The sequence below is a fragment of the Tyto alba genome, unplaced genomic scaffold (genome assembly GCF_018691265.1).
Source record: "Tyto alba isolate M040663 unplaced genomic scaffold, T.alba_DEE_v4.0 Super-Scaffold_17, whole genome shotgun sequence".
In the NCBI taxonomy this organism is placed as follows: Eukaryota; Metazoa; Chordata; class Aves; order Strigiformes; family Tytonidae; genus Tyto; species Tyto alba.
In genome coordinates, this window is record NW_024881279.1 from 11,264,613 (window position 1) to 11,325,872 (window position 61,260).

The window sequence follows — 61,260 nt, forward strand, 5'->3', positions numbered from 1 at the left end:
TGACCCAAGCCCTTCTCCCCAGAGTTTCCCCACGGCCCGTGAATGCCAAGGCTGGCAGTGCCGGAGGCGCAGGGCCAGGCTGACCTGGGCCACCATGAGATGGTGGCCATGGGACTGGAGAGGGGACAAAACCACTAGAGGGCACAGGTATGACAGAAACATGTCCCCAAATCAAGGGACCTCCCCCAAGGCAGCAGTCCCTGAGGTCACCAAAACCAACCATCACCCCTCATCTCCAAAAAGTCCACCCTTAGCCATGGTCCTGCTGGCCCCAGGGCTTCAGTGTCCCCCAGGCACTGGAGTGGCACTGCTGCACCTGGAGCTGCTGGTGCTGCATAATAGAGACATGTCCATCTGTCCAGCCACAGACACCCTGTGTCCTGGCCCTGCTGGGACAACATCATCCCAGACAGCCCAGGACTCTCAGCCTGGGGCGGTGGCAGCCCAAAGGCAGTGCCTCCAGCTTCCTGCCCCCCAGCTCAGGGGCTACGTGGCCCCATAACACCCACCCAGCACCAGCCTGACCCTGCACACCAGCCAGCACCTTCTTACACCCAGAAAACAGGCTGAAGGGGACCCCCAGGACCTCTCCCCCACCAGCAGCACACCTTCTCCTGGTGGCCCAGACCCCATCATGCAGGGCTGGCTGCAGAGAGCCAGGTGCTCCCGGCCAGGCAGCGAGGCACAGGTCCTGCAAGAGAGCCATCTGGCTATTGCCAAGGGCCGTGTTCAACGTCCTTTTGTCCTTTTCTTCTCCTTTCTCTCCCAGAGTGTCCTTCAGGCAGGTGCTCCCCTCCCTGCGCCTGCAGCCGGCACCGCTTTCATTAAGGCTCTATCACCAAACCAAACACCATTTGTCAGGGAGATGGATGCCAGAGGCAGCTCTGCTGGAACAGATGCCCCGGTGTCCCCCCCAGCAAACAAACATTACAACATCCTCCTTCCTGGTGTGCTGCACACACATGCATGTACACGCTGCCCATGTGGGGTTGTTGTCCCTGGTGCAGGATGGGGTGCTGGGTTGCAGGCCACCATCTCCCAAGCTATATTCCTGCTCCCAGGGACCCTGGGACTCCCTCGTGGGCATCCGGGCTGCCCTCAGCACAGAGGCTGCCCTGTCACAGCTCAGCCACCCTCCCCGGACAGGGATGGCAGGGTGCTGCCGCCCCGGTGGTGTTTGCACTGCTGTGGGGCTGCATTCTCCCAGCCCGATCTGCTATCCTTGCTTCCAGCTCCCATTCCAGCGACAGCAGCAGATCTCCTCCCCACCAGCAGGAACCCAGAGCCACTGGAAGCAGAAGCAGCAACGCCCTCCGACCCCAGGCACACAGGCACTGATGCTGATTAAACGCAGTGCTGGCACTGATAATTAATTTCTCAGAGGATGAATTACTCTGGAAAGCTCTGGAGCGAAGCTTGTTCTTCCTGCCCCACACCCATCACATCTACTTCAGCTTTTAAAAAAAATAACAACAAAGGGGGAAGAAAGAGCATCCCCCGGTGAACACCCTCAGCCCTGCCTGGGCTCAGGGTGCCTGCTGGGGTCGGGGTCTCTGCTGGGGGCTGTCCCCTGGGGCCATGAAGATGCAGACGGGGCGAGAGGATGCACTGGCACTGCCCACATCCTAGTGATCAGGAGACCCTCAGTGCTGGCTGTGGGCTCTGACCAAACCCCCTCCAGCAGCTCCTTACACCCCTGACAGCCCACATCCCAGTCTCCCCATGGGACCTGCCCAGGGGATCACAGGGATCTGCGTGGAAGGCATCTGCCTGCCCTCTCCCCGGGCACTGCCTATCATCCGTGGGGTGGGTGACAGATGCAGTTGTCCCCACCCCAGAGCAGCGGGGCCAGGAGCTCATCCCTCCGGTCCCCGTCTCCTGCAGCAGCGCACGGTGCATCTCGCTGTAGCACGGCTCCCTCCGGGTGCTGGCACAAGGCCGCGCTGGATGCAAATTCGGAACAAGAAGCCCCTGCAGACAGCACTATTACACAGGGCTCTCCATCCCTTTTGCTTAATGGGAGGCATTTTTCTGTTTCATTTCCCTTACCCTTGGAGCTGAAACCGCCTTTCTGCAGCAAAATGCACCAAGCCAAAGAAATCCTTCTCCCTCTCCAGCTCACAAACTCCCCTCTCTCCTTCACCAGCAGAAATGCCCACCCCACAGGCCACCCCTTCCCTGGGGTATGTCGTACTGCTAGAGGGACAAATGGTCCCCAACCCATGTCCTCCGTCTGGTGCCATATCCCCAGGCTGCGCTGACTCTGAGCTGCATTTAGGTCATTCATCCTCATTCCCCAGGCTGAAATGTGCAGCTGTACTGTTCCGTGGGAGAGCCGGGCAACCCATAGCCCCCCAAGTGCGGCGGCAGGGCCATAGCCCTTTTCCCCAGGCAGGAGACAGGTGCCAGCATCCATGAGCAGGATGGTGGGACTGACATGGGGGACAGCAGCAAGGGTGCAGGGGGACACCTTGGGGACAACAGGGACAGAGGTACCAAGAGGGCTGCAGGGTTTTGTTGATATTGCCAATATTTGCAAATACCACAGCTCACCTCTCCCATCCCTCCCCCGGGGTGCTTCACTCACTTGTCCTGCTTCAAGGCTGAGCTAAGTCCACCATTTGTTATTGGGTAATTAAGCTCTTAATTAACGGTTTCCCCTCAGAGCCCTGCCAGCATCTCTTGATCCCTCTGGCAGCCGCTTGGGGCCAGGGGAGCACTCCGCTCCCTGGAATGGCTCTGGGGCATTTCTCCCACCTCCTCTGAGCTCTCTCCCTGCCAGCCTGGCTCCAGGGCACCGTGACCCAGCCTGGAGGCAGAAGCCTGCTCAGAAAAGGTGCCAGGGGCACAAGTGAGGCTGACAGGTCTGGGCTCAGCGTGATACTCAGGGAATTGGGGGCGAACAGCAGTGAGACATTCCCACCATGAGTGATGCTTAAGCCTATAAACTCCAAGATTAGAAAACATCTCAGTTTATGAGACGTAAAAAAAAAAAAAAGAAAAAAAAAAAAAATCAATATTAAAGATATTCCTGCCTAAAGAAATAATTTCTCAGCAACCTTTGCTGCCGGCAGGTCCCCTCTGCCCCCTTCTCCCCACTTTAGGACTGAGCAGGGAAAGGAAGCAGCAGTGCCATGCTTGGACCCTGAGCTGGCCAGACTGTAGGGGACAACGTGAGAACCCTGCCCCAGGCTCCCCACCAGCTTCCAAACCGCAGAGAACTGCAGCAAACCAGCCGTGATGAGCTGCTCTCCTCTGTGAGATGTCAGGGACTGCCCTGCAGCGCTCCGGCTTTCGCATTTATCACACGTCGGTTCCCCTTAGCCGTGAAGAGAGGGTTATCCTCCCCCCAGGGCAGAGCTGCTGTCCCGCTCCCAGCAGGGTTGGGGACACAGGAGGTTGGCACCGAGCTGTCACAATCCTTCTACCAGGCCAGGGTGACTGGGTGGGAGGAGAGAGGCGAGTTCGGCTAATCCAAGTGGCAGCTAATTGTGTTTCATTGAGGTTTTATCTCTGCAACTGGCAACACGCTCCTCCAGGAGATTTTGTGGGAAGTTGTCTGGTCCCTGCCAAGAAGGCTGTTTTTTTTTGAGCAAGCACATTATGCATCAAAGTTGAAATTCAAATCCCTTTTTCTTCATTCCCAGAGTATATTTATGAGATATTCCTCGGTGCATCGTGGCTTGCGGGAAGCCCCCTGACACTGCAGGAGCCCCAGACCAGCTCAAAGAGCCAGCTGAACTTTTTCTGCTTTGTGATTTCCCCCTTTGCTTAAATTGTTGCTAGGTGAGCAGGGGGCTGGGGGCAGGTGGGTCAGCTGCAGGCAGGGAAGAAGCTGCTGCCCATGCAGGGCTCCAGGGCTGGTGAACACCCCTCGCCAGCCCTCCCAGGTCTTTCCCACCCTTGGCTGCTCCTCTCCATCCCAGCCCTGCTGCAGTTTACATATGCCTCTGCCCCACCCCCACCCCCCGCCCCCCAAATCCCCCCATCCCCTAAACCAGCTGCAGCCTGGTGGCTGCAGTTGCATCCTGGATGGGATTGGCAGCAAATTGAGTGTTTTTCCCTAAAGATGCTCTGGTTGTCCCTCCGGGGAGGGGGGGTGGGGTTTCAAGCGCAGCCATGACAGGAGGTGAATCAGCCCAGCCTGCAGCTTGCACCCCCCAGGCAAGGGGGGGACACACAAGGGCAGGCACCTACACAGGACCAAAGCCTTCTCTCAGCCAAACCCTTTGGGGTGTAAACTGAGCCGGTTTGCTGTGGGCAGGCCAGGGGGAGTTGGCAGGTGAGGAGCTCCTTCTGCCCCCAGCCCTGACAGTCCATCTCAATGCGTCAGGACAGGCCCAGCATCTGCAGTAGCTGGAAAATCACACTCCATTTCCAAAAGGGAAAGCAAAGTGTAAATCTCTCTCTCAGACACACATTTGTTCCTCTGCAGCGAGAAAAGTGGCGAAAGCTTTAATTTCCAAGCTGGGAGGGAGAGACAATGATACATCAGCAGCACCCCGGGTGCAGAGGAAGAAAATATCACTTCTGGGATTACACCCGTGGCCACTGAGATTTCTCCCTCTCTGGCTGTAACCCAGAAATACCGCAGGTCTCCCTGCCAGCTCCACAGCTCTTGCCTCTCTGCTGTGTTTGGGGGAAATTCAGACACCTTTGTGGTGATGAGGATGGTTATGGCATGAGTGTTTGCCTAGAAGTGCTGGGCTGGGGAGGAGGCAGTGATTTCCCCCCCCAGATGGATTTCACATTCAGAGCAGGCCAGCCGCAGCACTCGGCTTTCCCCAGAGGTTCCTTTCATAAAAGGGAGCAAATTCCACTTATCTATCAAGGGAAGATTTGCATTTTAAATATCCCAACTCCAAATATCACTCGGTTTGATCCCCTAAGCTGAACAAATTCAATGGAGCTGGGAGGGGGCCAGGGGTGGCTCACTGGCCTGGACCACCAGGAAGAAAGGAAAAACCTGAGGTTAAAAGCATGCACAGATGTTTAATCAAGGCTGAGGTTGAGGACAGGAGCAAACATGGCAGTGACCTTCCCCCTCTTCCAGGACACGGGGGAACAGGTATCGGAGGCTTCAACTATTAAGGATTAGGGATTTCATGTCTGAGAATTTGTTTACACAATAAGACTTAAGTGATTGCTGCATGGAGTGTAGGTGGATTCTCCCCAACGCCTGCAGAGGGATTTGTGCCTATAAGGCAGCCAGAATGAGCTAAAAATTGGAGAGATCAAAGTGCAGGAGGAGGAATCCCACGTTCTCAGGGATGGGAGGGGAGAAAGATGCTAGTGGTCAAGCCTGAGATGATTGTGGCTGCTGGCCCCAGAGAGCTTGGGGAAAGGCATGGAGTGTTCCTCACCCTGCAGCTGCAGGGGTGCCAGGAGGCATCTTGGGGAGCAGCCAGACCCTGAGTGTTTTCCATCCTCTCCTGGAGCTGCAAAACCTCCCTGGCCAGTTCTAACCCCCAGGAGAAGTATGACCCCAGCCCTTCCAGAGCTCCCTGTGGCCACAGGGTCATCTCTGGGGAGCATGGCAGAAGAGGGGTGTCCCACCCTGACCTCCCCACTGCAGCACAGGGGCATGGGGGAGGCTCAGCACAATGCCCTGCGGGGAGGAAGCCCTTGTCCTACTGCACCTACCAGGTCCCCCATGACCAAGGTGACACTGCCCTGTGTCAGCCCCTGCCACACAAGGAAGGGACACACTTACCTGTGCCCAAGGGGGCTCTGCCAAAGCCCCAGCCCCACAGTGCCCAGCCTGCTCTCCCCGCCTGCCTCTGCTGCCCAGCCAAGCAAATGAGCCTTCTCCTCTTCACCTTATTAAAGCCATGAGCTGATTTGATTCAAACGAGGCACCAACTCTCGTCCCCAGAAGGCAAATGGGATGAATGTTTAAGGCATGAAATTTTCTCACTCCTGGTGCCTCATTAACCACTCCAGCCCCTTGCTCACAGGGCACTGCCTCCTGCCAGCTCCCTCCCTGCCATGCACAGCAGCTGCCTGCACCTAGGGGCAGGTAAATGCACACAAGGTGGGAGCGAGACGCATCTGCCAGCCCTGCACTCCTACATCTTGGCCTCAGGGACCAAGATCCCAGCAAAGCCATGCTTGTGGAAAGCCAGCCCAGGCAGGGCAGGCTCAGAGCTGCCTCCATTTCAGCTAGCCTGGGGGGGGTGTCTGACCACGGCAGCCCACAGGAGCAGGGCTCACATATCTGCCATCAGCCCCTTTTTCTCCTTGGCATCTGCAGTGACTAAGTTTGCTCCATCATTCAGTTTTTTGAGAGGCCGAGGATGCGTGCACCCACCCACGCAACTGCCCTGCATCCTTGAGCCTCTCCTGCACTCAGGCATGGGACACAAGTTTTATCCTCACCCCCGTCTCAAAACCTGCAGGCAGGCAGGCTCTCCTTCGCCACAAGCGAGTCTGAAACGGCTCGGAGAAGGACTGATTCCCTCCCTCCTTAATGCATGGAAGCTTCTTACGCTAAATCTATACAGACACAATTAGCATTATTCATATTCCATATGCTCCGCTCCCCTGTGATGAATATTAATCTGTTCCCCGCTCCCAGGCATTGGAGATAACGGCATTGCACCGTGCCGCGCTGCAGTGGCAGAGAGGGTCTGAAGGAGCAGTGCTGCAGGTGGAGGCAGTTTCACTCCCATGTTGGGAAGAGGAGACTTTGTGTCTTTTGGGCGTGGGATGCTGGTTTTACAGCTGCAAGACTGGCCTGAAGCAGGGCATCCTTTCTTCTCCCAATCTCGATGAACTGGTCCCCTCCAGGGCTGCCCCAGTCCCCCCAGGGCACGCAGTAGTGTCAGGCAGCACAAAGCCTTGGCCCTCCCTGCAGGTTTGGGAGGTGGGGGAGGACTCAGCAGTGAACATTTTCCAGCCTTTCTGAGGCTGAGAAATGGTCACGGGTGTTTCCGGAGCTAAACCACTGCTCCTTGGTGCTCCCCAGAGCATGGCAGCTCTGCCAGCAGACCAGGCAACTTCTCTGCAGCACCCAGCCATGTCCCCAAGGCCAGCACAGCTGTGACACCTGGGTCCCTGTCCCAGCCCTGCTCCCACCTCTCTGCACAGCATCTCCCCCATAAAACAGGGCACAAGGTGGCAGAACCCACCGATGCTGCAAAAAGAGTGTGAGAAGGGGTCAGATGAAATGATGCAGCGAATGCAGTTCCTCCACACAACTGCTGCTGTCTTGCAGGGAATTTGCATGGCGGGGGGATTTTAAAATTCAAGGAGTTTTTTCAAACCAGGGGCCATCCTGCACGCAGGCAGGGCTGCGCGGGCCATCCCCAGCCCTGCGTCCGTCTGTCTGCCCTTGCCCTCTGTGCGTGGCTCCAGGCCAGGCCGGGGGTGCTGCGAGCGGGGGGCCTGGGGGCTGCGAATTGAAATGCCATACGCGTGGTGGGGGTGGAAAAGATACAGGCCAAGAGGCACTGCGTCGCTATACATCCATTTGCATGCTTAATCCGCTGCTGGGGAGTATAGCGTCAGGTCCCCCATCTGCTCCGCATCTCGCATCATTAGCTGGCTGGTTTCCGAGGCGGCTCTGAGCAGAGGTGGGAGTCGAGCAGAGAGGGGAGAAGGGAGGCTGGTCCCAGCCCCGTATGCCATCATGTGTCAGCAGCCTGGGGGATCCTGGGGGGATCCTGCCCCTTGCCAGAGCTGGTGGGCAGCACGCTGGGAGCCAGGGAGGGGTGTAGGTGGAGGGGGGTCGGTCCCTATAGCTCCCTGGGGTGATGCTGTGCTCTGAGCTTCCTGCAAGTTGGGGGTCCCACAGTGGCAGGTCCCCTGTGGGCAGTGAGAGGGGGACAGGGCATTTCCTCACCTCTCACAGGTGCTGCCCATGCTCCAGCTCTGCCCAGGGGGGTGCCTGGGACAGCGACAGTCCCCATAGCTGGTCGGTCTCCATGGGAAAGCCGGGAAGCACCCACAGCCGCCAGTCCACGCATGAATGAGAGCTCAGCTCCATCGCACAGATCCAACCACATCAACTAACCCGGGGTGACGGCACCGGGACACAGCCCCTTTAAATCCCTGCACTCATAGACCGGGCTGGGACACCGTAAAGGGAAAAATAAGGCAAAGAAATTATTTTCTTCTTGCCGGCAAGCCTGGAGAGCTGCCCGTTCCTCAGCAGCGTGCTGCCAGCCCTCCCACGCACCGCACGGCAGAGGACTGCAGAGGCCAGCATGGGCTGGGGGGTACCGGGGGGGCCAGGGTGCAGCAGAACCCCCCCATGCCAGACACCCCTGTTCACTGGGGTGCTATGGGGGCAGCAGGACCCATGCAGCCCCTCTTGCCCTGGGGTGCACAGCACATCCCTCTGCTCCATTACCTGTCCTGTCTGCCCCGTTCCCTGGAGCTATTTCCCATCTCTGAGCTCTAAAAGGGCTCAAACTCACCCCAAATCCCTGCTAAATTCCCCAGGTTGGGGCCACAAGGGGCTACCTCAGCCAGCTGTGCTGAGCAAATTGGGGTTTCTCAGTGAGCAGCAATGAAGAGGGGGTCAGAGGGATGGAGGGGCTGGGGGACTGGGCGGGGCTGGGGAGAGGAAGCCCTGCACCCCTCCAAGGTCACTCCCCCCTCTGCTTTCACGCCCGGCTGGGTTCCTTCATTACTTACCCAAACTGTAAATTGTCTCATTTGGAGCACAACATTTATCCCTGATGTGCACTTGAGCAGTCAGATTTTGTTTTCAGGTGTGTAATTAATTTTTTTTAACGTGATTTCTCTCCTAGGAAACTGCAAACAGCTCTGGCTTTCGGAGCTGGGTGGCTCAGGCGAGCATCAGGGCAGGGAACGGGCAGTCGAGGAACCAAGGCCGGATCCTGGAGGCTGTAAGGAGCTGGGGCTTTGCAGCAGCTCCCCATGCTCCCACTTTCCATCCAGAGCCCCATCCTTTGGCACAGCCCTCTGCCTCCTCTGACACTGCCACGCTCCCTGCGGGCACCAGCAAGGGCTTGCAAGGGGAAGCAACAACCGCGTTCCCTGTTCCCAACTCAATCTGCTGGGAATTACCATTTTTATTAAGACCTAACATGTCCTCGGCTGCTTGGAATGCGATTTGCTCCTGGAATGAGATTACAGCAGCTCCTGAGGAGCCCATATTGGCATCCGCCTCACCATGATGATGCTCTCATCCCCATCCGGAGGCAATTCCATCACCGGATGCTCCCAGGTATTTCCGCTGCAGGGAGAGGCTGTGCTCGGGCACGGTATGAGGAGGATCTCTGTAAATGCACCACCCTGACTTCTTTCTCCTCAGCTGGGATGTTTGCTGTTCCAGGATGACTCTGGGCAATTTTTGCATTGCCCATCGCCTCTCGCAGGGCAGGCATCGGGGAGGATGGAGGAGAAGCAGCGACCGAGGGTGGATAACTTCTGCCCTGGCTGCACATCCCTGTGCCCAGCTGGGTGCAGGTCAGGGGGATGGGGGTGCCCAAGCTCTGCTCCGCATCCCGAGCCAGAGCAATCCTCCTCCGATGAGCAGCACAGAGAATCACCTGCTGTGAATGTGCAAGCGCATCTCTTCACCTCTCCCGCTGCCAGGAAAGTTGCTCTATGATTTTTGCTGGTGGTTTTCCAGATGAAAGGAGGTGAAAATCACATCCATTAGCTGGGCAGAGGCAGGTGGGAGGACCTATGGAGAGAGTGCTTCAGAGCTGACTCTGTGCAGGTCCTGACCCCCTGCCCCACGAGCCCCCTGAGCATGGGGTGGCAGTCTGGGGGCATGTGAGATGCTTCTGTGCCACCTCCATGTGTGGACTTGGGCTGGGGCTGACGCTGAAGGAGTTTGGGGGTGGCTGGTTCAAAGCAGCCATATGGCTTTGCACCAACCACCCCCAAACTCCTGCAGCATTGGCCCCAAGGATGCTCTCTCTGCTCTGTACAGGCTCAGCCAGCAACAAGGCTGGGGGGCCTAGAGCTGGTGACACCCCTGGGATGGGTCCCCTGCACTTCTTTGCTTGCTGTCCCACCACTGCAGCAGGTCCCACTGGCAGCAGCTGCCTGCAAAATAAAGCCACTGCTGCAACCCCCCCAAAATGATCCTCCAGGAGTGGGTCTGGCAGCACTGCCCCCCGAGCAGCAGATGCCACCATGGCCACCACAAAACAGGCAATGACTGTCTGAGGGGGGTGTCACCACACAGACCTCCAAGACCACTGGCCAGACTTCTTGTTGTTTTTTTTTTTTTTTCCTGCATGTTTAATTCTCCGTTGTGATTTTCAGGAAGGGATGGAGCGGTCCCTGGGGGCCGCAGGAGGGGGCTGAGTGCTCTGCTCCTGCGTCCCGCTGCCCTTTGTGCTTTGAAACTGCCTTCCAAGGAGCTGCTTAACATTCGGAGCAGGCGCCTGTGCCATTTCAGGGCAAAAACTCTCGTTTGCCTTCAAAAACATACTGATCTGCAGTCTGCCATAAAGGGAAGCACCTGCCCTCCAAAACAAGACAGCAGGGCACGTGGGGGCCTGGCTTGGCTTTTCCAAACACAAATGGGACAAAGGGACCCTGGTCCATACTCCATCCTGCAGCAGCACCCGGACATCACACTGGAGCCACTCACCCATCACCATCCAGCTCTGCAAGCCCCTGGGTTCCAAGGGAAAGGCACCAAAGCCCCGATTTCTTTGGTTTTCCTTAGGTCTCTTTTTTTCCCCCTCCTCCCCCCAAAGGAGTTCAGCTCCCGGGTTACTGTCTGCACAGGAGCAGAAATAAAAATCCCCAGGAATTGCTGCTGTCCCTGGGAAATTTTTGGCAGCGGTCCCAGCAGCTGAGGCGATGCCGGTCAGTTGCTGGCCCATGTTTGGCAGCCGGCAGGACCGTGGGCAGGCTATCCTGGCTGCCCCCAGCCTCCTCTCCATCACCTTCTCACCAGGAACCGGCACCTTTTCCCGCGAGGTTTGGTGTCACGTGAGTGTTATAAGCTCATCAGCCTAATGGGAATGGCTGATTTATCTGCCTTCCCTCTCCTGATAAGGGCCTGGCTGCAGTGCAGGCTCACCAGGCGGAGGAGGTAATACTTAAATAGCTTCTTTTCTTATACTTCACGTGGGGATTTATAATGCCTGTCTTGAGTCCACCCCTGTGCTGCCAACACGGGAAAAATCCCCGCAGTGGCACTGTCAGCAGCAGTGCCACTGGGCAGGACAGGACCGTGTTCCCTTGTTCCCTGGCACTGCAGCCCAGCCCCTGGCACCACGGGCTTCCCTCTGCCACCCGTGCGCAGTGGGTACGTCCTCCCGGGCACCTGCGGTGGCACAGGCAGAGCCATGGAGCTGTGTATCTCCTCCTGCATCGCACGCACCAACGCAGCCACTGCCAGTTGCCATGAAGGGTGAAACCTGTCACCTCAGGGAGTATATTTCCTTCACGCCACAAGCCCGGGGACCTTTGCTCTGAAGTGTCTGGTTACGACTAATCGCAGCTACCCCATCACCAGCATCCCCAGCCAGACAGCGGTGTCAGCTGTCCCTGTGGCCTCAGCAGAGCCGCCGGCTCCCAGTGCCCAGTTACAAAGCTCCAGGTTGTGGTACACACCGTGGCTCCTGGGACTACAATCCTGTGAATGCAAAGGAGAAGTGGATCCTGCTCCAGCCCACCCATGGCTGGCTCCTTCTGGCCACTCCAGGGAAATGGCAAGGCCGGTGGCTCCATTAGCAGGGTGAAGGCTCAGGAGAAAAATGACTATTGATTGTCCCTGCAAGTTCAGCAGCAAGGCACGCACAGCCCACAGCTGTGATCGATAGTGCTGGGGAGGCCTTTGCTCTTGCTCTGGCTGTGGTTTGTATGTCCATCTGGGGCTCCGGGAGGAAGCCTGTGCCATGCCACCATCCAGCACAGATCCTGCAGGGGTGCATCCCCTGGGATGCATCCTCTGCTGGGACCTCTGAGCCAGTATTTCCTTCCATCCATAGGAGGTAGGAGAGCAGGCATGCTCACTTGTGCATGGCGGGGGTGAGCAGGCAAAGCAGCCATCCCACAGCTGGAGTCTCTCCATCCCCTCGGCTCCCACACCAGTGGCATGCAGAGAGCTCCAGGGACCCTCTGCCAAAGGACGGGGTGGCAGGCAGGGCTCACTTCTCAGCCATGGACCCTCCATGCACACAGGCTCCCATCAGAGTCACTGTCCTGGCCCGCTCCCCATCCCCAGGACCAGCTGCCCTGCTGCTCCACGGGACACCCAGCCTTGGTGCAACAGGAGGAATGAGGTGAAAATCAGAGATTTCCATCCCTCCAGAAGAGGATGTCAGCAGGGAAGGCAGAACTACACTTCCCAGAGTGCTCCTGGCCCTGCCTGCCGCCAGGGGAAAGGCTGAGGGACCCAGCCACCAGCTCCTCCCTGCTCCTAAATTATTCTCCTTATTATTTATTTGTGGTTTTTCTGCACTTAACTGGCTGCCTCGTCCACTTAATTGGGGGATTACTGCCACTACCTGCCCGTTCGCCAGAGCCCAAGTCATTACTGGGGCTTATTTATTAGCAGTGAGGCAGCAGAAACATACCCTGCAGCTCCCTCTCCTCTGGCACAGGCAGCTGCAGGCGATGGAGGAAAGCAAGTGGGGACCAGGACAGGGCCAGTGACAGCAGGCATGGCCACAGTTCTGCCAGGGCCAGGTCAAAACCAGCCTCTGCCACGCATGGAGGCATCACAGCAGCCTCCTTCAGCGTCTGACATCAGCCCGGGACACCGCTGCTCTTGGCAAAGCACGGAAGGAGCAGCGAGAGCCTGGCTGCTTCTTAAAAGTGCTCTCTGAGCTTGAGAAAGGTCAGTCACACAGCACTGTCCTTCCACTCACAGCAAGAGACCCCATGTCCCTGGCACGGTGGCGGCTGAGTGACAGGCAGGGCGATGCCAACGGCTCGCCAGAGCCCACCGTGAGGCAAAGGGGCTGATGCCCCCAAGTCCAGGAGGAGCTGGCAGCACCCCACAGCCCCTTTCCAGACCGCTGCTCCCATTTCCAGGCAGGAGAATCCAGGAAGAATGTGGGACAGCAGGAGCGAGCCTGCATATTGAGCGCTTTGATAAATAAAACATGGCGAGAGGCAATTGGAGCTGCCCACTTGGCTGCAGGCGGCTCTATCTGCAGCAGCCGCATGGGGGGAATTCAGAAGCGGTGCCACCCCAGTCATCAGGCCGCCGGCCCCAGTGCTGCTCCCCTGCTCACATCCAAGTTTTGCTGCCTCAGCACCAAGGGGGATTGATTTATTCATCAGCCTCTCCATCCCACAGCAGCCCTGCAAGAAGGAGTGGTACAGTGAGCTGCTGTGTGATGTGATGAGCAGCACGGCAGGGAGCAGGGAGGGCTGACCCTGGAGGTGGCTCCTGACTGGCCCGCAGCCCACCCGCTGTGATGCTTGGTGGAGGAGGGACTCCCCCGGGGTGGGAAACGTGAGCAGCAAACTCCCCCAGGACTGCGGCGCTGAGCCCTTTTCAGGCACTAAGGCACAGCCATCCTGCACTCCCTTTTCAGGATGGAGAGGCAAGACCCCATTTTTCAGAGGGTGATCAGAGATCCCCATGGCTGAACCAATTGCAAAGACAAGTTGCAAAGTGAGGAGCCAACCCCAGAAAGCACTGACCCCAGAGCAACCCCAGGTCTCGGTAGGAGCTGTTCTGCACACCCACAAACCCAAAGCAAAACCCAGGGACAGGAGTGCTTTCCCTGCCTGCCAGGGAAGTGAGGGCAACAGCCTGAGGAGAGGGGCCAGTGGGGAGCTCAGGAGTCCTCTTGGCATGCTCTGCACCAAGGGCTGGGCACGGAACTGGAGTTATGGCTTCTTAGAACCACTGGAGACAAGTTCTTGCTCTTTGCCCCGCTCCCTCCTTCCACTGTTCCCTGCCCAACACAGCAGCACACAGCCAGCCTGCCAGCACCTGTGTTCTGAGGCTCTGCAGCCTCTCAGTGCAGCCCCCCCCATCTCCAGCCCCTCTGCCCACTCTGCTCCTCTTGTCCCCCCTGCGGACCCCAGTGGGCTCACAGCTTTTCATTACCCCCCGCCCCCATCCTTGGGACACCCCGCAAGACAGCCTGGGCAAGGGCTTTATCAGGTGCAATGGGGATCTCTGATTTGGGGAGCACCCCGAGACACCCAGAGATGCGCTGTCTAGAGACCCCTCCTCTGGGGGGGCTGCCAGTGCCATGGGAGGGGAATCACTGGCTGGGGGAGAGAAGTGCTGGGCCCTGCGGGGGGAGGATGAATATTGGATTGGAGTTGCTGGATGAGGGGGACTGGCAGGTGGAGGGTCAGGAGGGATGGCCAGGTACTGGCAGGAATTACTGAGTGCTGGGGAGATGGGGGTGGCCAAGAGATGGGATCCTGGGAAGCATGGCCAGGCACTGGGAGCGGCTGTTATGGGCACTGGAGGTGCAACTGCTGGGGCCCAGGGACATAGCCAGGTACTGGGAGGGATGCCTGCGTGCTGGGGGGCAATTGCTGGGTGCTGGGGAGCATAGCCGGGTAGCGGGGAGGATGGCTGGATAGCAGGGGAGCAACTGCGGGGTACCGAGGGGGGCGGCTAGGTACCGAAGGAGCAATTACCGGCAACCGAGGGGACCTGACGGGCAGCGGGGGCACAATCGCCGCGTACCGGAGGGGAACCGCGGCGGAGGGCCGGGGCCGGGGGCTGCCGCCGGGGGCGCGGGGCGGGCCGGAGGCGGGTACGGAGCCGGCCCCGCCCGGGAGGCCGTGCGGCGGAGGGGGGAGTCAGCACCGGCAGCCCCCCCCTACCCCGTACCGCTCCGGTTCCCGCCTCCCTTCCGGCGGCGGCTCCTTCCTTGCGCCGGGGGCGGGCGGGCCGGACCGGAGCCGCGCCGAGCCCAGCCAGGTGGGTGCAGGGCCGGGGCCGGGGGCGGGCCCGCCGTGCCGCAGAGCCACGGAGCGGGGGGGGGGGGGGACCGGGAACGGGCACGGGCACGGGGACCGGCCCCCCGAGCCTCCCGGGGCCGCCGGCTTATGTAACGGGGCGGCGGCCGCGGGGATGCGGGATGCGGCATGCGGGGATGCAGGTGCGGGTGCAAGATGCAAGGGCTGAGCGGCGCGCCCCCTCGACTGCCCCTCTGCAGAGCTGGGGGGGGGGGGGGGGAGACACGACGTCGATGTGGAGGGGATGACAGGAGAAGGGCTGTCACCCCCGGACTGTGCTTTACATCCCCCCCTCCATGCCTGACCATCCTCTGGCGGGGGGGGAGCTCTGCAGAGCAGGGCCCTGGGCAGGGAGAGGAGGTGACCTGCTCCTCCTGACACCCCCTGCCTGCACCCGGGGAGGCTCCACGCAGCCTTCTGCTGTGGGGAGCTCCTGGTACCCACCGGGCTCTTCCCACGCCTCCCCATCACCAGCTCCCTCCTCCATCCTGCTCTCTGTGGCTAAGTCCAACCACCCGTGGAGCATCCCAGCTGCACAGTCCCCAGTCCCCCGGGCTCCAACCCCTCTCCTCACTGCACGGTCCCTAGGAGGTCCCTCCCATTCCCTGCGCTCCAGCCCCTCTCCCCCGTGTGCCCCCAGCGCCGTGGCTGTGGCACATGGGGCAGGTGGCTGCCGTGATCCGGGCCTGTCAGCACGCAGTGGCACTGCCACCCGCATGGCATGAGCGTGACCGGGCAGCTGCTGCCCGAGGCAGGCAGTGCAGTGAGTCAGAGCAGCGAAGCAGGGCTGGCACCTTTGCTCAGGACCAGGCTGATGGCTCAGGGCTTCTCCCTGCAACTAGCCAGGCTCTGCAGGCTGTGGCCGAGGTTGGTGAAGGAGACAATTTGAGTCCAGCTGAGGTGCTGGGTTTAGCAAATAGAGGATGAGGAAGGATGGGCTGGGCTCAGGGTGTAGAGATGTGTCCTCCCTGCCAAACCTGCCCTTGTCCTCCCCCAAGGCTGCAGGACCCCAAGGGTTGCCAGAACAGGCTCCAACAAGGCAGGGGGAAACCGGGAGCTCAGCCCCCAGGTGTCCCACCCTCACTGTCCTGGGGAAAATGGAGACGGCTCAGCTGAGACAAATCTGCAGAGAAAAATGTCTCAAAGTCTCCCGTGGCTATGGGCTGGGTGTTTGCTTCTTTGATTGCCTCACGTGATAACATTAGTATTGAAATGACCCCAACCAGACAGAGCTATTAACACCTGGCAGCGCCGGAGGATGATTGCGGTTAGCACCTTGGCTCTTCTCTGGATATTCTGCAGAGGCTGCTGCCAGGCACAGCCCGCCAGGCCCAGTGCTGCTTTCTGGGAGCTGGGCTGGGAGCTGAGGGGAGCCGCATTGAGTTGCCCAGCATGGTTTCAGCACCAGAGCTTGAGAGCTCCCAGCGGAGGTCCAGTATGGTGGAGAAACCCTCCATGGAAGAGACAGTGATCACTGGCAGCGTGGCACAGATCCATTCCCACCGCTGGGCACCAACATGCCCCCATGGCGTGGGGCTCAAGAGGTCTGGTCTGGCTGGTGGACATGGTCACTGCATCCCGGGCTGTCGCCGTTCCCACTGACGCCAAGCCCAAGCCCTCGAGCATCACACACTGCCCAGATAACCAGGGCGAGACCCCCTTGCCCAGAGCAGGACCTTCTCAGCAGCTGCAGGACCTCTGCTCTCACCCACAGCCTCAGCGTGTTCCTGGCCAGACCTCCCCATTTGTTCTTATGCCAGCATCATCCTCGAGTTTAAATGATCCTTCTCCCTCCCCGGTGTTTACTCGCCGGGTGTATTTATAGAGAGCAATCAGGCCTGCTCAGCCAGGGTAAACAAGCTGCGCTCCTGCGGGCTGCTCTCGCGTGAGCGCTCTCTGCTCACTTGTCCCAGGAGCTTTCCCCTCCGCCTTTCCCAGCTCCACAGAGCCTTCCTGGCTGCGGAGACCCAGGCTGTCTGCCTTGTCCAGCCGTGGGCTCTCCAGGCTGTGCCTCCAGGCTAGGTCCCCCGGTGCCTTGCCAGCAGCCACTGTCACCTTTTCTCTGCCGTTCTGCACCACATTGCCTGCTCCTTCTGTAAGCAGCCAGGCCGGCAGGTCCATCCCTCCCTAGCTGGTGCCACCAGCTCCTGCTCTAACACTCACCAGAGGTTCAGAAACATCGCTCATCTCAGCCAAATCCCAGAGCCCCGTGATGGCGTGACCCAGACTTGCCCCAGCCTGTGGGAAGGTGAATTCTGCAAGAGGCACTGAGATTTTTGAGACTGAATGTTTGCTTTTTGAAGTCAAGGCAGGTTGGCTCAGGTACAGGACCCCAACTGGGAAATGCCTCCGGGGGCTGCCTAGTGCGAGCCCTTTGCATCACTGTGTGAGAGCCAGGACAGCACACTGCCAGCACTCAGTCCCGTTTGCAGATATTTTCCCCAAGCATTGTGGCTCTGAGACTTCCTTCTCACCCCCGTGCCTGGACATGAAGCTGATGCCAGTCCTGAGGCAGGTCACAAGTGCATCTCCCCTAGGCAGGAGAAGCACTTTGAGATGTGGCTCAGAGTTTCCCAGCTCACACACCCCACTGCTCCCCTTCCCCAGCCCACCCTCCTCCACAGACATTTGGACAAACTCAGCTATAAAAGCAGGGTGCTGAGAGCCAGAGGTGCCAAAGAAGAAGAGCTGTGGAATTGCTAATGGTCTTATCTTGAGTATTAAGTTCTCCCTGGATCCTGTGTCTTGTGTCCAGACCTCAGCTGGATAAAGGTATCCTGTGCCAGCGCCTGGGGACACTGCAGTCCCTGGAGCTGGGGGTGTCCTGGCACTGTCACCCTGCTCTGCTCTTCCCTATCCTCTGCTTTTGGCTGCAGTTGGTGTCTGGTTGCCTGGACAGACAGACAGACAGACTGAGCTAGTGCAGCTGTCCAGGTGAGATGCATCTTTGTGGTACTGGCAGACTCTGCCCATTGCAAAGGCAGGAAAACCCCAATTTGGTCTGGCCCAGAATAAAAACACCCTGCAGGGATCAGAGCAGCACCCCCAGGACCCTCTGCATCCTCTCAGGTACCTGGGCAGGGGGTCCCTGCTTTTCCCACCCTCTGGGGTTTCAGCAAAGAATGACTGGTTTAAACCCTAGGCTCTGGCTGTCAAAGGAGGGGACAGATCCTGTCCCAGCCCAGCTCATCTCCTTGGCACTGAGCAGTCCAGAAACCAGCCACCCTGAGGCACACATCCGTGCAGCACTCTGCAGCCCATCTTACCCCACTCCCAAACCTTCCCACATCCCAAAGGAGGCAGCGGTTGTTCCCAGCAAAGGTCACCTTCACGCTGCTGCTGAGCCCTTTCCAGGCTGAGCTTTTAGCACTGCGTTTCCCAAGGAAGCAGTCACCATTCTGGGATCTCCTCCAGGGTCCCACAGGAGACCTTCTACCCCTTCACTGCAGCCCCCAGAGCTCGGGGTCCCCAGGGTGAGCCCACACCCTCCCCAAACCCAGCACTGCGCACAGGGGCTGGCAGTGTCTCCTGCTCCCGGGGCTGGGATGAGGCATCCTTGCTCTGTAATGCTTTTAAAAATGCAGGCTCCATCCATCCCAGCCCCTGCTCCTTCAGCATCACTGTTTGCGTGTGTTTTCCCCAGCTCCCCTGGGTCATATATTTATCTCCAATTTGCCAAAGCCTCCCTCCTTCCCCAGGGTGGAGGAAAAGCCTTTGCTCGAAGTCAGGATGAATTTGTAACTTCCCCAGGAACCTGCTCCTCAAGTCACACAGCACAAATCACACTTGTGGCACCTGTCACGGTGGTACCAGCTGCACCATGGGGACAGAGCACTCCAGAAAATTCCAGCCTGGCACCCAGCACCCTGGTACCTGGGTCTCTGCACAGCCCCTGCCTAGGCCAGCATCCCCTAGGAGCACCCATTACATCCCCCCGAGCACCACAGGGGGATTTCAAGGGCATTCAGGGAAGGGACAGAATCCTTGGGCAGAAGATTGCCGAGGTCTGACAGAAGTGTGGAGCCCAGAGCGGGGCCAGGCGTTATCAAATTGCAAAGTCTGAGCAAGGGCTTTTGTTTGGCGGCTTGTTTTAACTTGCCATTATGTTCTCCAAAGAAGAAATTCATCATTTACAAGCTGAGGAAGGCAGAGTTAATGTGAAATTTTAAAACCCTCAAAGAGTTGAGAGCCCTCTAAATATTTAATGAAGGTATCCAAACTGCCGGGTGTCTGCAGAGATGGCCAGGAGCCCTCTGCCAGCAGCGGAGATGGTGTCCCTGATCCAGGAGAGGACCAAAGACACTGACAGGCTGCCACCTCCTGCACCCTCTGCGTGCCCCGCTGGGCTCCCACCTGCGGCGAGATGGTGGCTCTTGGCAGCAAGTTGCTCCCACCCTTAAAGGTCAGGATGCAGGGGGTGCACAGACCCAACCTAGGCCCCCAGGTGAGGGGAGAGGGCAGTGGTGTGCTCCATCCGTCACCCATCAAGTGATTCTGCTTTGTCCACCCCGTCTGGTCCCGGGGCCCCACCGCGGAGCTGATCCTCTTGCTGTTGGTGTGTCCTGCAGGCCCCGCTCTCCCTGCGATGCCCAACCACCCTCGCAAGGTCCTCGTCCCCCTGCATTAGGTGTCAAAGCCTGCAGACGCCCAGGACTGCACACACCAAGGTAGGCAGCGCTCCCCGGCTCTGTACCCCACGGCTCCTGGGGGGGCCGTCTCACTCCCCATGGTACGGGAGGCACAGGGTAGCTATGGGATGGATGGGGGGTGGAGAGGTACAGCCTGGGGCTGCTTCAGTGGAACCAGTCAGGCCCCCCAGCATGGGGGGGGTGGGGTGTGTGCATCATGAGCATCTTGATGAGACCCCCAGTGCAGGGCAAGAGACATCTGGACCAGCTCAGGTCCAGGCTGAGGCCATGGGAGTGGGGAACAGCTCTGGCTCTGGAGTGGATGCTGGGCACAGTCCTGCCTGGGGACATGGCAGGTGATGGTGACTGTGGAGCTGGCACAGAGCCAGGGTTTTCTTTTTTTTTTTTTTTTTTAAATCTTTTTTTTTTTTTTTTTGCCTTTGAAAGCCCCCAGATGGGAAAGGTACGAGCCAAACCCCACTAAAAGCAGCCAAGAATGAATTTTCTGGCCAGAGCCCCAGCAGCTCTTGGAGCGGCGCCGTGCCCGCCCGGCGTCATGCCGCAGCGGAAACCCCGAGCGCAGGCGGGCCGGGGGAGGTCTCAGCCAGGGTGGGCAACAAGCCCCCCACCCATCCCAGCTTCCCCCTGGTGCAGGGGTCTCACCCCTCCCAGCGCCCTGAGCCAGGGCAGCGCAGGCTCATCCCACTCCCACTGAGCTGCAGCTTGGCTGGAGCCCAGACACCCAGATGTCCCCCCCACGCTGCCACAGAGCCCCCCACCGTGCAGCCATCTGCTGCTGTCAGAGGACAGGGTGTCCCCAGCATTGTGGCCCTCGGCTGGATCTGTTGCCCTGGGCACGGGGCATCTCAGCTCCCAAACCTCCCCTCTCATGGGGTGTGAAAGACCCTTCTCCCCCGGGAAGGCAGATGCTCTCCCACAGCCAGGCCGGGAGGTTGAGTAGAGCAGGATCAGCCATGACAGCATCCCCACTCTTCTCTAGCTCCTGGTCCCCAGCCTCAGCACTGCAGGGGAGGTGGTAAGGCACCCCAGGCTCTCTGCCCTCATCCCAGGAGCCCTAGATATTTTGCAGGATCTTTATGAAACCAATACCTGTATCAGCACAAGGCTGAACCTCAAGGGAGCAGCACCCAGTGTCACATTTTTGAGGGCACTTTGGCTGGAGGGAGGACGAACGGGAGCTGCTGCTGCTCTGATGTGGTCTTGAGCTAATAGTGCCCTTGTCCTTCGTGCCTTTCCCCCACTGGTGAAATGAGGGTGGGCATAACCCCCCGAGGCTTTCTGTGGGGAGCAGATGCCCAAATCCCAACCCAACACAAAGCTAGGAGGGGACTCAGGCATCTGCTCCCTGCACGGTCCCAACCACCTCCGCCATCAGCACCTGCACAGGCCCTGCATGTCCCTGCCAGGGACCTGGGGATGGAAATCAGGATGTGCACAGGCTGGCTCCTTCCCCAAAGGCAACGGCTGGAGCAGCAGGAAGGGATGAGGAGGCCGCACAGGGGCTCACGGGGGCTTTTATCTGCTCCCCAAGGAGCGCCTGGTGTGCTGTGCCCAGCTCCGCTCTGCACCGGCCCCTGCAGAGCTGTGCGGGTGTGCGTGCCTGCCATAAATATTGATGGGATGGACTTAGTGCAAGTGTGCCTTTATATACGGCGATTGGGATGTAAATGCTATAAGTACCTGCTGTGTGGGCAGGAGAAAGCGGTTTAGGTGATAGCACTGAGGCTGAATGCACAGTGGCTTTTTTACAAGGAAGTGGGATCCATCCTGCATGGGGTGGGGAGCTGGGAAGCGGCCGGCTGAGTAACCCCAGGGGTCATAAACCTGTTTGGGGAATCAGCCAGACCCGCAGTGAGCCTAAATCTTCTGGCTGAGACTGCAGCGAACCACCGCGGCTCCCACAGCCCGCTCCCCGCACAGCCACGCCAGGATAAACAGCGAGGGGCTGCAGTGCCTCTGTTTAATAATGCATGGCACAGAGGCACCGGACGCACGCCGGGAGCTGGGAACTGCGGGGACAAGGAGTCACCGCTGCAGCACTCGACCGGCGGGGTCCATCCTGGCGTCCCCCAGCACTCATGGGACACGGACACCTCGGGGCTCTGGGTGGCCCTGGAAGTGGGGCTGGGTGAGCAGAGCTCCCCGTCGCAGGGCACAGAGCAGCGGCAGCAAAGCCAAGGCGCTCAGTCGCGCGGCAGCTGACATCCCAGCCATGCTGGATGCTTCTCAGCTGGAGCCTGGAGCTCGGTCCCTGTCCCCTTGGGCACTCTTGCTGTCCCTCACACAGATGTAGGCATAGATGGTCTTTTTGGGGAGCTCTGGTGGGCTGAGCAGCACTGGGAGCATCCCTCCCGCTCTGGCATCCTCCTGGGACACGGCCATGCTGGGAACAGCTGGAAGCTGTGGACTCGGTCCCCTCCTCGCCCCATCCCTCCTTCAGCCACAGCCACCCCGGCTCGCACACTGGCTGCCATGCCTGGGACCGGCAGACATGTGCTGGGGCCCTGCAGGCACCAGTTCACAACCAGCTCCTGCAAATGGCCCCCCCGGGGACACACACGTCCCTCATTGCATGCAGTGACATGATCCATCCCCACTGACCATCTGCTGCAGCAGCTCCCCACCACCCCCTCCCCGGCCCACGCTGTGCCCCACGGCACAGAACTGGGCAGGGATGGGCTGGGGGTGCCCAGCATGCCCCCCCACCCCAGGAGCAGGAGCCCAGCAGGAGAAAGCAGACGGGTCTAGCAAGAGCAATGCTGACGGGGCCATGGTAGCGACACAGATGGGTCTGCAATACTGATGCCAATGGGGCCATGGTATTAATGCAGAAGGACCCGTGATAGGGGTGCCAGAGAGCAGGAAAAGCTGCAGCATCAGCCCAGAACCCCTCTGGCTGCAGGGGTGCTTTGCTGTGCCCGTGCAGAGGAGGGCACGGGGAGGGCAGCGGGCAGGAGCCTCCCCTGTCCAGCCAGCAAAGCCCAGAGCCAGGGAGACCCTCAGGGCATGGGGACAGCAGAACTCATCCTGTGGCTCCAGGGGTGGATTTGACCCATATTCTCTGTCCCTCGGTGATGAGCTCAGCGGACCCTGCCACCCCTGGCCCCCCACCACCACAGCACTGCTCCCACGGTTGTGCAGAGGATCGCGGCAGAGCTGGGGTCAAACTGCGGCAGAAGCCCCCCTCCCTCCCCACCAGCCCCAGGGCTTGTGGTGTGCTCCCACGCCAGCCCCACAGCGACACCCATGTTCACACCCCGTGCCTGGCACAGGAGGGATAACGGGGGAGTGGGTGCTGGATGGGGGGGGGCACCCATGTGTGTTGGGAGGAATGGGGGGGGGGGGGCCGTGACATGCTGCAGGGACAGGGCGGTGGCTCCGGCGTCCCCAGGGGCTGAACGTGGGTGGCTCTGAGCACCACACACTTGCCCTCAGTGCATTGGCGTAACCGAGTGACCCCAGGTCCCCCTCACCTCGCGTGGGGTCACTGGTGGGAGGGACAGCAGGGGTGACAGGGGCTGTCCCTGCAGTCTGCTCCGGCGCTGCGCCGGAGGGTCCGGCTCCAGCCTGACGCTACAGCACGCCAGTGCCTGTCCCTGTCCCCATCCCCGCCGGGTGCCAGCCCCAAGGGGCCAGGGCTGCTCTTCAGAAGCTGCAGCTGCTGCGTGTTTTGTGCTGCCTCTTCCCTTTCTCCCCGCTGCTGTTTTTGTTTTGTTTAAGAGGCTGGGTTACGAATTTTAAACAGGCTCCTGAAAAACCCAATTACCTCCAGAAGACAACCTGATAAAAGCTGCCTAAGTGGCACTGTGGAAATCGCCTTGTGCAGCAGCCAGGGGAAAACCAACATAACAAAGCCTTTGGAAATGGAGTTAACCACTTTTAATCCCTCAGTGTGACGAGAAGGACCAATAATTATTTTCTGCAGAGATGGGGGAGGAGGGGGGAATAAGTAAAATAACTGTCCTGTGCTAACGGGTGGCAGCAGGCCGCGCTGGCGGTGCTGCAGGGATGGGTGCAGGTACTCAGGTACCCGCTTCCCTCCACCCAGGAGCTTCGCGAGGGCCCACGGAGGCTGTGACCTTGCAGGGTCCTCATGTGGCTGTGGGCCTGGGGACGATGCCGGCAGCGGGGCGGGCAGGTGCCACTTGGGGTGTTGCCGGCCACGGATGCGGTGGGCGATGCAGCAGCGGCAGCCAGCCCCGTGCCCTTTTCCCGGGCGCTGGCAGGGAGCAGAGCAAGGCGCTGCCGGGGCCCTGGCACCCGCGCCGGCTCCGTTCCTGCCACGCTGCCCCTGTGAGCCGGCACGGAGGTGATTTGCAGGACTTGGCAGGGCTGAGAGCTTCCTCCTCCATTTGGCCACGGCGCTGTCCCCCTCTGTCGCTCCCCATCCCTGCCCTTCCTGCCTCCCCTGGCAGCTCCAGGCAGCCACCCAGCAGGTGACACTGCCCAGGAGGATGCTCGGAGCACCTGTGACTAAGGAGTGCCTGTGCTGGGCGCAAGCAACTTCCCAGCACCAGGAGCATCCTCCAAACACCTGCAAGAGCCAGCTCGGCTCAGGGACTGCGGGGGTCTCCCGGGCGCATCCCCATCCTGGGAGCTGGGGTGTCTGCAGGGGTGTGCAGGGCAGGAGGATGGAGGTGGTGCCCAGGGCCGGTGACAAGCCCATGTCTGCCCTTCCTGCGGGAGCCCAGCTGGAGGGGCAGAGCTGGGCACCCACCGGCCCGTCAGCGGCGGTTGTGCTGCCGGCACCGGCACCGGCTGCCGGAGTGCCGGGGTGGTTGGCCACAGCTCACATGAGCCTCGTGCTTCCTGCAGCAGCAGGGATGGGGTCTGCTTCACCCACCTGCCCCTGGCCACCCCGCACCCTGCGTTGGGGTCTCACGCTTGGGGACAGCACTCCAGGCCACCGAGCTTCAAGGTGAGCAAGCCCAGCTTAACACGGGGTGCTGGCACAAGGGACGACCCTGACGGCTTGGCCACAACTGATACTGGGAGCAGACCCCGGGCACACTGGGAGCTACTGGGGGAGGATGCGCTTAATAAGCCAAGGCATCTCCAAAGATTGAAAAGACTCAGGGACCCATCCCAGGAACAAAAGGAGGCGTTTGTCAGGCGCTGAGAGATGGGCTCGTTAATTCCTCCTGGCTGTCACACTTATCTGTAATGAATTTGTGCTCCACTGTATTATTTTTAATACAATAGGAGCGGTGCCGCCCGCCCACCGCCCGGCTGCCGGGAGCGCTGACGTCAGCGCCCGGAGCACGGCTGCCGCAGGACGGATGGACAGACAGACGGACAGGCCAAGCACAGGCCCGCCTTGCCACCCATACGTCCATCCCACCAGCTGCCAGTGGGCAGAGCGGGGCTGGGCGCGAGGGCAAGAGCGTTTTTATCATAGAGGTGGAAAAAGGAGTTGTTGGTCGATGCTATGGTGGAAGGAGGCTGAGGGCTTGGGGCTGGAGGAGGTGGGGTGCACCAGGGGGTGTTTTGGGGAGCAGTGAGAGGGAGCAAACAAGAGGGCCGTGTCCTTGATGTGTTATCCCCATGCTGAGACTCGTCCGTGGCAGCAGCCGTGTGTCAGGGCAGGAGCTGGCAGTGGGTGCACACACCAGTCTGTCGGTGCCACGTCCCTGTGGAGGTGCTGGCTGGCACTTGTGTGCTGGCTTTGCCCCCCCCCCATCTGCAGGGTGTCTCCCCACTGTTGCCCCACACCCCCCACATCCTGCATCGCCCCCGGCCTCCCCATGGCAGCCCTGGCAGTGCCCAGCAGCACCAGCAGCACCTCTGCAGCCCGCATTGCCAAGCCTGTGGGGGCAGTTGCAGCCTGTCCCAGCTCCCCACAGCCTCCTACATGCAGAGGCGGGGGGGGTGGGGGGGTGGGGTGTGTGTGCCTAAAACGACCCCATGCCCAGACCCTGTCCAGCACTCTTCTGGGCTGTAGCCATGAGATTCCCCACAGGGCTGCTCCTCCAGAGCCTCATCATTAAACACCAGCTATCCCCAAAGCCTGGCTCTAAAGCACCACTAATCTGATTTGCAAAGGGCTCGTCTTGTTTCTAATAACCCAGGGCTGGATTAATTAGGAGGCACCGGCTGCCCCTCTGCGGGGTGGCAGGGCTGGCGGTGGGGCGCATGCCCGTCCCCAGTGCCTCTCCATGCACTGGGGCGAGGATGGGAGAGCTGGGGGAGCCCCATCCCACAGCCGGAGAGGGGGGCAGGAGGGGCTGCAGGAGCCCATCTCCCTTTAAGGAGGAGCAGGGGGAAACCGGGTGGGGTGATACCCCCCAATTCCCACTCAGGGACTGCCCTCGCTGAGCTCTGTGGGCATCATGGCCTCGATGCCACCACGCAGCCATCCCCTGCCTGAGCACCCCCCACTCGCTGTGGGACCCCCTCCTTGGGGTGGGCAGCACCAAACATCCGAAGCTGGGGCTTCCGGGTGGTGGCTGTTGGGGAGGGGGGGGGGGGTGGGGAGGGGGCGAGATGATTTATCAGGGACTTTAATTAAACTCCCACACCCACCCTGCACCGCTGCGGAGGGGGACGGGGTGCTGGGTGAAGGAGCCGGGGGGGGCGAGATTGGGGTGAGGGGCTGCCTCCCGGTGGCTCCGGCCGCTTGAAGCCTCGTTTCGCTCATTAATTGCCGCGGAGGTGAATCATTAACCCCGCGCAGACCGTGCTCCCCCCCCCCCCCCCATCCCTCTGCTGCGGGAACGCGGGGTGGGGGGGATCCGGGAGGGGGGCAGCATCCGCATCGCGGGGAGCGGTGCGGGGGCCCCCCGGGGGTCGTGCGGCGTTTCCCGGGGGGGGGGGGGGGGAAGTGGGGGGTGGGTGTTCTCCCGCATCCCACCCCATGGCGGAGGGCCGGGCTGCGCGGTGCCGGGGCGGGGAGGGGGGGGGGGGGGGGGGGGGGGGTGTCGCCCCGGGCGGGCCCACGCGTGCCGCCGGGGGCGGGCGGGGGGCCGGGCCGCGGCGGGGCGGGGCGGGGCGGGAGGGGCGGAGCGGCGGCAGCGGAGAGCGGCGGCGGAGCCGGTGAGTGCCGCGCCGCGCCGGTGCTGAAGGGACAGCGCCGCCGCTGCGGCACCGGGCGGCCCCGGGCGGCGGGCGGGGCCCCGCGCCGCATCCACCGGAGGGGTGGGGGGAGTGGGTGGGGGGGGTCCCCCGCGGTACCGCGTCCTCTGCGCGACCCCCACCCCCTCCCCCTCCTTCCGTAGCTGCCGCCCTCCCCGTGTCCCTGCGGCCCCCTCCCCGCGTCCCCGGTGTCCCCTGCGCCCCCCGGTGCGTGTCCCGGGGGTGTGTGTGTGTGTGTGTGTGTGTGTGTGTGTTCCCCCCCCCCACAGCGGTGCGTCCCCCGCGCTCCGCACCCCCCTCCCCTCCAGGTCCCGGTGTCCCCCGCATGCCGGGTGTCCCCTACGTCCCGTGTCCTCGCTGTCCCCCGCCCTCCCCGCGACCCCCGTGTCTCCTGCGTCGCTACAGCCCGTGTGGTCCCGGTGCCTGCCGGTGTTTCCCCCCACCTCCGCTGTGCCCCCCCTGCATCGCCCGTGTGCCTGCACCCCCCGGTGTCCCCCACCCCCCGACACTCAGCACCCCCCCCCACGCGGCGGCGGTGTTCCGGTGCCCCCGTGTCCCAAGGGCCCCCGGTGTCCCCTGCACCCTCTCTGCGGCCCCGTTGTCCCGGCACCCCTCGGTGTTCCCGCATACCCCGTGCCCCCCGATCCCCCCCCCTGCGACCCCGGGGCTCAGCACAATACAGCCTGGAGGAGCCCCCCACGGTGCCGCGGGGTGCCCTGAGGGTGGGAGCAACAAACTTCCCAGGGTCCTGGTTCGTGGAACCTCCCCGCAGCCCAGCAGGGTCCCTGAGAGCCGGGGGGGGGGACAGGGACCCACGAAGCTGCGGCACCCACAGGGTGCACACACACACACACACACACACACGCTGCAAACTGCACACGCAGGCTGTGAGCACAGCCTGCAGCCCCCCCCCACACACAGGGCACACAGGGGGTACGGGGACATAACCCCCCCCACGCGCACACACACATGCACACACTCACACCCCACACACACACCCCGCCTGCAGTCCCCCACACGCAACACACACACAGAGCATGCAAACAGCCCGCAACACTCCCACACGTACACACGCGCCGCACAGTCTGCAAATTTGTGTGCACACCCCTCCCCGTACAGCCTGCAAACCCACGGACCTGCACACACAGCCCCCCACACACACTAACACAGCCTGCAACCACCCCACACAGTGTGCAAACACATACAGGCAGCACAAACACACACAGCGCACACAAACACAGCCTGGAAACCTCTGCGCGCGCACACACAACCCGCTGCCCCTTGCACGCCCTTGCACACGCATCCACAGAGCTTGCAAACCCCCCCCCCCCAAACTCACACAGGCGCACACTCAAAGCTTGCAAACGGGCTGCAAACCCGCACGCTGTGTGGGCACACGCAGCTTGCAGCCCCACAAACTTATAGGCACGCACACACACACACACCCCCCCGTGCAAACACAGCCTGTGGCCACCTGCAGACACACCTCTTGACCAAACACAGCTCACACTGTGCACGCAAACACGGTGCGCACACACACACACACATGCTCCGTCCTGCACCCGCCCTGCCTCTGCACCCCATCACCCATCCCCAGCACCCGCAGGGATCACCCGCAACCCCTACAGCCCCCAAACGCTGTCACACCCTGCCAACAGCCTCTTCTCCATCCCTCTGCAGAGCACATGCATTGCCGTAGACACACAGGCGCGCGCGCGCACACGCAGCACCCCGTGTCTGGCTGCGCCGCACTGGTATCCCCAGGCAGGGTCTGTCCCCCCCACCCCAAAGCAGGGGCACACGGTGGGTGGTGACGTGGTGGGTCCCCATCCCGCCAGCCCCCCAGGCAGCACCCAGGGGCTCCCGGGCTCTTGCTACCCCAGCGAGGGCAGTGCTGGGGTGGAAACTCGCGTTGGGGTCCCTGCCTTGGTCCCTCCCCTGGTCCCCAAAGTCAGTGGGGACATGGGGAGGGGCCTGAGGGGAGCAGGCCTTGCCAGCAGACCCCGAAAGCTCTCTCTGCCCGCTCTGGAAGGCATTCGGGGCGGGAGAGGCAGAGGGTGCGAACTGCAGCGCCTGCGACCATTCCGCCCCTCATGCCTGGGCACTGGGGAGCCTGGGCATGGTGTCCCCGACCGTGTCCCTCTCTGCCCGTGCAGGTGGCCCTGGTTGGTGAACCCAGACAGCAGTGGATGAGCGCTGGGCGCTGGCCTAGCCGCACACGCACACCGGCACCATGGACTTCGTCATGAAGCAAGCGCTGGGCGGTGAGTGGGTGCTGTTCCCTTCAGGGTCCCCGCTCCAGGAGCGATGCCGGCTCAGCACCTTGGGAGGGACATGGTGGGGGGACAGAGCTGTGGGGAGAGCCACCTGCAGTGGGGAGCTGCTGCCAGAGCCCTCCGGGGCTCCCGTTCCCAGCGCTGGCAGCGCCTGGCTGGGGAATCCCGGCTCTCCCGCTGCTAAGTGGGATTCCCCGGCGGGTCCCCTGGGTGCCAGCGCCGAAGGAGCTGCCGGCGTCTCCCCCGGCTGACGCCAAACTAGGGCAGCGCAACCAACCCACGGCACTCCCCATCCCCGCAGCCTCCAGAGCCCATCTGCAGCCGGCTCCAGTGCGGGTGGCCCCGGGGACTTCCCCGGTTGTCCTTGCTGGGGGGGTCGGTGCATTCCCTGCCTCTGCAGCAGCTTCGGCAGCCAGCGCCGGGCTACAGCACCCTTGGGGACCGGCCGATGGTTTTGTGATGCGCAGGAGCCACCAAGGACATGGGGAAGATGCTAGGGGGTGAGGAGGAGAAGGACCCCGACGCGCAGAAGAAGGAAGAGGAGAGGCAGGAGGCCCTGCGCCAGCAAGAGGAGGAGCGGAAAGCCAAGCACGCCCGCATGGAAGCCGAGCGGGAGAAAGTCCGGCAGCAGATCCGTGACAAGGTGGGCTGGGACGGGGAGGATGGTGGCCCAAGGCAGTGGTGATGGGCACAGGGCACAGCACGGGCAGCACCCACTGCCTGCCCTGCTGAGGACCTGTGTCCCTGCAGTATGGGCTGAAGAAGAAGGAGGAGAAGGAGGCGGAGGAGAAAGCTGCGCTGGAGCAGCCGTGTGAGGGCAGCCTGACGCGCCCCAAGAAGGCGATCCCAGCGGGCTGCGGGGACGAGGAAGAGGAGGAGGAGGAGAGCATCCTGGACACCGTCCTCAAGTACCTGCCCGGCCCGCTGCAGGATATGTTCAAGAAGTAACAGCACCGCCAACCCTGCCATGGGGTGCTGGGGCACGGGCGCCCTCTACCCTCCGACCCCTCCATCAGTTCCCTTGGCCCCGGGGGGGGGGTCCCTGCACACCCTCCCCAACCCCTCCTGCCCCTTCCCCAGACCAGACCAAAAACCCGCCCCGTCCCGTCCAGGCAGGGCCCCCCCCACCACGCTGTGCCAAAGGGGAGCGGCCCTGGCCGGACAGGGCGAACCGGGACCAAATGCACTGATGTAACCTCGTGGCAGGCTGGGGGCACCCCAGGCCCTACCGGCCCCCCCGGGGTGGCTCCCTGTGCCCCCTGCCCTGCCCCTCCTGCCCTCCCAGGGGACCCCGGCAGGCCTTCGCTCGCCTGCCCTCGTCCCCAACACTGCCATCCCCCTGCCCTGTCCCGCCCTGGGCCAAGCCCAAAGCACAAAGCCAGGCGCCCTGCCCGCAGCTCCCCCATCCCCAGTCCCCGGGCACGGGGGTCCCCTGGGGCTGCCTGGTGTGCCCCAGCATCGGGGGGTTGGAGGGGACCCCCCCCCCGCCCTCCCTGCATCTCTGGCCCCATAGTTAAAGCCATATCAGTTAGACTGCAATACTTCAGCACCGGGCGGAGCTGGCGCTGCGCTCCGCCGACCGTGTACAAAGGCACGTGCGGGGCAGGGACCCCCCCTGCCTCGTCCCCCCTGCCCCATCCCCACCGCTCGCTCGTCCGTGTCTCGGCCCCGCTGGCCCCCGTTCTCGCATTGGTGTCTCTGTGCCAGGGTGCGCCCCGTCGCTCCATGCGTCCTCGTGTCCGCTGCTCACGCTCCCACCCCCCCCCAATCCCTCCCCCCCAAGTCTCTGCTGTCCCCGGGGCCACCCGCGGCGCTGAGCCGAGAGCCCCCCCGCCGTGCTGCCGGGGTCCCCGCTCTGCCTTCTGCAATAAAGCCAGCGCGGGGCCGAGGGCTGCCAGGCCAGTCCCAGGCTGGGGGTGCCCAGCTGCCCCCCCACCTGCTGCTGGACACACGGGTACCCCCCCGGCCTGGGAACAGATCCCTGGGCAAGCTCCCCCGGGCATGTCCCAGGAGCCGCTGCTTGCACCCCAACGGGGGGGACATGGGGGTACGCCCTCACCCCAGCCCAGCCCCTGCCGCACCGTGCTCTCCCCTCCCCATGCTTCCTCCGCCACAGCCCCCGGCTGCTCACCTGGGCCCTCCCCAGGAGGCAGCGGGCAGCTTGGGGCCCTGCAGACATGCTGTGACCATCCTGCTCGAACTAGTCTTTGACAAACTAATAAAATAAAGGGATTTGTACATTGCTCCAGCCTCTTCTCAGCCATTGCTTCCCTGAGGCCCCGTGCCAGCTCCATCACCCCTCCATCCCCCTCAGCGCTGAGACCTGGCAGCTCATCACACTAGGGGAGGCCACAGGGCCCACCCTGGGCAGCACCCAAGGGAGGCCACGGGTGAATGGAGAGGCCACACGCGGCACCCAGAGCCCTGCTCAGTCCAGCTGCCTCCTCACACCCCTGTGCCCACCCTGCAGGCACCCTCTCTGAGGCTGGGGACAAGGTAAATGGGATGGGTGCTGGTGGGCCTCTGTCCCACAGACATGGCAGGGGAGCTTCTGCCCCTTCCCCGACTCTGGAACTCCCCTCACAGAATGACTGGGGATACCCCTGGGGCACAAGGGCCATTTCTGGTGGGGCCAGAAGGCTGTGACCCACAAGAACAAGGGCACAAAGGCTGCAGGCAGACCCTGAGTAATGAGGCAGCTTGTGCTGCCCAGCAAGGCAGGACCCCTGGCAGTGCCCAGGCTTGGCACAGCCCTGGGGATCCTCCATCCGGAGCCAGCCTCAGCTTTAACTGATTTGCCATCATTTACTAGCAAAGAGCTCAGCTGTTACCCAGGCAGCATCAGCAGAGCAGTCACCTGGAAAAGCTTCTGTCAGAAGGAAATAGTAGGGTAGGAAATGATAGAGATCTTGCAGGCAAGGTCTCTATTGCAGGCAGGGTGTGCCCACACCTCTGCGGTGACCTTCTTCCCCACCACCCAGCATGCTCATGCAGGGGGAATGCAAGCCCCACGGCTCTCCCCGGGGAGTGGGGGAGGCACTACTTGTCACCCCACCCACCCGGGGCCGGCGGCCGTGGTCTTCTGCTGGGGTCACGGATCTGCTCCGTCCCGGCGGGGTGCTGCCAGGCAGGAGCAGGGTTACTGGCCAGGGACAGGTCCCTGCGGCTGTCCCCATCCCCTGCCCAGTGTCACCGGTGTCGCTCGTCCCCAGCGTGGGGGCGCAGCGCCCCCTGGTGGCGTGAGATCGCAGGACAGCAGTGGGGACGGGACAAGGGGGGGGGGACAGCCCCTCGGCGCAGACCCCTCAGCCAGGGCCCTGCCACGGCCAAGGGGAAGGAGGCAGGGGAAGGGAGAGCAGCTCAGCACCCCCACAGCAGCCACAGGCACTTTCATTATGGAAGAGGATTTATCAAAATTAGAAAAAAACAACCACACATACAAATGAAAAAAAAATAAAAAATAAAAAAAAAGCACCCCAGCTGGGAAAACATCCCCCAGCTCGCATCCCCCCACCCTCCCCTCAGTGCCCCAGTGCGAAGGAGGAACACTGGATGTCTGGGAGGGGAAGGGGCAGGCTGCGCTCCCAGGGCTGCCCTCACCACCAGGCCGTTGGGGACAAGGGGACGGTCACGTAGCTTATCACTGCTGGGGAGCCTGGCCAGAGCAGAGCTCTTCTCACGGGAGGCTCCTCAGCAGTGACTTTCAGTGATTGACTTTCTTTGGCCACTTGCCTTTGGAACAAAGCCCCCCACACCCCAATGAGGAGGCAGCAGACCTCACTCGGATGGCGAGGGGGGCCCTGCTAGAATCCCCCCTGTCCTTCCCAGCACACAAGCTGCTTTTTCACAAACGCTCCTAAGAGTGGTACGCACAGAGCTGAGCCGAAGGTCACTGTACTGCCAAGCAGGCAAGGAACGGAGTCATCTCTTCACCCTGACCTATGCTAACTAAGCACTCTCCCACCCCCAAGAGCAGGAAAGTGCTGCCTCCCCCGGTGCGGTTTCATTAGGAGTCATTGGGGAGCCCGAAGAGCTTGACAGTGCCTGCCTCCCGGCTGCTGTCGTATTTGCCATCTTTGTCGTCACAGGCGAAGGCCAGCAGCGGCCTCTTCGGGTGCCAGGCCACTGTGAAGGTGGGGGACTCGCACTGCACCTCCCAGAGCTTCTCTCCTGCACAGAAAAGGGGCCACGTCAGCCTGGAGAGCCTCTGGCCGTCTGCTGCACGCTGCCCCGCAGCACACACCAGAGCCAAGCACCTGCTGCTTCTCTTCTGCGCAGGGCAGAGGAGGAACAGACGCTGCTTCAGCGCCTTTTAATCACCTGGTGACAAGGCACAGACATGACACACATGTCTACCACAGACTAACGAGGCAGAGGCTCCCCCTCACGGCACTCTGCACAGTCAAGCTCTTCCTTAGCAGACTAATAAGCCCAGTGCCCTCTCAGCTCCACCACCACTTCTCCATCCAATTCCCTCCCTGCTGTTCCCCAAAAGGGAAACTGTTACCTGTCTCCACCTCTGCAATGTCAATGAAGTGATCTTCTGATGCCGACGCCAGCATCTTCCCATCATGGCTAAAGCTCAGTGTTCGCACAGGCCAGTCAAGCCTGCAGCAAGAGTGAAAAAGACCGTGAGCCATCTCCCCCATGGTCACCAGAGAGGGGAGGCAAACAGCTCTGGGACAGCACTACCTACCTTGAGAAGCACCTCACACACACCAGTTCATCCACATCCCAGAGGCTGACTAACGCGTCAGCACTGCCTGTGGCAAAGTACTTCCCCATGGGATCGAACTTGATGCAAATGCAGTTTGAAGGATGGGCATTGATAGACTGAATGGGTTTCAGCTCTGGGTAGCTGCGGAGATGAAGGGAGAGGGCAGGAAGCAGTGAGAGGAGCGTAGTGCTTGTCTGCAAGCAGGGCAGGCATGAGGCACACCGGGACTGCGAGCAAATCAAGCTGGTGCAGGGCCACACTCTTGGAAATCTTGAGAGCTGAGTGAATGGGGCAAAGCATCGGGGTCACTCTCAGGGAGCCCAGCCCAGAACTGGGGCAATGTCAGCTCCAGGCAAGTTCATTCCCAGCAGAGGGCTGGGAATCCCTGGGGTGTGGGACTGGGGTTGCCCAAAAGCAGCAAAGGGGCTTGCAGATTGATGTCAGCTGCAGCCAGCCCAGCTACCCTGCCCAGCTGCTGCTACGGGCACCTACCTGAGGATGTTGATGCAGCCATTCCCATTAGTGAGGAAGAACATGTTGTTATCGTTGTTCCAGGAGATCTCATTCACCTCAAACTTGAACTGTTCCTCAGCTTTGGAGCGATGCGTTTTGGCATCAATGAAAGTGACGACATCATCCTTGTTGCCCACTGCAATGGTCTGTCCGTCAGGGCTCCAACAGATGTTGATGTTCTCCCCTGGAGGGACAGAAAGGCAGCAGGTCCCTCTTCCACCCAGCAATCCACAGCAGCCACAAGTTAAGCAGACAGGCAGCTTTTATTCCTGATCCAAGAACAGTCTGCTCCAAACCAGTCCCAAATGGGAAAGACTGCCAGGTTTGCAGTCTAACACGCAAAGCCTATACAGTAGCTGTCCAGCAAATACATACAGTTATTGAAAATCAAACTTAACAGAACTGCAGCTTCAAGCCAACATGACTACATCACTACCCTTCCTATTTCAGCCAAGATGGGACCACAGCAACCACCAAACAAGGTCAACTCAAAGATCCCCTGAATCTACTGATCGAGATCCAGGAATAGCTGAAGCCAACAATAAATGCTAATAAATGAGGGTAAGGACGTGGCAGGTTGCAGCGATGCCATCTTTCAATGCTATTTCCAGCCCAGACAACTCAAAATTGGAGATGCCCAAGGGAAGAGGTGACATCTGGGTTAACCAGCACATGAATTCAAATAATTGTTGTCTGAATCCACACAGACTTTTACTTCCAGCATGGTTTTCTGCAAACATGCCTTTCCCCAGTCTCCAGCGTTGCAGCCCGCAGATTCCAAAGACAAGCACACGGGACATTTTAACAGTCAGGATCATATTTCAGTAGTTCCTCCAGTCCCGACACTAGAGTAAATCAGCCCATGCATTCATCTGTGCTCCTTACAGATGAGTGCAACATAAAGATAAAAGCAGAGAGCTAAGATGCCCACAGGATGGGTCAAAAGCACTGTGCCACTGCAGACAGATCCCATGCAGCTGAGGTCCTGCTGGGACCCCACAGCCCTCCAGGGACTCACCCTTGGTATTGACAGTGGCGATGCACTTGGTGGTGCGGACATCCCAGATGCGGATGGTTTTGTCCCCAGACGCCGTGACGAAGAGGTCAGGGTTGCTGGGGTGCCAGCAGAGCTGATCCACACTGTCCCCGTGGCCGCGGTAGTTGTTCTCCTTCACCTGGAGAGGACGGCCATTCACGCGAGGGATGAGCCCACCTCTACCCTCCTCCTGCCCCTGATCCCAGTACCCCCGTTGCTGGTTGCCGGATGGGGCGGGAGCCCGGCCCAGAGCCCCACGGCCATTTCGGTCACACTCCCCACCCGCTGCCAGCCAGGATGGAGGAGCCCTCCCCAACTTCCCAACCAGACACCAGCTCCAGCCCCAACCCCCTGGCCCCGGCACCGGGCTCCCTGGCGATGCTCCTCTCCCGGTACAGACCCAGCACCCACTTCCAGGCCTAGCGCCGATCACCGGGGGTCACTCCCGGTTCGACCCACTTGTCCGAGCACCCGGTCCCTGGTGCCGGCCCGAATCACCGGTGCCAGCCCAAGGGCGCCCCGTTACCGGTCCGAGCAGCCGTTCCGAGCGTCTCTCAGTGCCCGGTACCGGGGGTGCTCACCAGCCGGTCCTTCTCGAGTAGGAAGACGCTGGCGGTTTTGTCGAAGGAGCCGGAGGCGAGGCGGCGGCCGCAGCAGCTCCAGGCCACGGAGTGCACCTTGGCACCGTGCGCCGGGAACTCGCGGCTCCGCGTGTTGGCGCGGAACAGCTCCTGCATGGCCTGCACGTAAGGAGACAGCGCCATGGCGGCGGCGGCGGCGCCACCGGGGCCGGGCCCGCCCCGCCCCGCCCCGCCGCCGCCCCTGACGCAGCTTCCGCCGCCCGCCCGCCGCGAAGATGGCCGACGGCGCCGTCCTCATAAGCGATACGGACTCTCAGGGCAGCCGCTCGCCGCCGCGCCGGCGTCGGTACCGCCGCCCGCCGCCCGCTGCGGTGAGTCGGCGGCCGCTGGGGCGGGGCGGGGCGGCGCCTTGCCCCTTGCAAAGATGGCGGCGCTTCCGCCCGGGCCAGAGGCGCGGTGGCCGCTTGTGGGCGGGTAGGCGCGAGGCCCGTGGAGGGGCAGCTCGTGTGCCGGGGACGCCGGTCCCCTCAGTCACGTCCTTCCCAGGACAGTCCTGGCCCCACCAGCCTCCCCCACGTCCCCTCAGCCACCTCCCACCCGCAGCGATCCGGTCCCCAAGCGGAGGCGGGGAGGTGGTCGCAGCCCCCTTGGCCGTGTGTCGTGTCCCCCCCCCCCCCCACCCAGGAAAACCCTCTGCCACGGAGTGGCTTGGTCCCCTCGGCTGCACCTCGAGGGGGGTTTCAGCCCCGGGCCGTGGTGGGGCAGCCACCATCCCCCTCACCTGGGCCATCCCACGGACAGGGCAACGCCAGGCCGGTGCGGCAGCGGTTCAGGGCGTGAGGCCGTTGGGGACGCACAGCCCTAGATATGGGGAGGGGGGCAACGGTCTGTCCACCCCACCCCAGGTGCTGTTGGGCCCTGGATCTGATGCGGCTTTCAAACACCAGCGGCTTCACAGCGTCTGGCAGAGCAGGGGCAACCCCCGGCCCTCCACGGCTCCCCCGAGCACAGGAGGCCGGCTGGGTTTTGCCACCTCCCCAGGCAACGCGCGGCCCCTCCTTGGGAAAGGCAGCAGGTCTGAGTCAGGGGAAGAAAATGGATTTAAATTATCCGCAAAACGTGTTCCCGCTTTGAGACGCTGAGGGGTTTTGTTTTGTTTTTTAAGAGTGAACAGGATCTGACCCATTCCAGGCATGTCGAGATCTTGAAAAGCGCCATGCCCTGCCTAGCAGTGGTGTGGACACAGCTGCCTGCCCCATGGACAGGCGCTCGTCCTCGGAGCTCCGGGTGCTCCATTACCTGGTGATTTCTGGATGGCAGTCCCCAAAGCCTTGGGACTGCCGTACCTCGGGCTTGGCGCCGTAGATGCGAAGGTGGCTCTGTTCCCTGCCACTCGCATCCGTGTAGCAGGTGAAGTCGTGCCACAGGGAGGGCTGCCGAGGGGCAGATCCTGCACTGCTCCTGCCAGCGCTGGGTAGGACCCCCTGGGGATGGAGGGTAGGAGCGCTCGCTGCACTCCCCTTGCCCTCCTCAGGCACCCCAGCACGACTGGCATTTTCCCATCCCAGGATGGAGCTGAGCAGGCAGCCAGACCCACTCTGGGCCAAGGCGAGAGGTGTTTGGAGCAGGGGACACAGCCATTTGCCATAAGGAGCCCCGCAGGGGGGGGCAGGAGGTTTGTCTCTGCCAGCAGTGAGGAAGAAGAGCTCAGGTCAGTGTCGGTCTCAGCCGTGCTGCTGGGGCAGGCTGACACTACATCTTGGTGCTACTACTCCCCCAGGCTGTCCCATCCCCTCAGCCAGGCAGTGGGGTCTTTTCCCCCCGTTTCTTTTCCTGGGCTGGTACCAATGAGCCCCTTTTCCCCCTTGGGCTAGGGCGACGGTGCCACCACAGCAGAGGTTCCTGGCAGCGGAGGACTGAGGCACCTCAGGTGCCACCACCGCTGACAGCACTGGCCCCCCTCTTCCTGCAGGAGATCATCGATCTGACCTGCGAGGACACGAGCACAGACCCGGCACCACCGAGCAGCCTCACCATCATTGACCTGACAGAAGACACATGCATCCCTCCCCACACCGCTGGCAAGGCTGACCAGGACCCCGGGCAGGCGCCCGCTGGCCCAGCAGCACACACATCCCAACCCCAGCTCTGCTCTACCACAATGCAAGAAACAGAGGCAGTGGCAGGGCTGAGCCCCCCAGCACCCTGTCACGGTGCTCCTGAAAAGCCCGGTGGCACCATGGACACAGCAGAAAGTATGGAGGACTGGAGGTGCATGTCTCCCAACTCCTCATGCAGCTCAGAGCAGAACTGCAGCACTACCACTTTTAACAGTGACTTGGGCTCCCTGGCCAGCATGCAGCTGGACTCAGACCTTCTGTCCCCCTCCAGCCTGGACAGCAGCAGCTGGAGAGCCAGTAGCCCAGAGGAAGAGACACCCCACCTCTTCCAGCAAAGGGAGTTCCCCCCAAGGCTAAGCCCTGCCCCAGCCATCCCCACAACCTCAGGGAAAGCCCAAGGGCCTTTGCTGGTAACTGGTGACTTACCACCACATGAAGGAATCCAGCAAGTGACCCCAGCCAGGACCAAGGCTGACAACAAGGGCTGGCTGAACAAACTGCATTATTTCAGGAGAAGCGGAGTCCAGCACCTCTTTCTCCAAGGCGAAGCATCCAACAGGGAAACACAGCAGGTAAACAGGGTTCAGAGCAGCCGCTGCCAAGCCCAGCCAGAGCCTGCTCAGAACAGCCCCTGCAGTAGAGGATGGAACAGGGGCAGCCCCTGCTCCGCTTCCCCTTTTGGGGGAAGCTTTGCCAGGCAGTTGGGATCCCTGGTTATTGCAATTCCCTTCACAGTGGGCCCTGTGTCACAGCTGGGTTCCTCTCTGTCAGTGGGAGCCGGCTTTCACCCATTGCCTTGCCTTGTATGCAACAGGAACCTGAGCTCATCCCCAAAGGGAAGCTGAGCATGGTGCACACCACCATGGAGGAGAACTTCCTGGAGGGCACCTTGCATTTCCTGAGTGAGTTCGTCTCCTGCCAGCACTGTCCCCCCAGAGAAATCATCTCCCACCTGGTCAGACAGATGCTGTTGAACTGCCACCAAGGCGAGATCCTGAAGGACACCTACATGTTGCTGATGAAGATCCAAATGTACGTGTTCCCTTTGCTAGGTGCTCCTGGGGGCCTGCCCAGCATAAAAGTTATTCTGCCTGGTCCTCACCCACAGAACAGGGAGCGATTTCCCCTATAAATCAGGTTGATTCTCCTGCCTTCTGTTATCAGCACAGGCACACTCCAGGTTGTCTGAGGATGGGTCAGAGGCAGCCTGTGACACCAGGAAGCCCTCTAGGGCAGAGGAGTGTGTTTGCCTTGCTCCTGAAGTGCAGTTCTCATTCTTCACTGCTGTGACATGGCAGAAACTCCTTCCCTGGGCTGCAGCAGGGGCTATGGGCTGGAGGTGTCTGGAGTGGTTCCCCCACTGCCCTTGGTGTTCCCGCAGAGAAGACAATGTTTTGTGAGGCATGAGCCCAGGAGTCCTGAGCCTCTCCATGGAGTACAACCCCAGTCAGGTGCTTCCAAAAAAGGAACGCAGTTAGGGGAGGAGAAGGAAGGCAAGGCAGGCCGCTGAGCAAGTGGGATCAGAAAGGGCTGGGGAAGGGCCAGGGGCTGCCATGCCTCCAAGAAGACAGTTGGGGAGTTCATCACAAATGGACAGTGCTGTCTTTGCAGGCTTCATCCAGCCAACGCTGCCACAGTGGGATGGGACTGGACGCTGCTGAAATACATCATGGAGGAACAGGTACTTGGCACCACGCGAGTCACGCTGGGCAGGGGTCATCCAGTTCGCTGTACCTGAGGGTAAGCTTTGCCCCAGGGCCTCATGTGGCAGTGCTCTGCTGCAGAATGGGCTAGTCCAACATGCAGTTTTACTGCAGCCACTGAGGGCAGCAAGTCCCAGTTGGGTATCTGGCATTTGTCCATGGTGCTCCCTAACCTGTTGCACAGCTGGAGGCAGGTTGTCTCATCTGGAGAATGCACAGCAACAGATAAAGCCTCTGTGGGTCCCATCCCTAGTACAATGGTAGAACAGGTCCAGCAATGCCCCTAGGGCATCATCTGAGCCAGGCAGCCCCTCCTGGAGCTATTCCTCAGTCATATACATCTGCCCATTCCCAATACAGACAAATTCCTTAGTGTTCCCTCACCCTGTGGCTCTGCTAGGCTCATACAATCCATCTGCCCTCAGGAGAAGCCCCCTGGCTGGCTCCTCTTCCTGCAGTACGTGGTGCAGACCCTGGAGGACGACTTCCAGCAGAACCTGAGGTTGCGCCTGCTGCAGAAGTCAATTGGCAAGAAAGTGCTTTCATGTGACATGTGCTTCAACAATGTCAAGTAAGTGACCCCACCTCCTCCCCTATTCTCTAACCAGATGCTGAGAGGCAGGGGCTCAGGAACACTTGTCAAGACTCCAGGTCAGACTTTCAGACTTACCAGGAAACAACTTTGGGAGACAGAGGGAAGAACAGGAGCAGGTTTACAAAAGCAAACCATCAAAGATGATGCAAGGCATTTACAGCTGCAACGTAGCGGGCTTTTCCCACAAATGAGGTCAGATTTGCATTGCTCAGGACAGGACTGAGGAGGAGACAGGCCTGTTGACAAGTATATAAGTCTGCTGCTCAACACAGCTACTCCCTAACCTATCCAAGTGGGTGGGATGTATTCTTCATCCTTGGGGTCTTTCAAAAAGCTCCAAGTGGATCTAGAGGTCAGAACACAGCAAAACCAGGCCCATCCCCACTAAAATTCCTGGTTTTGTTGCAGGGAGGTGGTTGAATGGTTGGTCGCAGCAGTTACAGGAGTCGGATTCTTCCAGCCCCAAAAGCAGCCACAAGAAACTGCAACCTCTTCAGCAGAAGCAAGGGCCGAACACAGCTCATCTGCACCATGTCAGGCCAGCACTGACCACGCAGAGGTGGCTCCGCCAGCTGTCTTCACCCAGAAGTAAGTCCCAGAAGTCCTGACTCCCTGCAGACATTATTCAGGGGGCTCAAGTCAGGGAGAAGCCAGAGTATCTCCCTGTCAAGTCAGGGAAGCCAGGCTGTACCTCTGACCAGTTTTGCTGGTTCTTTGGGCTAGAGATAGACTTGGTGAGCAAGAGACTTCATCACTTGGTAGGAAACTGGCTCAGTAAGCATCCTTCTCTTGCACATAGGGCTGGAGCTCTTGGCCCACATCTCAGGCTGCCCCACCAACACTCAGTAGAGCCACTGAGACTTCCCAAGGGCCCGTCTGGGGATTAGCTCTGCTTCCAAGAGCCTCAGATTCAAAAGCCACCAAAAGGCATCAAATCTAGCCTACTACATTCCCCAGTATCCCTCACTGCGAGGCACAAGGCTGAACTAGGTGCCATCTCCACTGCTTTGCTTTGCAAGCTGAGGGGTAGTGTCTCCTAGCATTGACTGTCTCTCTAACCTAGGGCGATGCTCCTGCTCCAGCGGATGTTGTCCATCGCAGTGGAAGTGGACAAATCTCCCAACTGCAGCTCCTGTAAGATCGCAAATGCGATGTTCCCGTTTATACTGAATATTCCCCTGAGGAGCCAAAGGTGAGACAAACATGCAGAAGGCGGCATCTGCCCGTGTGAGCAAGAATCTTATTCCTGATTTACATCCAAGTCTGGATGCATGAAACACCATGGGGTATAGAAAAACAGGCTCATTTTTGACCCAGCCAGCAAACGCATGGCTCTTTGACTAACAGATCCCATGGAGATAGAACAGCACCAGCTGATCACATCTACCTTGCTCATTTGTTGCTCAGAAAAGTTGATTCTCCCACTTGTTAAAGTTGCAGGACCTTAAAACTGTAAAAAGGGTCTGAAAAGCAGAACTCTGTATCAGCATGGTCAAGCACTGGCAAACACATCACTTATTCCCAGGGACAACTGAGAAGCTCATCAGAAATATGATGCAGTTCTTGCAGCTCTGCCTTGACATGCTTTTGTTTGCTTCTCTAAGAAATGCGGTATCTGAAACCAAAGCACAAGGGCCTGACTGGCTCTGGCATAGACACGAGACCACTAGACCCACAGACATTTCAAACCCATGTTTGCCAGCCCCAGCAGGAAGTCCTTTCAGACCCTTTTAGCAGAACCTTTGAGCACACACCAAGTCTAATCAAGCCAAACTGACTAATCAAGCTATTGCTCCTTCCAGGACAGATCTCCTAGATCCAGCTGGCCACTGACCCCACTTCACACTTGCTTGGCTGTGCTCCCTGCAAGTCAGCAGAAATGAGTAACTTCTGCACAGGCTGCTGGGCAGGGTGAAGTGAAGCAGCTAAGCTTGTTTCACAGACCGTAGCGACCTCAAGTTGCCACAGGTCACACCTAAGGACAGAAATACGTCCATGGCTGAGCTGCATAATGACGGTCTCTCTATCACATCTGGTGGTTTTCCTTCCACTGTGCTGCTGGGCAGCCCCTGCACCAGATCAGCACCAATGGGACACCAGGAACATACTAGAGCAGTTGTCTCTGGTCAGGCTGTAAATCCCTTTGTTTTCCAGAGAAGCTTTCTTAAACACCATGGAGAGCCAGCTCCTACGCTGCAGACTGCTAGAGCTGCTGTTCCAGCATAGCTGTGAGGTGCCCACAACCTTGCCCTTGTCTCTGGCCAAGATCCTGTACTTCCTGAGCCACTTCTCTGTGCTGCTGCAATACCAGGTACCTGATTCAACCTCTCCTTTGCCTTGTTCTCTCCTGAGAAAACCTTTTCTAATAACCAAATATTGTCTGCTGTCATAGGATGAAACAACAACATGGCAAAAATGGGATGAAATGCTGCAATACTTAAGTTTGCTGCTGACAAGTTACCAAAGTGTAATCCTGGGTAAGCAACCTGTTCTGGCCTTAATAAATATGATCTCATCAAAAGGCTGCAGTACAACAGCCAAAGTACCCTTCCTCCTCTCTTCTCAGCACTCTTGAACTCATGGCCACTGAGTCTTAGAAGGATAATGTGCCTCCATCCATGCTAGTAACTACTCCCAGCAATCAGAACAAAGAAGTGATACTGCTTCAAGCAGAGAACCCAACTTGCTTTGCCAATTTTAGCCCCTAAGAAACAGAATACTTCCCAAGGATCAGTCCCAGCACTGAGAAGTACACAAGGGTGTGCTTTGTACCCACTGTTGTCTAAGCTGCACACACTGTGGGTAGAAGAATAGGGTGGTTTAGGAGGAAAAGCAGAAGGCAAAGGGATGGTAAGGCCAGGACACTCACCATTTGGTAGACTGGGCAGGGAGCACCACCCACAGTAGTCATGGAAACAGCAGCAATTTCTGACCCCAGGAGAGCAGCGCAGTCACAAAATACCCCCTAAAGTCATTTTACTAGGAAGTTCCTTGAAGTCTCTTCCCATCTTCTGCTGCTTTAGCCCAGGGTTAAGGCTCTCATGGAGGAATGCAGAAGAAATCACCACCTCACATGCAGTCTTACTCTCCCTGAAGCCCCAGATAATCACTTGTTGATAAGCTCTTTGCAGCCAGACAGCTGTCCAGTCTGTCACCAGCACAGGAAAAAAGGACGTGACAAGCCCTGCCCCCTCACCATTTCTTGAGCTCTGTCCCTGTGCAGACTGGCCTCCAGGAGGGGACAGTTCCTTCTTCTGCCAGGCTAGTCTTGTGCAGCAGCATCAAGGATAACCACGAGAGGCCCAGCACAGGTCCCACTGTGTGGTGCCTCTCCCCACCAGCATTTCCTCTTGCAGAGCACCTGAGGAGCTCACTCAATGACCGAATGGACTTGATCATTCAGAAAGCCAAGCCCAAGCTCCAGAATGACGATGACATCAGCAATCTGGACATTCAGCTGAATATGGAAGACTTAATCAGCCGAATGCAGCAGGTCCTGGGGCAGCCTTTTCCCCTGCAGATCATGGAGAAATTGTGCATCCTTCGGGAGTTGTTCCTCATTGTCACTGCTACCTGATGGAGACAACCACTGCAGCAGGGGGCATGGAGAGCTTCAGGTTTCCTCTACAAAACCCCATCAAAATCCCCATCTCATGCTGCAGTTCCAAATGTCATGAGTTTGTTTATATGTTTCTTTTAAAAAAGGGTTTACCTGGTTTCAGAATTTCCTATTTAACTTGCCTTATCCTACAGTTTCACAAGGCACTTTGTACACTTTTAAAAAATAAATTATTTTCATATTTGCTGAGAGTTCCACCTTGGTGCCAGTCCTACCCAAATAAAGCGCAGAGTTCTGTCAGCTCTACCTTGGGATAGCATTAGACTAATGCAGCCATCAACTCTGACAGTAGTTTGCACAGCAAGCAAAATACCTGTTCAAGATTTAGGAAAAGGTAGTAGTATTTAAGAAAAAAAGCAGGTGTGGGCTGCACTGAGGGCATTCACTGTGCAGGGATCTCCAAAGCCATGCTGGTCAGTCCTCAGGAGAGGAACACTGTCCCAAATCAAATACACCTATGTGACTTGCCCCAAGGAGATCAGCATGTCAAGAGGGAAGACTGGATAGCAGCATCAGCTGAAAAGGCTGCATCTCTTCCCAATGCACTGGCATGTCTGCAGTGCAGGCAAGCATGCATGTTATGATGAATATTCAATTCAGATACATTTCATCACTTCTGCTAACACTCTAGAACCACAGAAACACCAGTGTTCAGCTCAGACATCCCTAGCCCAGGAGATGCGTGTGCTCCATCAGCCATACTTCAGCAGCTACAAATGCAGCAGCACTCAGACCAGCACTTTACAGAGGAAAGCAAAGCAGAGGTGGCTGCGCCACTGGGAGCTGGGCACCTCTAGGCAAATACCAGTCTGGCTCCTGCACTCGTGCCCATCTCCACAGTACAGGTGCAAACACAGCACACAAGCTGCAAGAGAAGCAATCTCAGGAACACAAAGAATCACCATTTGAATAGCTCAAGAAAACACAAAGATTTCATGTTTAGTTCCATCTGCACAAGCCCTAAGACAGGACTGAGTGTGGCTTTAAACCTAGTTTCCCTGTCAAAAGGGAGTTTTACAGAGCAAACATTTTACCCTAGCACAAGCACTGCTAGAGCCTTAGGAGGCAGAACCTTGACACCAGTCACTACACAACCCCACATTTCTTCCACAGATGCTTTGCCAGCACCAACACACACCAAAGACCTCCACTCACAAGGATTTTATTTTCTTGTAACAAACAAAAAAATCATACATTTTTAGAGACATGAATACAGACAACAAATAAATTAATGTAAAATGAGACACTGATTGCCAAGGTGCAAATGAGTGGTGACAGTGAAAACTGTTTGGTTGGGTGGTAGACTTTCAACACATCATTGGCAGTGCTGCTGAAGCTCAAGAGGAAGCAAAGCCACAAAACGTGCTTCTTCAGAGGGGACAGCAACTAGCCGAGTGAGCCAACCTTGCCTCACCCTCTGGGAGGAATGTTTGGTTTAAGGCAGCAGAAATCCCAGAGCTCAAGGGTTACCAGATGTTAAATAACCTCTGTATAATGCCCTGGCAACAGAGAAGATTCTAGTACCAGATGGAAAGCTGCTGCTGCCACCTCACCACCACAGAAAGCCTGGTGCTGGCTGAGGGAGCTCTGCAACGATCCGATCAAGAGAGAGGAGACCTGTTTGCCTCAGAACAGGTGAACATCACAGAGCAACACTGCCTATAATGATTAAGGGATTAGATGGTAGCCGAATGTTCCTTCCACTTTTCATGAAAGCAAGTGTTAGTTGTTCCCAGTAACTGGTTCTGACTAGGCCAAAAATTACATATAACTGTGTCGTAGCCAGGAGGAATGTTTAGCCCTGATCTGCCCTCAGTCCTCCCCCAGCCCTGCAAAATGCATTTAATGCTGATGAAACAAAAAAACCCTATTTGAGAAGTGCCCTTGATGTCTAATACACTTCTACAGAATTCATAAAATATATTAGGAAAAAAACCAAACAAATCAAGCAGCACCCAGAGTGCCAGAACATCTGTAAGCCTGTTGTCTAGGAGAAAGCAGGACAGTGTTTTACAGAAAGGAGAGAGGATTACTTAATTCAAGCCACACCAGATCTGGTCATTTCCACCTTTTTGGAGAAATATGAAAAATTGGAAAAGAAGCAATTCTTACTTGTTACTGCCAAACCCCATTAGTTTCTGCTCCCCGCCTTTCTAATAAAAGCATCTTAGAATGCTTACTGTTCCACTTTTCTTTTAAAAAAATTCCAAAAAACAGACAAGCACTAGGTGTTGAACTGTAAGGTCACACTGGATAGTAAGGGAGTACCACATTTAAAACTGACCCGCCACATTCCCAGAGAAACTTTCTTCTGGCAGTTAATGGTCCAGTTTTCAGTTCTTGTTTTCATAATTTTCTGCTGGTGTTCCGTATACGCCAGACAGAACCACAGTCCTCCTGAGGGTACTTCAGCACTGAGCAGGACAAGACAATCAGACTACAGGTAGACAAGCCAGCCTGCTTGCACACCACATGCAGTCCTGTCCCACAAAACATGGCTGAAGGTCTTACTGTGGTGTTGTGTACTGGGAAGCACACCTGGTGCAGCCTAGCAAACCAGTGCCATATAGCAGACAGGATGGTTTACATTGGTTTAGTACTAGTGCAGGAGTTTTTCCAAGACTGGCTTCAGGAGGACAATCACAACTTTTTCTGAGATGAAGAGCTGGAAGGAGACTTTCCTATTTTACTGCAGCACAATGGGACAGGGAAGTAGAGCCTAGGATACCCTGTAGCCCACTAAAGACACCAGAAGCATTCTTCCTAGAACCCAGTAGGAGTGAGCACATTCAGATCCCGAGGTTTTATATTATGAGAACGTGGAGATTGTTTCCTCCCTTCTGTGACTGGAACGTCCATTTTGGGTGGCTTGAAGGTGACTGGATCCTCTGGCATCCTAGTAGCCTGAGCACGCATCAGCTCCATTGGGGATGGCTTCTGGGCACCCTTATAGGATTGGATGGTAAATCCTCCTGACAAAAAGAAATCACAGAAAGTAAGAGCTAGGAAAACTAGCCAAGTCCTTTTTCCACTGCTGCCAGGAATGAGCAGTGTCACTGATACCCAACACTGCAGAAAGCTTATGCAAGACCCAGCAGCTTCATGCCATCGAAAGCCTATTCCACATAAGTAGCCAGCACTTCCAGGTCTGGTTCCACCAGACAGTAGAGTAAAAAGCTGTCACCTTCACACCCTGCCCTTTCACTGTAGCTCAGTGCAAGTTACGCCTAATTTCAGATCCTTGGCATAGGTTTTACCTAACTGCTTTATATTTAGGCACAGAAACGATACAAATAGCACACATTCAAAAGGTGGTCCTAGAAAGTAACAAGGTAAGCAGAGTAAGACTCCAGAAATAGCTGGCAAGTTTGTTATGTGACAGTTCTCCCCTAGCTCTTGTAGTGCAGGAGATTTTAGAGGACATACCTGGATCATTGGTGGATTTCTGGATGGCTTTGGGTCCAAAAAAGCTCCACCTTTCAGATGGCAATTTGTCCCCACCAGCTTCCATGGCAAAGTCTGGGCCAGTGATAGAAGTAGAGGATCCCTGACTAAACCAACCCCTAGGGAAAAATTATTGAGATGTATAAAACATGAGAATACATCAAGTGGCTCCACTGTGCCAGGAACTTTACATGTAGTTATCAGGGACAACTTAAATGATCTTTAAGTTTGTTACTACCCAGAATTAAGATATGTATGCTCAAGTTTCACACAGTTTCAATACTTGGATCTATCCAACAGATCCACAGCAGACTCTGAATTTCACCCCTTACAGTCCCTCCCTGGAAAATAAGGTTTTTTGTAGCAGCTCCCACCTCAGCAGCCTATAGGAAACCAAAGGAGGCAGTGGTCTGCCAGAACAGAGTACCTGGTTTTATGCTTGGGAGAGGAGTGGGGAGTGCTGCTTGGAGTGGACTGAGCAGAAGAAGTCTGTTTGTCATCTTTTGTCATCTCTCCACTCTGCATTTTTAACTTCTGTTAGGTGAGGCAAGAGAAACACGGAAGCAGCACAGCTTAAATACATGACATAAAGAACAAACAGCTAGTTTTATTGTCAAAACTGGACAATTATTCATATCATGGGTGATAAAGGATTGAAGTGTCACTTCACCTAAAGCTAAACCCAGTATTACAATACTTGCATACATCCCCTAAGATTTCCACATCAGATAAGCAATTAGCAAGTCCACTATGCTCAAGACACATCATCCAGGTTGGAGAAAGCAAAATAACACCTCGAGCTTACTCTGCAATTCAGAGTCACTACACACAAGTAGTGCACTGCTTCAATACCAACATTCATAGGGAGGTTGTGTATGTAGCTCAGCTAGCTTACACATCAGTTCAGCTACCTGATGATAAGTCCAAATGTCACAGCAACATTTGTCTGCAGCACTTTTTAAAGCGACAAAGCTTTCAGTCCCACAAGTTCTCTGGTGAAGGTGAGACCAGACCTCTTACAGAAGGTACAAGGTCTAGGAGCACTAGACTCCAAGAAGTAATCCACATACAACAGGATGGAAACACAGCTCTAGAACAGAGATGAACCGTATTTGAAGAGTACACCTGGTCATAAAATAAACAGGAACTGGGTATATGCGAACCAGGTTATTGCAAGTCAGACAGTACAAACTGAACTTTGAAGTCACTTGAAGGGCAGTTATAGTTCAAACACCAACACAGGCACCTTCTCAGAATGTTTCCTGTGACTATTCAAGCCACACTAATGCCATTCATGAACGCTGTTACTGAAACTTTGACCTTGTGGGAGTACACTTAGAGAGTTCTCTATTAAATTCAAACTGCAAGGTTACTGTGGGCAACTGAGCTCATCAGAAACATGTTGATTTAAGACCGCCATCTTTATTTCTATTAAGAGGCAAGCCCAATTTCATCTTCTAAATTCCACATCAGAAATGCATGGTTTACAAGTTCTCTTGGGACAAACAGTTACAACAGTCAACTGCAAGGCACTAAAGGTACAGTAAGAAACTAGATTCATGCAGGGATGTCCCCACTTGAAAAGACACTGTGATAGTCTGACATGACTGTGGAATATGACAGGTTTCAGAAAAAAAGTTTGTTTCAAAACTATAAAGACTAACACAACTTTAAAATGTAAGTGGGTAACCTTTTTCACACAATGAGCTAAAGGACTGCAGAAAAAGCAGTTTAAGGAGAGTCCTAGAAACATGCTCCAAAAGTTATGTCACCAGGTACGTGTTAGGCCAGTAGAAAACCTACACGGAAAGCCAATGCAAGACAAGCCTTACGTGGACTGCCTCAGCCACTCGGTGGTACTTGGTCTCCTCAGTAGTGAGGCCTTTGTGGGGAGTGTAGCCAGCATCTCTCAGCCCCGCCTGCTGCTCAAAGCGCTGAATGCTCTCCTGAGTCTGCTCTGGAACAGACAAGAGCACATACTCACACAGAAATGCCACCACAAACAGTTCTAGAAAACAAAGGGACTTAAGCAATGGAGACCCTTTTTTCATCGTTCATACCTACATGTTGTGATGAGTTGACAGAGGGAGCAAAATGAAGCTAAAGAGATACTCTGACTCGAAAACTCTGAGTCATAGGGCTGAGTCAGATGTACAGTGATTTGTCCCAAATCATCAGATATATTACAAATTTAACACCTGTAATTAAACCCATCTCACCCAAAACCTGCATCACTCTTAGTTACAATTTTCTAAATCTAGGAGACCCCAATAAACTGGACATTTTAAGCGGCCCTCTAGATTTCAGGCAGTTTTTTTTGGCCAACGAAAAATGAAGTCTTTCACTGCCCACTCTAGGTAATCTAACAGTCACAGCCTTGCAGAACAGGTGGTAAATACTCTCAGTGATTCCAGATTAGGTGAAATAAGCTATTTCAGCCAAATACAGAGCCAGCACCTAATACACTGATGATCAACTTCTGTTCTGAAAAATATAATCACTCCCCCACCACCCCCTCCCCACCACTACCAGCATAAGATGTTCACTCCCTAGTGGAACTAAGAAAAAAGTCAAAAGTAGTTAGAGCACAAAAAGATTACTGGAAAAGTCCAATGTCTTCTTTCAAACAGATAACACTTCCCATGTTATTTGCAGGGGTGGTACACTGTATATGAGAAATCTATAGGACCTTTGTTTATTTCCAACTTGTGACTGAATGACCTTCCTGGGAGGTGTAGGTTGGGGCTCCTGCCTTCTTACTGCACAAAAACATTTTTAGGCCATCATAGTTTTAACTATATTAGCATTTTATCATTAGATCAGAACAGGAGCTGCTTTCCAGAAGGAAGTCCATATTCCTGGATGTTATTTTCTGATGTGTTGGTTACTTTTGAGCCAAGAATGAAATAAAATGCAAATTCATAGCTATTACAAAATGCTGGTCTGAAAATCTAGAAGTCTTTGGAAGCACAGCTTGAAGGAAAAGCTGAAGCTCGTATCCCAGCTGTTAAGAGAGACAGCAGGGACAGATTAACACATGAATAATTTCTCATTGCAAATGGGCATGTCTTCTCTGCAAACAAAACTGACCCAATTTGATTTTAAAGGATCATGATTTATGAGCTTTGTTTTTTTTAAAGCAAGTGTTACTGTCAACAAGACAGCTGCTGCTGCTATTAACTAACACAAATGCCAGCAAGTGCTCCATTAGCACAGCATGTCAGCTCTCCACACCACTTAGGTTAATTTTAGAGCTCTACCTGTCATTCAGAAATAGCAAGTTAATAAGCAAACAGAGTAGCAGCAGCAGCCACCACCTCTGCACTGCAGCAACAAGGTGGCATGGACTGCTGTGTCCTATCAGTAGATAATGTACCCTGCACCCCTACCTCATCACTCATCTCCAGCACTTGGAAACACAGAGGCAGTAAGTGTGGCCTATTCCCTAGTTCCTTGCTTCCTTCTAGAAGCATCCTCCAAAAAAATAAAAATCTCATAGAGCTCAAGAGTAGAATCAGTCTGAACCCACAAGCTCTCCAGTAACTCTGGTAGTTACCTTGAGGCATTACCAAGCTGGAGCACACTCATGTGCCCACAACCCACTAGCCACATTAGAGGTGAGCATTCTTACTTGTAATGAGAGAGTTCATGATGATATGAGTGGCCTTGGCCTTCACCACGGGTACCTTGTTCACACTTTCAGTGGACGATGACGGAGTTATGACAGGTGCATTCATATTGCCATCCCCTTCCTCAATCTGTGGGGAAGAAGCAGGGTACAGTTTAAGATGAGAAATTACCTCAGCACCTTGCCAAGACACATCTCTAGCTACTCAAATGAGATACAAAGCCAAGCTGCTCTAGCAGCTAGCCTTCATCCCATGGAAGAAATCCACACGCTGTTCTCACTACAGCCCAGGAACATTTAGAGCCTGAACTTCATAACTCGTAGCAATGGACAAGCAACTTGCATCCAACATTTGACAACGTGCCAGGCTCAAAGCCAACAAGATGTTAGACTAAGTACAAAAAGGTCAACAGGAAAGAAACCAGAACATATCTACTTCCATTCTCATAGCTGCAAATCAGACTTCAGGATCAACTGGGCAAGAACACCCTTCCATGGACAACTCAGAAACACAAGCTATTTACAAAATGGCAGCCACACAGATTATAGTCTGGTGTTTAGATATTGTTTTCCCCCTCATTCCTTGTATCAGTTTCCTGCTCAGCGTATCTAGTGGTCATAGCTCCACCACTGATCACAAGACCCTAAAAAAGAACAGTGAGAGCTAGAAAACAAGAAATCCTCCTGTGAAACAGACTTCCTTCTCCTAACACAGGAGTTACTGTTTCCTGACTGAACAGTTTGCTTTTTGTTCCAAACCACAACTTTAGGCTTTCTTCCACGAGAAGGATTTTAAACCAAAAGGAGGTGAAAAGTAGAGGTTAAGCTCAAAAGGATGACGAGTTATTTACTTCCATTCAACAACATTTAACTTCACCTCAAACTTAGAAAATAGCTTCTGAATTTAAAAGAGTGGCCCTGCACTCAAAAGCATCCCTACAGTCATTTAATAGAACAGCCTAGGTTGACAGGGACCTTTAAAAGCCACCCAGCCCAGCTCCCCGGCTGCAGGCAGGGACATCTTTCACTCACCAGGTTCTCAAAGCCTTGTCCCACCAGACTTTGAACACTCCCAGGGATGGGGCATCCACCCCCGGGCAGCCTGTCCCAGCGCCTCACCACCCTCACCATAAAGAATTTACATCCGACCGAAACCGACCCTTCTGCTTTGTCTTAGTTACATCTGGTTACAGCTTGAGGCTTTTTTTTTTTTTTTATCCATAAGGGACTCCCGCAAGACGCCTGTCAACCGTCCCTCAGCGTTCCCACACCGGGAGCAGGCAGCAAAGCCGGTCTCCCGTCCCCCCCGGCAGGTCCCTGCTGCGGCGCCCGGGGGGCGGCTCTCCCGGCGCGGTGCTACCGCGGGCAGAGGAGCCGCGCCTGGGCCGGGCCCACGGCGGCAACCGGCCGGCCCGTACCTTCGAGAGCTCCTGGTACTTGCGCTCGGGGATGACCGGCTGCTTCCAGAGGACGTTGGCGCACAGGTCGGCGGGCGGCGGTGTCATGGGCGCCGTGTCCTCCAGGGCGTCGTCGTAGCTGAAGGCCCGCCGCGGCACACCGACGGGCAGCGACATCTTACCGGGGCGGGCCCCGCCGCCCTGCTCCAGCGCTGCGAACGGAGCGGGCAGCGCTCAGCGCCGCCGCGGCCTACCCGGGCCGGCGGGGGCGGGGAGAGAAGGGCGGGGGGGAGGGCCTTACCGGGAGCGTCCGGCTGCCGTGAGCTCATAGCGGCGCGGCTAGCGAGGCTCGGCGGGGGGCGGGGGGCCGGGCGGTGCCATGGCGGAGCCCGCGGGTACCGGTACCGGCGGCCGCCGCCGCTACCGGAGGGGCGGGGCGGGGAGGGGCGGGGCGAGGCTGAGAGGCGCGCAAGTCTCGCGAGAGCTGGCAGGGCACGCTGGGAGGTGTAGTTCTGGCTGTGTGGGGCGGGGCCTAAGCGGAGGGGAGGGCGTGGCTGTGTCGAATGGGCGTGGTCTAATGGAGGGGGGCGGGCGGTTCCCCGGGGGGTTTGGGGCGGGAGCGGGAGAGTTTGGAGCGGGGGGCTGCGCTGCGCCCGCCCCGGCACACCCGCAGCCCGCTCCCATCCGCTGCCCGACCGCGCACCGGCTCTGCCGGCAAAACATGTCGGCCCGCTGGAGGGGAGCCCAGCCCACCCACGGCCCCGGCAGCGGGGCTTGGGGACCCTCGCTGCCCCGCTGCAATCGCCCAGAGGGCCGCGGGGACCCGGCACGGTGGCTCCAGGGGAGGTCCCGCAGCCCCTGGCTCGGGGTTAGGGATGCGTTGTGCCACGGGGAGGGATTGAGGACAAACGCGTGCCGTGAGCAGCGGGCGCAATCCGTGGGTGCCTGCTGCGCTGGGTGCCAGGAGGGTGTGGGGCGTGGGGGCGTCTCCCGTGTCAGCGAACTGGCTGGGGACGGGCTGCTGCCTCCCTCCCCTCATCGTCCCTTCTTCTCCCCACCATTTCTCCGTCTGCCCAACATCCACCCATTCATCCCTCCATCCTTCCATCCCTCCCTTCCTCCCTCCCTCCTTCCCTTCTTCCTCTCCCCCGCGGTCGGAGCGGCCCCTTTAAGCGCGACGGTGACGCCAGGGGCGGGCACATCTGGCGCGGGCTCACCGCCCGCGGGCACAGCTGGGGGACGAGGGGTCACAGCTGCCGGTACCGGTGCCGCTGCCGGTGCCTCATGGCTCCACGCAGCGCCCTCCGGGACCTGATGCTGGCCCTGGGGGCCGTCGTGGCCGCCCTGGGCTCCGTCCTCTTCATCGCCTGGAAGATCTACTTCCGCGGTACCGGCAGCGGCACCGACTGGGGCGGCTGGTGGGAGCGGGAGCTGCAGGAGCTGCGGGACCGAGCTCCCCCCGGTGACGCGGTAAGGGAAAGACAGACCTTCTCCAGGACCCCCGGCCCATCGCGGGGCGGGAAGGGCACAGGGTCGGGATCCACTATATCGGGAGCACCTTGCCAGGGATGGGGCGGGAGGTCAGGATCCCTCTGGGTTCCTCACAGCCCCCGAGACTGTCAAGCTGGGAAAGGGGCAGAAGGTCGGGGTCGCCCCAATGATCAGGCTGGGGAGGGTTCTGGATCACCAGTAGGATCCTTCTGGGCACCTGGGGCTGGGGAAGTGGGTGCAGGGTCAGGATCGCCCCTGGCATTTCGCACCAGGATGACCTGGAGCTGGTCAGACTGGGTTCCCCATGATATTCTACAGGACGATGGCCCTTGGGGACTCTCCTGCAGCCCATCCTGCTGAGAAAGAGATCCCCAGTCTGAACCACTCCTGGAGCCTTGGGTGGAGCTGGGGGCACGTGGGCTGGGGGGGCCTGGCAGGACCCCTTGCTCTGGGCTGGTCCCTCAAACAGCTGTCTGTGCCTGGAGCTGTGGGTCCTGGGACCAGCACTCATCCACCCCGCACCCTGTGGTATCCCCACAGCTGGACTGGCGGCAAGTGCTGGTGCTGGGGCTGGACGGCGCTGGGAAAAGCAGCGTCCTGCACTACATCTGCAGCCAGACGGCCAGAGAGCACATCGCACCCACCTACGGCTTCAACTCTGCCCAGCTCTACGTCGAGGGGCTGGAGATGGACCTGCTGGAAGGTAAGGCTGGGCTGGCCCCATCACATTCCCCGAGACTGAGTCTGCACGGCCTGGAGGGTCCTCCCACCTACTGGCACCGGGCTGGGGTGCAGAGCATCCCAGATGGCAGCAGATCTGGTTCCCCAGGGTGCTGCAGGGAGTTGGCAGCCCCACTCACCCCCATGCTGGTGCCTAATCCTGCCCATCTCCTGCAGTGGGCGGCAGCCAGAACCTGCGATCATACTGGCCTCATTACCTGAGCCAGGCCCACGTGCTGGTGTTCGTGGTGGACTCGGTGGACAGGTCACGCCTGCTGACGGCGCGCCAGGAGCTGCACGCGCTGCTGGCCACGGAGCCCCGGCTGCCCCTGGTCGTGCTGGCCAACAAGCAGGTGGGTGTCCGTCTGTCCCCGCAGGTGTTCCCAGGGCTGTTTCCAGCAAAACTGCCCCTCCACAGTGCCCAGAGGGGAAATACTGATACCCAAAATCCACCAACTCTTTCAAAATCTGATTTCTTGGGGCCTGTCCCCTCCAGTCTTCATCAGGAAGCATTGGCTACAATTACCAGCGCACCAGCTAATGAGTTTCAGGAGAGCACCCAGGCAGCAGCATGCAAAATCCCCAAGGGGAAATACAACCCCCAGGAAGAGGACCGAGCGCATGCCTGGTGCTGGTTCCTATTAGCTTGTGCCAAAGCGATACCGGTGCAAGGGTGAGGCAGCCCTGCCTGCACGCGAGCCCTGCCAGGGCCGCACAGGCAGGACAGGCTCCCCCCAACTGGCAGCACTGCTCCCGGCACTGGCCCCCTCCTGAGCGGCCGCCTCTCTCCCTCGCAGGACAAGAGCGATGCCCTGAGCATGGCAGAGCTGCGGGAGGAACTGGCCCTGCACATGCTCGGCGAGCAGCGGGAGCTCTTCCTCCTGCCCACCAGCGCGACCTGGGCCAGCCTGAGCACTGCCACCAGCGTCCTCCATGTGAAGAACCTGCTGGTCACCCTGCTCTCCCAGCCCGGAGCCTGCCTGGGGGGCGGACAGGCTCCCACCCCCGGTACAGTTCCTCTTCGGGGTCTGTGGTGCGAGGTTGAAGGTGGCTGGGAAGGTGCTGCTGAAGCTCAGACTCACTGGTAGCAGGCTAACAGCCCGGGGGTGTTTGCTGCACCCCATGAGGTTTGGGGTTGAGCTGTGGCACGGCTGCCCTCAGGGAACACGAGCAGCAGGCTCTGCTCTCTGCCATGGGGAGAGGGCAGCCGCCCTCCCAAGTTCAGGGACAAAATATTCCTTGGGATGGAGGCACAGCTCTTACCTCCCGGTGAGTGGGAACGTGCAGCACAGGGCAGGGCCCCACGGCTTGATGGCAGCCCTGCAGAATATTAAATGAATGGGGCTGAACAAGCGAGGTAGCCCTCTCACCCACCAGCACGGACAGGTCATCCCAGGAGGTGGGCTCTCTTTCCTAAAAAACATGAGGAGTTACTGCTGGCACAGCCCTGCCAGTATGGTGCACACCAGAGGGAATAACCAGCTCAGGATGTCCCTCACTGGGGCTGAGCACAGCTCTCAACTCCTCCAACTCTGTATTTAAAGCCCTGTTTAGGGGAGATCAAGTCAGGTACTGGGCAGCCCTGAACTGCCCTTTCACCCTGAGCAGGGGTAAAGATGGGCTGTTTGGTAGGAGCAGCGCTCAGCAGGCATTTGCCCCTCTACCTGGTCTCCCTCCCTCGACTGCCCCAGGGAGAAGGGGAAGGAGCCAGGCTCAGGGACTGCAGGAGGCCCTGCCTGCAGGCGGGGGGCTGCTGGGTCAGACTATGGGGCAATGGGTCCTGGAAAGCCCATTGTGCAAGCTGGGGAGCGCACGAGGGAAAGGGAGTACGCACCGGCCAGTCTCTGCTGTGAAACCTTTTGTAGTCGCTCCTTCCTTTTCTCAATAAAAGAGACCAATCACTCTGTGCTGCCCTCCAGCTCCTTGGCAGGGAGGGGGCCCCCAGCCAGGTCTCCCAAGCTGCAGGCAGAAAGGTTGCTTGCGGGGGAAGGAAGCAGCATGTGGCGCCGCTCCAACCTCTGCTGCCTACAGGGAAATCAACAAAGGCCCAAGTGCTGCCCACGCTCCTCAGGCCCCCAGTCCCATTGCTGCAGAGGATGACATGCAACCCATGCCCCCGTCCCACAGACTGGCACCAGGAGCTCTCTGAAGCAGGACTGCGCCAAGTGAGAGCCCACAAGCAAGACATTCACACCAGTTTGAAAGAGTCATTTATTTTAACAAGGCAAAATAAGTGCTGGCTGCCACGCAGAAAGAGAGTGGCACAGCACATTCAGTCCTCAAAACCACAAGCCACAGCCAAGAGTCTTCCATGCCTGATTATAACTGTCTCTGTCTAATGAAGGTCCTTCCTCCACTACCAGAGGCTTTGCAAGTAGCCCAAGTTGCAGGCATTGAGCCCGTGAGTGACTGTCACCTGTTTGTAAGTCCCTGTTTGCTTCAGAAAATGGTCACGTTAAGCCTGCACTTACAGGCAAACCTGAGAAAAAAAGGCAGTCACTGCACGTCCATCTTTTCCTGCTTGAGTGATGCAATGAAATCCTTGTACTCCTCGGGATAGAAATTCTTGTAGACGTTAATCTTCCTCTTTATCTGCTTGGGAGTATCCTGGTAGTAGTTCTTCTCATCTCGAGCCATTTCCTGTGACAAAGGAGAGCATAAGCCAGAGGAATGGCCCCAAGAACAAACACCAAACCAGCCCAGTCATGCTGCAAAGGCCCACCCCGGCCAGCTGCAATCACTGCCTGACTCAGACAGGGAACTGGCCAAGGTTCAAAGCACTGCTTTCCCTTAACAATCAGCTGTCTGCAAAACAGGATCCAGGACAGAGAGGATTAGTGACTCCCATCCTGCAGAAGATCCAGGAGTGAATGAATCACTGTGGGTGCTCCTTGCTCTGGGACAGCCAGTACATACCTTGTAGTTCTCCCCGTGGTTCTGTATCATGTACCGCACATAGTCAATGAGGTCTCGTGACAGTGTGTTTGACTTCTTCTCAGGGAGACTGGCCTCATATTCCATCTCTAGACAGAGGACAGAGACACCATGAAGCAGGGGAAAGAAGCAAGCATCACCTCAAAGGTCCCCAGCTTCTTCCCAAGATTGAGCCCTGCCAGTACCGTAGAAAGGAGGTGGCTCCTGCAGCACAGCTCGGCTGCTTGCACGCATGGTGCTGCTTCCCAGCAAGATCATGCAGGAAAACAAACAAGACAACAGCCCTCTGCATAGGCTGCAGGCACCCAGTGCTGTGTGTGGTGCAGCTCCTCTCCAGCTCACACCAGGCAGAGCAGAGCCTTTCTGCCCGGGCTGCAGAGTGTGACTGTTCAGAGATGCCCAGCCCACCACTGAAACACAGTGGGTAATGCAGCCACAGTTTCCTGTCACCCTGGTGCCACACATCAGCATGTGTCAGAGTGACAAGAGCCTTCTCGGGGCTGCGGGCAGAAATACTGTGAAAAAGGCAGCACAGGTGGGAGAAGAAAATTCATGAGACAGAGGACACATGGGAACGGTAGAGCTGCTGTCCTGGCTCCCAGCTCAGCTCTGGCCTGGCTGGGAACCCCCAGCTGACCGCTGCCAGGAGGGGTACTCCTCTACAAACCCACAAGCCTGGACAAGAAGTAACATCCTTCCCTGGCTCCTGGCACAGCGCAGAGCTGAGAGACAAAATAACCCACGGGGCCTTGGGAGAACCCCAAATGCAAGGGCAGCAGTGCATCAGGAAACCCGCCAGGGCTGGTGGTGGTGAAACACTCCCTGGGGAGGACAGAAGCGGCACTGACCGTTCACCACGTAGGGCTTCCGTACTATTTTCTTTCCTTGCTCCCATCCACTGCTTTCCACTTCCATGCCCTGTGTTAAATAAGAGAGAAGGCAACTCAAGAAAAGCCCATTTAGAAGAGAGCTATGTCCCCATGTGCTGCTCCCAAAACTCCAAACTGCTTATACAACAGCTGCAAGGATCAAGAAATCTTAAACGGGGCCTTATCCGCGACATTAAGCTAGCCCCTGGGCCAGCCTATTGTCCAAGCAACACTGTGTGAATGGAGACAAGTGGCAAACAAGTCACTCCTGTTTTTTTTTTAAAGTGTGTGATGTTTTGTGGGGCCTGGAAGTGTTGCCACCAACTCAGGCGGGCTGGGCTGGCACTGCTGTAGACCAAGAGGCTTTTCTTTGTTATCAGGAGCAACTCAGCTGCAGTGTTTCCATCCCCACCTCTGTCTGGCAAGTCCCAGGAGACTGACATTATTTATACTCTTTCCAAAGCCCATTATTTATACTCTTTCCAAAGCCCATTATTTATACTCTTTCCAAAGCCCATCATTTATACTCTTTCCAAAGCCCATTATTTCCCTGTGACACCGTAGCTTGTTCTCGTGCCAGGATCTTGGCAAGAGCGTATTAATAAAGATAAGAAACCCATCCACCTGCGGAGACTGACCCAGGCCTGCGCTCCCAGGCAGGCTGCTCTCCACGCTGCTTTTCCCCCAGCCTGGCCGCATGTCCTGGGGGAGGCCTGACCTTCCACCCCCGCCGCAGGAGCGGCCCCAGCCGAGCCCCCCCGCCCTTCCTCGCCGGCCCGCGGCCGCGCTTACCGGCAGCTTCTTCCTGGGGATGGGGACGGCCTTGTTGGGGTCCTCGGCCAGGCCCATCTCGGCCAGGTTCTGCGCCACCGACTTGGAGGGGTCCCAGGCATGGCGGATGTGCGAGCTGCGCGGGGACAAGCACCGGGATCACGGGCTGCGCTCACCCTCCCTCCCCGCGTGGGTGCGTGTGTGTCCCGTCCCGTCCCGTCCGTCCCCCTCCGCCCCGTTCCCACCGACACGTGTCGCCGGTCCCCACGCGGCCGCCCTGCACGCTGCCCACGCGCGGGCCCCACGCCCGCGGGCCGCTCACCAGGCTATGCGCGGGGCAGCGCGGCGGCGGGCGCTGCGGTAGAGCCGCTTGCGGTTGAGGTTGTAGGAGTATTTCTGCCGCCGGCTCTTCCCCTTCGCCTTCGGCATGGCTGCCCCCCGCCGCCGCCGCCGCTCCCACCGAGCGCCGGGGACGCGCCGCGCCGCGGGGCGCCACGGGAAGCGTAGTCCCGTGCCGGCAGCACAGCCCGCGGGGTGCGCCGGATGCGGACTACAACCCCCGGCGTGCCCCGCGGCGGGAGCGGTACCCGCCCATTGGCCGCCGGGAGCGCGCACACCGTGCTCCTGGCTACGGCAGCCGGGGAGGGACGCGGGTGATCACCTTCCCCGCAGCAATGGCGGCCGCGCCTCCCCCGCCGCTGCAGCCCAGACCGCTGCCGGTGTTCAGCGATGAGGGCTTCGGGGATAAGTTCCTGCGCAAGACCCGCGAGAACCCCCTGGTGCCCCTCGGTGAGGAGGAAGGGTCAGGGCGATGGAGGCTGGTGGCAGGGGAGGGCTCTCCTGAGCCCATACCCGAGGGGCTGCCCGGGGGGGGAGGGGTGCCTCTGGTTTGAGGGTGCTGCCTGACAAACCAGCAGCTCTCCGGTGCGGGGGAGAAGGGTGGGAAGGAGGCGGGAGCTGGTCCTCGCAGCCCCGGGCCTGTTCCGCTGAGCCGTCCCTCCTCCCTTCCCCGCAGGCTGCCTCTGCACTGTCGGCGTCCTGACCTACGGACTGATCAGCTTCAAGAGGGGCAACACCCGCCGCTCTCAGCTGATGATGCGGGCACGTATCCTGGCTCAGGGCTTCACCTTCGCAGCCCTCCTGGGAGGCATGGTGGTCACAGCCATGAAATCTCGACAGTGAAATGGGGCAAGAGAGAAGCTGCGGGCGTGCGCCCACCAGCCTGTGATGGAGTTCTCTGAGAGACGTTTGATGCCACGGTGGAGACAGTGTCAGAGATCCTCTGTGTTCTAGAAATGCAACTAATACACCTCTGTGATTAACCTGAAATTTGAGCCGTGCTATTTTTTTGATTCCCTGAGAGCTTATCCTCCTGCAACACTGGAGGCTGCATCTCACAGGCTCTCCACCCCTGTCAGACCTCTTGTCCCTGCTCGGTGCTGTCACAGACTGTTAAAGTTGTGTCCTGTGGGTCGTGGTCTGCACTGAGTTGTGGCTTTAGTCAGGCAGTGCACTGACATGTGAGAAGTGAGCTGCCCAGGTAGGAAGGAACAGCTGTTTATGGCTTGATCCTGGCAGGACAGAGTTCATTAGCAGGAGGTGAGTTGTTTGGGAAGAATGTGTAATCTGTTTGGTTGCAACTGGTGAGCAATAAAGAGAATTGCAGTGAGATTCTGACTGATACTGGATTGCAGAGTGCTGAGAAGCCAGAATAGTAAACAGCACAGGAAGGAAAGGGAGCAGACATGGCTGCCTCAAAGCTGTGGTGGTGCAAGCAGGACACAAGAGATGTAACTCTCCATGAAAACAAGTTGGGAACTCACATGTCCAAAACGGGGCCTTGGCTGCATTCTGGGACACGCTGCTGCTCCGGCTGCTTTTAATGGGAAATCGGTTCCAGCTTCGTGTGAGCTGGGACTGGCTGCTGAGCAAGTGCCTTCTTCCCAGAGGGAGCTGCACTGCCTGTGTCGTGACAAACATTGTCACGGGCGGCTCTAAGTCCCGCTGTTGGCATTGGATCGTTTGGATCATACCGGGAGTGTTTGGTGAGCGGCGAGGCTTTGCTCTCCCGTGTCAGGGCAGCAGAGCAAGGGGGGAGACAGGGCCATAGGCTCTGGTTGCTGCGTGGCTGCGGCAGCTTCTACCTGCCTGTAGGCAGAGCGTACCTCTGTGGGGCACAGACACCACTGACCCTGCTGCAATGCCTCCTCATGCCAAGCTGCCTGGGGCATTTCCAGGCTTTGCTC

At 58.2% G+C, this 61,260-nt stretch overlaps 7 protein-coding genes across 9 annotated transcripts; 4 read left to right on the forward strand and 3 right to left on the reverse strand.

Annotated features, from left to right (window-relative positions):
* Positions 1 to 14,699: 14,699 nt before the first annotated feature.
* CPLX2 (complexin 2) lies at positions 14,700 to 31,119 on the forward strand. Of its 2 annotated transcripts, XM_042790411.1 has the most exons (5): positions 14,700 to 14,842; positions 19,449 to 19,547; positions 28,757 to 28,864; positions 29,344 to 29,519; positions 29,627 to 31,119. In XM_042790411.1, exons 3-5 carry the CDS (start codon positions 28,834 to 28,836, stop codon positions 29,822 to 29,824), a joined length of 405 nt encoding a protein of 134 aa, XP_042646345.1. In that variant the 5' UTR covers positions 14,700 to 14,842; positions 19,449 to 19,547; positions 28,757 to 28,833; the 3' UTR covers positions 29,825 to 31,119. The 2 variants fall into 2 exon arrangements, with proteins under 2 accessions (XP_042646345.1, XP_032862128.1); XM_033006237.2 differs by lacking the exons at positions 14,700 to 14,842; positions 19,449 to 19,547 and adding an exon at positions 26,519 to 26,561.
* Positions 31,120 to 32,754: 1,635 nt separating this feature from the next.
* On the reverse strand, positions 32,755 to 36,006 carry THOC3 (THO complex 3). Its single transcript, XM_033006246.2, has 6 exons — positions 35,724 to 36,006; positions 35,125 to 35,281; positions 34,086 to 34,290; positions 33,573 to 33,734; positions 33,384 to 33,484; positions 32,755 to 33,046 (listed from the first exon to the last, which is right to left on the reverse strand). Exons 1-6 carry the CDS (start codon positions 35,904 to 35,906, stop codon positions 32,883 to 32,885), a joined length of 972 nt encoding a protein of 323 aa, XP_032862137.1. The 5' UTR covers positions 35,907 to 36,006; the 3' UTR covers positions 32,755 to 32,882.
* Positions 35,987 to 43,944, forward strand: SIMC1 (SUMO interacting motifs containing 1). The gene is made up of 10 exons (XM_033006125.2): positions 35,987 to 36,094; positions 37,696 to 38,415; positions 38,658 to 38,875; positions 39,455 to 39,524; positions 39,972 to 40,117; positions 40,550 to 40,729; positions 41,205 to 41,333; positions 42,296 to 42,452; positions 42,534 to 42,618; positions 43,498 to 43,944. The coding sequence occupies exons 1-10, from the start codon at positions 35,999 to 36,001 to the stop codon at positions 43,716 to 43,718; spliced, it is 2,022 nt and encodes a 673-aa protein (XP_032862016.2). The 5' UTR covers positions 35,987 to 35,998; the 3' UTR covers positions 43,719 to 43,944.
* Positions 43,945 to 44,906: 962 nt separating this feature from the next.
* Positions 44,907 to 52,672, reverse strand: KIAA1191 (KIAA1191 ortholog). 2 transcript variants are annotated; one of them, XM_042790365.1, is made up of 7 exons: positions 52,531 to 52,672; positions 52,251 to 52,441; positions 50,836 to 50,962; positions 49,037 to 49,161; positions 47,632 to 47,738; positions 47,187 to 47,323; positions 44,907 to 46,732 (listed from the first exon to the last, which is right to left on the reverse strand). In XM_042790365.1, the coding sequence occupies exons 1-7, from the start codon at positions 52,556 to 52,558 to the stop codon at positions 46,524 to 46,526; spliced, it is 924 nt and encodes a 307-aa protein (XP_042646299.1). In that variant the 5' UTR covers positions 52,559 to 52,672; the 3' UTR covers positions 44,907 to 46,523. The 2 variants fall into 2 exon arrangements, with proteins under 2 accessions (XP_042646299.1, XP_042646300.1); XM_042790366.1 differs by lacking the exon at positions 52,251 to 52,441 and having other exon boundaries at positions 52,531 to 52,641.
* Positions 52,673 to 52,857: 185 nt separating this feature from the next.
* ARL10 (ADP ribosylation factor like GTPase 10) lies at positions 52,858 to 56,346 on the forward strand. Its single transcript, XM_033006252.2, has 4 exons — positions 52,858 to 53,699; positions 54,261 to 54,423; positions 54,618 to 54,793; positions 55,238 to 56,346. The coding sequence occupies exons 1-4, from the start codon at positions 53,514 to 53,516 to the stop codon at positions 55,526 to 55,528; spliced, it is 816 nt and encodes a 271-aa protein (XP_032862143.1). The 5' UTR covers positions 52,858 to 53,513; the 3' UTR covers positions 55,529 to 56,346.
* Positions 56,347 to 56,637: 291 nt separating this feature from the next.
* NOP16 (NOP16 nucleolar protein) lies at positions 56,638 to 59,500 on the reverse strand. Its single transcript, XM_042790522.1, has 5 exons — positions 59,337 to 59,500; positions 59,036 to 59,150; positions 58,223 to 58,292; positions 57,357 to 57,463; positions 56,638 to 57,080 (listed from the first exon to the last, which is right to left on the reverse strand). The coding sequence occupies exons 1-5, from the start codon at positions 59,441 to 59,443 to the stop codon at positions 56,937 to 56,939; spliced, it is 543 nt and encodes a 180-aa protein (XP_042646456.1). The 5' UTR covers positions 59,444 to 59,500; the 3' UTR covers positions 56,638 to 56,936.
* A 117-nt stretch (positions 59,501 to 59,617) lies between these two features.
* Positions 59,618 to 60,343, forward strand: HIGD2A (HIG1 hypoxia inducible domain family member 2A). The gene is made up of 2 exons (XM_033006315.2): positions 59,618 to 59,803; positions 60,030 to 60,343. The coding sequence occupies exons 1-2, from the start codon at positions 59,689 to 59,691 to the stop codon at positions 60,194 to 60,196; spliced, it is 282 nt and encodes a 93-aa protein (XP_032862206.1). The 5' UTR covers positions 59,618 to 59,688; the 3' UTR covers positions 60,197 to 60,343.
* Positions 60,344 to 61,260: the final 917 nt, after the last annotated feature.

Excerpts from the sequence above, each read along its gene's own strand:
- NOP16 (XM_042790522.1), bottom strand. The coding sequence starts at position 59,443 with ATGCCGAAGGCGAAGGGGAAGAGCCGGCGGCAGAAATACTCCTACAAC. Across the intron at positions 57,464-58,222 it reads GAAGCCCTACGTGGTGAACG|AGATGGAATATGAGGCCAGT; the intron begins GTCAGTGCCGCT and ends TCCTCTGTCTAG. Across the intron at positions 57,081-57,356 it reads ACCACGGGGAGAACTACAAG|GAAATGGCTCGAGATGAGAA; the intron begins GTATGTACTGGC and ends CCTTTGTCACAG.
- THOC3 (XM_033006246.2), bottom strand. The coding sequence starts at position 35,906 with ATGGCGCTGTCTCCTTACGTGCAGGCCATGCAGGAGCTGTTCCGCGCC. Across the intron at positions 34,291-35,124 it reads CGCCACTGTCAATACCAAGG|GGGAGAACATCAACATCTGT; the intron begins GTGAGTCCCTGG and ends CTGTCCCTCCAG. Across the intron at positions 33,485-33,572 it reads TGTGTGAGGTGCTTCTCAAG|GCTTGACTGGCCTGTGCGAA; the intron begins GTAGGTAGTGCT and ends CTCTTGCTGCAG.
- SIMC1 (XM_033006125.2), top strand. The coding sequence starts at position 35,999 with ATGGCCGACGGCGCCGTCCTCATAAGCGATACGGACTCTCAGGGCAGC. Across the intron at positions 38,416-38,657 it reads CCAACAGGGAAACACAGCAG|GAACCTGAGCTCATCCCCAA; the intron begins GTAAACAGGGTT and ends TGTATGCAACAG. Across the intron at positions 39,525-39,971 it reads AATACATCATGGAGGAACAG|GAGAAGCCCCCTGGCTGGCT; the intron begins GTACTTGGCACC and ends ATCTGCCCTCAG.
- ARL10 (XM_033006252.2), top strand. The coding sequence starts at position 53,514 with ATGGCTCCACGCAGCGCCCTCCGGGACCTGATGCTGGCCCTGGGGGCC. Across the intron at positions 54,424-54,617 it reads GGAGATGGACCTGCTGGAAG|TGGGCGGCAGCCAGAACCTG; the intron begins GTAAGGCTGGGC and ends CATCTCCTGCAG. Across the intron at positions 54,794-55,237 it reads TCGTGCTGGCCAACAAGCAG|GACAAGAGCGATGCCCTGAG; the intron begins GTGGGTGTCCGT and ends TCTCCCTCGCAG.
- HIGD2A (XM_033006315.2), top strand. The coding sequence starts at position 59,689 with ATGGCGGCCGCGCCTCCCCCGCCGCTGCAGCCCAGACCGCTGCCGGTG. Across the intron at positions 59,804-60,029 it reads GAACCCCCTGGTGCCCCTCG|GCTGCCTCTGCACTGTCGGC; the intron begins GTGAGGAGGAAG and ends CCTTCCCCGCAG.
- KIAA1191 (XM_042790365.1), bottom strand. The coding sequence starts at position 52,558 with ATGAGCTCACGGCAGCCGGACGCTCCCG. Across the intron at positions 52,442-52,530 it reads ACGGCAGCCGGACGCTCCCG|CGCTGGAGCAGGGCGGCGGG; the intron begins GTAAGGCCCTCC and ends CTCCGTTCGCAG. Across the intron at positions 50,963-52,250 it reads AGTACCAGGAGCTCTCGAAG|ATTGAGGAAGGGGATGGCAA; the intron begins GTACGGGCCGGC and ends TCTTCCCCACAG.
- CPLX2 (XM_042790411.1), top strand. The coding sequence starts at position 28,834 with ATGGACTTCGTCATGAAGCAAGCGCTGGGCG. Across the intron at positions 28,865-29,343 it reads CATGAAGCAAGCGCTGGGCG|GAGCCACCAAGGACATGGGG; the intron begins GTGAGTGGGTGC and ends TGTGATGCGCAG. Across the intron at positions 29,520-29,626 it reads GGCAGCAGATCCGTGACAAG|TATGGGCTGAAGAAGAAGGA; the intron begins GTGGGCTGGGAC and ends GTGTCCCTGCAG.